We start from the raw sequence: 72,089 nt of genomic DNA, 5'->3' as shown, positions 1-72,089 counted from the left end.
TTTGAGCTCGCTGACTGACAAAATCTTCATTGGCCGGCGAGCACTTGATTTTTCCGACAACTAAAACAGAGACAGTTTTGTCCATAACAAAATTTGGATAAAGATTAAAAGAAAATAAGACTAAAAGAAATATGAGATCGGCACCATCTCCAGCACACTCTCAAATTGCTTCGTTTTTTGTCCTTCCTTCAATGCCACGAAGGTCCAATTAATCAAATTCACAAAATAAGTTGTTGATATTGGTAGGGTTCTCTTGCTTCTTTCTCCTCTCTTTTTTTTTTTTTTTTTGGTATTCATCTTACATGGGATTACTTCTTGAATTTCTATAGAAGCATGCCCAAATTTAAAAAAGTTCATACATAATCCTCTAAAACCATTCAAATTCAGCTCGGGCAAAAGTGAATAGAGAGACCCAGCTCTGTTTTCGGCATCATCCCATCCATTGCTTCCTCTCCACCTTGATTGATATCAACATAAATGAAGAAGGATATAGGGCATAGAGAAAAACGCAAGCTCAAGTTCCTCGACCTCTCGCTTTTGGTCCCCACAACTACCCACGGGTATCTATCGCCCCAGCCATCTCCACACGAGCGCGGGTAGTCGCCGGCATCATTTCCGGCGGACCCAAACCGTGAGTTCCCTAGTTTGCGGCCATCCCCATGACTGGAGATCAGGAACTGAAATTTGCGCTTCATCTTCACTTCGATTGAAGCAAAACATTGATTGAGAAATAATGAACGGTCGAGAAACAAAGAACAGGTGAGAGAGAGAGAGAGTCGAAGATCCGATCAAAGCTGAAGCGAGGCAGCGATTTCGTAGCGCTAATTCGTTTGTTGGCATGGTTTTTTGGGTAAGTCCCAATTGTCTCTGTTTCGTCGATTTATGAGCGCGAGCCGAACCAATTGGGTAAGTCCCTAGTTGTTTGTTGGCATGGTTTTTTGGGTAAGTCCCAATTGGGTAAGTCCCTAGTTGTTTGTGGAATTCGCGGTCTGGGGTTTATGGAGTTACATGTATGGCTCTAGGGCTTGAGGTGATGACAGAACGAGGGAGAAGCTGGGGTGTGGAGAGAGCAAAGTCCACGTGAGGACTTAAAAAAGGATGCGGCTCTGAGCAATACTGGAATGACTTGGACGAAGAAGAAGATGATATTGAAGATATTACCGCCTATCTCTCGTGACTCTTCGTGTTTTGGTCGAAAGGCTGTTCAGTTTTCAACGGAAGCCGTTTCGACACATATATTAAAGTGTTATTACTATTTATTTAGACATGTCTTTTCATATATCTAAGGTATGTCAAGAGTCTTGTTTTAAGCCTACATATAAACGAGTCTTGTGATCATTTTAAATAGTAAAGAGTGAAAAGACTTTTCTGCAAGTAAAGTAGTGTGTTCATCTCCTTCCTTAAAAGCTTCTCTTGTGAGAGTGTTATTAGAGTTATGTGACTCTGAAATTCAATAATTGGTATCAGAGTAAGGTTATTTGGGACCGAGAGCACGGTTGTCAAGGACCGTGAGTCAAGTCTTCCGGAGCGTAGTTCGTGAAGACGGTGGTCAAGGACCATTGTTCGTGCGCATGTGGTTGAGGACCGGAATATGTCGAAGTTCTGCCGATGTACAGTCAGGGACTGTCTTCGATTGGTCAAGGATCAGGGTTTCTTGGAGTAGTGCTGAGCATTATTTTAAGTTAGATGGCGGATGGTTCAAATTCGACGAATGGCATTAAGAAGCTCAACAACTCCAATTATAATAATTGGAGTGTTAGGATGCAGTTTTATTTGTTGGGTCAGGATTTGTGGGATATTGTTGGTGGTAGCAACACCACGGCACCTAGAGATGATGATGAACATAGGAGATGGAAGATCAAAGTTGGTAAGGCTCTTTACGCTCTTGTTGTAACTGTCGAAGATGATTTATTGTCGCACATTAAGAGCACGCAGACTCCCAAGGAGGTGTGGGACAACTTGGCAGCGTTATTCGCAAGGCCGAATGATGCCAAGCTACAAAGGTTGGAGAACGAGTTGTTGTCGATGTCACAACAAAATATGACGGTGAGTCAGTATTTCTCCAAAGTTAAGTCTATTTGTGACGAAATTTCAAAGTTGGATCCCGCTAATGCCATCTCAGAAACAAGAATGAGAAGAATTATTATTCACGGGTTAAAGTCGGAGTATAATGGTATTATTACAGCTACTCGTGGATGGGCTACTCAATCAACGTTGACCGATCTAAAGGCTAACCAAGAGACTTTAGATAGTCAAATGTCTAAGGTTTCGATTAAAGAAGAAGAAAGTGCCCTCTTCAGTGATAAAAGAGGGCTCAAGGGCCAAAGGCGAACCGGTGTTGACAGTAAAGATGGCAAGTCCAAGAAAAACCATATCGAATGGCAAAAGCAACTAGCTCATGAAGGATGGCAAAAGCGTCCTAGAGAGTTGAGCCTTCGACCAGGGGGAGTCGGGCGACGCAATGGCAAAAGACATAGTGGACGATGTTACGTCTGCGGCAAGGAGGGCCACTTTGCCAAAGATTGTCAAGCTAAGAAAGCTGAAGGAAATGTCACAACATCATCAAAGAGGAATGATTTCGATGAAGATAATGAATGGGATTTCCAAACGTCTATTGCAAGAGTGGTGTCAAATGAGTTCGCTGCCTCTTTCGCAGTCGAGTTAAACAATGCGATGACATTAATCTCTGTAAGTGAAAAGTCGATTAATTACGATTACGATTGGATTGTTGATTCAGGGTGTTCGATTCATATGACTGGAGATCAAGGCAAATTGTCGAACATGCGTAATTATACCAAAGGACGTGTTGTTATTACTATAGATAGCTCGAGGTTGCCGATTACTCATATCGGCGAGACGATGATAACTCCTCAGTTCAATTCACAGCAAGTTGAATTGAAAGGTGTGTACCATGTGCCAGGAATGAAGAAGAATTTATTATCAGTGTCTCAGCTCATAGACTCGGGTAATTATGTGGTGTTCGTTCCATGAGATGTTAAGGTGTACCGAAGTTTGAAGCCCACTGGTCAACCAATCATGGAAGGATGTCGGCTGGAGTCCATTTACGTGATGTCTGCTCAAATGGCATATGTAAACAAAACCCGAAGGAATGATACACCTGATTTATGGCATACACAACTTGGGCATGTAAGTTATCACAAGTTGAAGGTAATGATGCAAAAGAACATACTAAGGGGTCTTCCCCAATTGGAAGTGCAAGAAAATGTGGTTTGTGCAAAGTGCCAGTACGGGAAGGCACATCAACTTCCGTATGAGGAATCGTCATTCAAAGCTCGGATGCCTCTCGAGCTTGTTCACTCGAATGTGTTTGGTCCAATGAAACAGCAATTTGTTAGCGGATTCAAGTATATGGTCACTTTCATCGATGACTTTTCTAGGTACGTCTGGGTTGATTTCATGAAGGAAAAATCCGAGGCGTTATCAAATTTAAGGTGTTTAAGGAGAAGGTTGAAAGTAAAGTAGATAGAAAAATTCGTTGCATACACACCGATAACAAGAGAGAGTACACTTCCTACGAGTTTACGAAGTATTTGCAAGAGTACAAGATACATCGACATTATATTTGTTCGTATACGCCACAGCAGAACGGTGTTGCCGAAAGAAAGAATCTGCATCTAGCTGAGACATGTAGGAGCATGTTGCACACGAAGAATGTTCCACTGAGGTTTTTGGCTGAATGTATGAAGACGACGGCTCACATGACTAATAGGCTGCCACAAGCAAGACTTGGTTTTATGTCACCATATGAGAAGCTATGGAATCGCAAGCCTGTGGTAAGTCACTTTAGAGTTTTCGGATGTGTATGTTATGCATTTGTGCCTGATCATCTTCGCAGCAAATTCGACAAAAAGGCAATCCGCTGCATATTCGTGGGATATGATGATCAACGAAAGGGGTGGAAGTGCTGCGACCCTACAATAGGGAGGTGCTATACTTCAAGGAATGTGGTGTTCGACGAAATGTCGTCTTAGTGGTCACCTCAAGCAGTCGAATTGCCAAATTCCCAGCATTTCGATGAAGAGGTCAAAGAAAGGTTGAAAGAATTCGATGAGAATCAGCCTGTTGAAAAAGATGTCGAAGCACAATCACCAGGATCGACAAGTTCATCTAGTGAGCATCCAAGGTCGACAGAAGAACTTCGACTAGATCAGGTCGAAGAACTTGAAGAGGAGGAGCCTCACCTTTGGAGATCGATGAGGCAAAGAAAGCCGAACCCCAAGTATGCTAATGCAACATTAATTGAAGATGTTAGCATGGTCGATCCTTTGACATATGAAGAAGCCTCGAAGAGTACAGAATGGAGGAAGGCCATGGAAGAAGAAATCCTCGCACTAAAGAAGAATGGGACATGGGACTTGGTATCGAAACCTTAAAAGGTACATCATATTTCTTGCAAATGGGTTTATAAACTTAAAACTCGACCAGACGGGTCAATTGAGAGGTATAAAGCACGTCTAGTGGCTCAAGGATTTTCGCAAAAATATGGGGTTGATTATGAAAAGACCTTTAGGCCGATGGCAAAGGTTACCACTGCTTGAGTTCTATTAGCACTTACAGCAAGTAAGTCGTGGAATGTGTGGCAGATGGATGTGAAGAATGCTTTCCTACATGGAAAACTTGAGCGAGAGATATACATGGAGCAACCGGATGGCTTCAAAAGAAAAATTCATCCAGAATATGTCTACAAGCTAAAGAAAGCATTGTATGGCTTGAAGCAAGCCCTGAGAGCGTGGTATGGAAAAATTGCAGGATTCTTGTTGAAGAACGATTATATAGCTCCAGCAAACTCGAGCCTATTTGTGAAGGCAGAAGATGGAAAGGTTGCAGCTGTGCTTGTTTATGTTGATGATCTCATCATTACTGGAGATGATGAAGATGAGATATGTCGAATTAAAGCCAATCTCTCCGTGCAGTTCCAGATGAAGGAGCTTGGAGAACTAAAACACTTTATGGGGCTCAAGATTGATAGGACAAAGGAAGGATTATTCCTATGTCAACAAAAGTATGCACGGGATCTCTTGAAAAAATTTGGAATGCTTGATTGCAAACCTATATCTACTCCGTTGGATGGAAACGCAAAGCTATGTGCTAAAAAAAGTCGAGAGCTAGAAGATTCGACTATGTATAGACAACTAGTAGGTAGTTTAATTTACCTTACCATAACTCGGCCTGATATTTTTTTTGCAGTGGGAGTAGTGAGTTGATTCATGGAGAAGCCAATGAAGCCTCACTTGGATGCAGCCAAGCATATCCTGAGGTATGTAAAGAAGACTTTTGATTTTGGGCTTTTGTATAAAAAAAAAAAAGGATCATCGAGTGAGTTTGTCAGTCATTATGATGATGACTACGCTGGAGATCAACACACACGACGATCAAATACTGGATACTCGTTTAATCTTGGATCAGCAGTAGTGTCCTAGTGTAGTAAAAGATAGCCGATTGTGTCTTTTTCTACAACAGAAACTGAATATATAGCAGCAGCAATGGCAACTCAGGAGAGCACGTGGCTAGTGCAGTTATTGGATGATCTTCATCAGTCAATAGATTATTCGACAATATTGTATTGTGATAATCTATGCACTATAAGCTTGGCAGAGAATCCAATTTTCCATGATAGGACTAAGCATGTGGAAGTCCACTATCACTTTCTACGAGAGAAAGTGTTGGAGGGCGAGATCAAGATGAAGTACATCAAGACAGGTGATCAAGTTGCTGATATCTTCACCAAAGGTCTTGGAGCTGCAAAGTTTGCAGAGTTTCGAGCTCAACTTGGTATGGTCGTGAGGACTATCCTTAGAGAGAGTAGTCGGTGAGGGGGAGTATTGAATATATCACCGCCTATCTCTCGTGACTCTTCATGTTTTAGTCCAAAGGCTATTCAGTTTCCAACAGAAGCTGTTTCGGCACACATATTAAAGTGTCTTTACTACTATTTATTTAAACATGTCTTTTCATATATTTAAGGTATGTCAAGAGTCTTATTTTAAGACTGCATATAAACGAGTCTTGTTATTGTTTCAAATAATGAAGAGTGAAAAGACTTTTCTGCAAGAAAAGCAGTGTATTCATCTCCTTCCATAAGAGCTTCTCTTGTGAGAGTGTTATTAGAGCTGTGCAACTCTGATATTCAATAGATGAGCAAGAGGAAAGAAAAAGAAGGAAAAAAAGAAGAAAAGAAATGTTTATGACGCAAACATTATTGTGAATATCTCGAGTTTGAGCCCGTAATGAAACCGGACTAACAAGAATACGTGAACTCAACCACGTGCGAGTAAAAGCAACACATGTGAATTGATCAGCCGAAATTGTCAAAAGAAGATTGCATGTGGATCTATGAGCCGCAAGCGTGAAGAATGAGGCCAGAAGCAAGCGTGTAGCCGTGAGATGAAAAGTCCAAAATTGCTGCTTGTATTTAATGTAAATAGAAGCTGTCTTGTATTATTCGGCTGAAGTGCAAGGGAGAGTAGTGCTTGAGTTGGACTTCTTCGAGAAAGCTTAGGGAGTTGGCGTGCATGAAGAAAAGTGAAATGATGGCATTCATTGCATGGGTCAAAGAAAGAAGAAAGAAAGCTTCATACGCCCATTTCCTCTCTCCTTTAATGCATGCACATGCATGGACGCCCATGGATTATGGTGGGCTTGCTTTGTCCTTTCTTTCTCTGAAGAAGACTTCCTCACGTTGCAATAAATAATGGAGACTCTCTTTTATATTATAAAAGAGAGAGATATCCAACGGAGAAGTGCGCACCAAGTTTCGGTGGCCGAGAGAGAGCTTTGAAGAAGAGCACAGAGAGTTCTCTTATGTGAGGAATTTTCTCGTTACAATTATACCCGAGTATTCTATCCAGTTAAATTCTTGTGAGTAGGATTTGTTTAATTCCTTGAGTGAGGTTTCACTAGGAATTGTGAGGTGCTAAACACTATGTGAGTTATTTTGGTGTAATTTGGGGCTGGAAAACACTAAGTGTGTTTGAGTACTCGAATGATTGTAATCTCCAGTGTATCACTTGTTTCTATAGTGGAATTTCGTGCTGCTTTCCCCGTGAACGTAGGTTCGAATATTCGGACCGAACCACGTAAATCCGTTATCCAATTTCTTTTCCTTCATTCTAACTATTTTATCCGATTCACTTGTCCATATTCGTGCACGCGCAACAAGTGGTATTAGAGCTTGGTTTGGCTGACGTGAAGTGAATCAGTAACGATGGAAGAAGGAAAGGTGAGAATTGACCAATTTGATGGGAAGGATTTTGCTTTCTAGAATGTTGACACCTAAATTTTGGCAATCTATTTAGTCATTTATCGCATTAAAAAAATTAGGAATTAATTTTAACCCCTAAACAAAATTATTTAAATTAAATTGCTTAACATATAGATATTAGGGGGATATTTCATACATTTGTCGAGCCTTGGAGGGGATACAACTGTGTAGAGTGAGAAGTTTGAAGCCGATGAAGATGATGAAGACTACAATGAAGAAGGCTAAGTCAGCATGGTGCTTTGGTGCTATTTGTTGATGCAAAACCATTAAATGTGTTTGGATAGAGGCGTAGACAACTCACATGCTAAACTTTGGAAACATCGTCAAGACAGGGTCAAAGCTGACTAATTCCAAGCTACTTTAGGAGGTTCATAATCATCGGATGGTGTTATCATCAGTCAGCTCACTATTATCATTGGCTTTTCATCCCTTTTTTGGTTTGGAATGTATTCACGCCATCAAGTCTATTTCATGTTTCACTGCATGAGTGCCGAATCTTATATTTGTGTAGCCATCTTTCCTTGTACTCCTGTAATAGGAAAAATAGGAAAGCCCAATTTTACGAGGGGGTTGAATTGCGATGGCCTTACACTGTTACACATTGTGTCTACCACGAGGGATTTGAAAGCCACGAGGGAACTTCTAATAGTAGGCCATGATCTTTGCATGATCGAGAACAAAGGTGGCTGGACACCGTTCCACTATGCGGCCATCAAGTGTAGGGTCAAGTGGAGAACGATCAATCCGATGTGCTCAAGAAGTTGTCAAAGATGGAGATGCGGATGACCTTGTACGATGACGATGGGAGCGCAATCTCATAGTTAGCCGTGGCTTCGAAACATCTCCAGTCCACTGGACGGCAAAATGGGGTCAAGCTCATTGAAAGGTTATGATGACCGCACCCTTTTAATGCCAGAATTTTAATTCTGTTAAGCGAAAGTTTTGACCCATGCAAAAATTCTTTTAATTTTGTGTGGGCACGTGACTTTCAGTAACTAAGGGAAGGAAAGATGTGGTGGAGACGTCTTTGAGGAAACGAAAGCTGGTAGAGAATAGGAAAGAAAAGGGATACGGGCGAGAATGTTGAAAGAATCAATATATTGGTAGATTTGAAGGAGGAATAAAGAATCTCGGTCAACTAGGTGCAGAAAAGTGTGATATTTATGCTAAATTATTTCTTGTTTTAAAACAAGAAAGAGTGCACCGTCAAAGAAATCGCACGCATCCATAAGCTTGAGCAAAAGGGAAACGAATTCTCTGCATCAACTCAAGGACAAAGAAAGAAATATTGTTGGATATACCCATGGCTCTATTCACGGCAAGAAAGGGAAGAATTCGATAAACTGACAAGCTGATATTCAATTTGAAGAAATGAAATCAAAAGAGAATATTCAGCACGTATTCAACCAACTTGGAGCTGCCATATTATAAATAGAGCAATAAATTGAGAGAGAGGGGGGGGGATTCCGAATTTCAGAGAGACATACGAGAGAGAGAGAGAGTGGAGCAGACACGAGGAATCTCGACCAGCTCTTGGCTAAGACGCTCCTTCCACGCATCCGCCCCTTCCACAGCCAGACTTGGGGTCGTGCTTCTGTTTCCATCACCACCACATTGTGCTACTGCCCTGGTGAGGTGTCGACGATAGCCAAGCTGCTCCCTGCATACGTGCCACCTAAGAAGTCAACCGAGTCCGAGTTGTTGCGCCCAACCACGTTGTTGCTACGAATTGGCGCCATTGCTCCTTAGCCCGCTGGCGCTGATCCTCCACTGATGAACGTTGCTTGATGCTACCCCTCTGCGAAGGGATCGCTGCCTCATCGAGTTGGCAATCTTATTGTGTTTCTATTTTGCAACAACTCTCCCTTTTGTCGTTCTAGTCTTCTTGTGTCTGCCCCCCTGCTGTGCTGGTCATCCTCGTTGTCTTTACCAAGCCGGATCAGCCACCATTCGAAATTTGCTATCACTTACTAAGTGAGACACCATCTTTGAGCAGCATGTCATCCTGAACTGCTACCCGTGAGTCATCCCGCCATCCGTTGTTGGACTGAACTCAACAACGTGGTCCACGTGACACCAAATATTAGGTAAGAATCTCTTTTAATTCGATCTTCATATATCCTTATTGCCTAATTTATGGGATTATCTTGTATGAATATTTGAATGATACCACCATCGACCATGGTAGCTCCACTGGGTAGGCCTTTGAGGGGAGAGGTTCGAAGCCCTTGCTTCGAAAGGGGGCTGGTTGGAGCTACTTGGTGACTTACCCGGTGGCATGGGGTGGTGGTTTCCCCATGTTGCTCCTAGGGTTTACTTGCCGGCTACCGGTTGTACGGAGTTTCCTGGGTCACCAAAATATAGATATATATATATATATATATATATATATATATATATATAATGAATGATACCATTATATCCACAAAATATTGATTAGCCTTTTAAATTGGGAAATCTTCCTAATTTCGCAACGTACATATGATTGACGGTCCGATTTCATGCTCAGAATACCACCTGCAATCGTACGGAAAAACCACAAATCCGATCTCATGCTCGAGATACGATTCGTGATTTTATTTAAAAAGTTGGTCAATCCGATCTCATGCGCAAGATACGATTCATCAATTTATTTTCCAAAATTAAATGAACATAGATGATATCTTATTTGATTTGTTGCCGATGCCTTTATTTGTTTGTTCCCGTAAAAGAAAAAAATCTAAGTTAGATTAGGTTTGTTTTAGAATATTCATCATTTTAGGGTTATCCTGCATGTTTAGAATAGGAAATTTATTTATTTCGAATTTTTGAAAAAATGAAAAATCCAAAAAACTGCATTCGTTTAGGATATTAGTTTTTTCTTTTATTTAAGTTGCATGTGGCAATTTTTTAATTTCGAAATTAATAAAAAAAAATTTTAAAAATAAAAAAAAAAATCATCATGCATATGTCATGTAGAATTAAGGCGTTTAAATTAATCTTTTTAGATAGATTGCATCTTAGGTTAGAGATTGCTAGGTTAAAATAATATCCCAGTTTAAATTAGGGTTTAGTCTGACCTAATCATTAATATAAGTTGGATAAAATCTTAATTTAGCCAGATAATTTTCATATTTTTCTAATTTCGAATTTCACATTAAAAATGCAAAAAATGACATAGGATAAATTAGTTTCAATTCCTAGGATAGATTGCATTCTTTTTTAAATAAAATAAAATAAAAAATGTCATTGCATGTCATATAGAATTAGATTTGGTAATTGTTGCTAGGCCTATTTAATTAGAAATTGCATGTCATTAGAATTAGGTCATTTAATTATATTGCATTGCATAAAGCATGATTTCATTAATTAAGTAAAAACAAAAAGAAATTGCATGTTAATTAGAAATTATATTTAGGGTTGTTGATATGAATTATAATCTAATATTGCAGATGTTTTCGTTGCTATGAGGTAAGTCTTGCAATTTATTCATTGCTTTTCTTAGATGTTAAATTGATGGTTTGCGCATCCGCATGATTGCCTCATATGTTAGGGAAATAGATTTAAAATCAATTCAAGCTGCCTACCAAACATTTTTCGAAATAAAAGAGAAAGGTACCGGAAGGGCGTTAGAGAAATCTAGTGTAACCAAGTCTCCAAACTCATAAATCTCTGGTTCGTAGGAGTAAAGTAAATCTCCCATTACTTTGCTTGGGTTTCTAATCGACCCACCAAAAATAGATTAGTGGCGACTCCTAATTGAAAAATTAATTGCATGTTAAAAACTTGAACCTAAGTCGCGAATTTGTATGGGCTTGGGAGAGTTTGAGCTAAATCTAGGCTTAGCAATCCATTAGCCAAATCCTATGGTGCACCCGAAAATTTGGTCGCGACATGGAAGATGCAGATTGAAGATTGTCTGTACTAGAAAAATTTGCACTTACCCTTATTTGGGAAGAAACCAAACTCGATGAAGGATGCCGAGTGGAAATTGCTAGATAGACAAGCGATGGGTGTTATTTGGCTGACGTTGGCTTGTAACGTCACATTTAACATCGTGAAGGAGAAAACCACTGCGGGACTGATGAAAGCCCTGTCAAATATGTACGAGAAACCCTCTGCGATTAATAAGGTCTATTTGATGCGACGTCTGTTTCACTTAAAGATGGGCGAAGGTACGTCAGTAGCTAAACATATCAACGAATTCAATGAGATCGTTAACCTATTGAATTCGGTTGAGATTAACTTTGAAGATGAGGTACGTGCGTTGATTTTATTATCCTCATTGCCTAATAGTTGAAATACTACCATTACTGCTGTTAGTAATTCCTCTGGGTCAAGAAGTTTGCGTTTGATGAGGTTCGCAATATGATTCTGAGTGAAGACATTCGTAGGAAAGAATCTGGTGAACACTTGTCTACTACTTTAGTAGGTGAAAGTAGAGGAAGAACTAGCACGCGTGTTAGCAGGAACGTAGTCAGTCTAGGACTGGTAGAATTGTCTGTTGGAATTGTGGCAATAGTGGGCATTGTAAAAGAGACTATTTTAAGTTGAAAAATGAAAAAGGGCAAGGGAATTAGAGTTGAGTCTACAGATAATGTTGCAGCTGTAACTGAGAATGATTTTGATGGTGTCGATTGTGTCTTGTCTATCATTGAGGATTCATCATTTGACGGGTGGATAATGGATTCTGGTTGTTCATTTCACATTACACCAAATAGGAACTAGTTTATTACTTATCAGTGCACGGGTAGTCGTAAAGTCCAATTAGGAAACAACGCTGAGTGCGATGTTGTGGGTGTTAATGATGTCAAAATCAGAATGTATGATGGTATTGTGAGGACATTGACTAGAGTAAGACACGTTCCAAAATTGAAAAAAAAAAAAAACTTAATTTCCTTGGGTGCCCTAGATTCAACTAGTTGCAGGTATTCTTCAGAATGTGGAGTTCTGAAGGTTGTTCAAGGTGCCATGGTGATAATGAAAGGAATCAAACACTGAAGCCTGTATAAACTTCAAGGTGAGACAGTGACAAGTTTCGCCCCAAAGACGTTGGATGGATATGTTCGAGAGTCTATTGACTGCTCGAGGAAGACCTAGGTGTTTGTACCGATGCATAAGTTTGATGCTGGTGTCAGGATCACGCAGTCAAGAGTTTTGATCGAGATGGAGACTAGTAAGTCATTCAAGCATGTGCGGACTAACAATAGCATGGAGTTCTACTCGGAGTTGTTAAATAAATTTTGCATGAAAGAGGGCATAGTGAAACATTGCACTAGTGCCAGTAAATCACAACAATTTGCAGAATTGATGAACAAAACATTATTAGAAACGGCCCTTAAAATGATCTCTAATGCTGGTATTGCTAGGAGAATCCTAGCTAATATGCTTAGTGCAGTAAGCTACCTAGTGAATAGATACCCATCAACTGCTATTGAATGGCGGACTCCTAAAGAAGTGTGGTCAAGTAACGTTGCTGATTATTCTATTTTTAAAATGTTTCGTTACCCGTGTTATTTTCGAGTGAGTGATGGTAAGCTCGATGGGAGGATAAGGTGCATATTTCATGGCTATGCATAAGGTGAGTGGGGCGATTAGTTGTTGTGCCCGGATATAAATTCACTTGTTGATAGCAAAGAAGTTACCCTTACGAGTCTCTGGTGCTTCTGGCTATGAGTGTTTGTGACAGTGTTAATACAGATTTGGATGGTGTTCAGCTCAAGGTGGAGTTGCAACCAAAAACTCTTGAGGTAGCGGGTACTCGCGGAATAATCGACACGGATGATACTTGTAGCGAGGTGGAGCCGATAGAGGTGACGGTTACTGTAGCTACTAAATTTGACAAGGTGCGTGTTCGACCTTCTGTCAGATATGGAAGCAATGATGATTTTGCTTTATCTGTGATACAGAAGGTTATGTCAGAAAATCCTTGTGGAGTAGCTAATCATGTAGGTGGAGTTGGTGTCTTGATGAGGTCCACAGTTATGGGAAAGTTCAAGTGCGGCTTGAACTTGGAAGTACTCTGTGGCGGTTGAGCCCGTTGGGGATATGGGAGAGTAGTAGCGAGGTGTCCACTGAAGCGATTATGACTTGACTTAAACGTCGAGCCAAGATGGAGATTGTTGTGAATATGTCTCGAGTTTGAGCCCGTAATGAAACCAGACTAATGAGAATACGTGAACTCGACCATGTGTGAGTAAAAGCAGCGCATGTGAATTGATCAACCGACATTGTAAGATTGCATGCGTATCTATGAGCCGTAAGCGTGAAGAATGAGGCCAAAAGGGAGCGTGTAGCCGCGAGAGGGAAAGTCCAGAATTGCTGGTTGTATTTAATGCAAATAGAAGCCGTGTCTTTTGTTATTCGGCTAAAGTGCAAGGGAGAATAGTGCTTGAGTTGGACTTCTTCGAGAAAGCTTGGGGAGTTGGCGTGCATGAAGAAAAGTGAAATGATGGCATTCATTGCATGGGTCAAAGAAAGAAGAAAGAAAACTTCATACGCCCATTTTCTCCTATCCTTTGATGCATGCATATGCATGGACGCCCATGGATTATGGTGGGCTTGCTTTGTCCTTTCTTTCTCTGAAGAAGACTTCCTCACGTTGCAATAAATAATGGAGACTCTTTTATATTATAAAAGAGAGAGAGATGTCCAACAGAGAAGTGCGCACCAAGTTTCGGTGGCCGAGAGAGAGCTTTGAAGAAGAGTGCAGAGAGTTCTCTTATGTGAGGAATTTTCTTGTTATAATTATACCCGAGTGTTTTAGCCAGTTAAATTCTTGTGAGTAGGATTTGTTTAATTCCTTGAGTGAGGTTTCACTAGGAATTGTGAGGGGCTAAACACTGTGTGAGTTATTTTAGTGTAATTTGGGGCTGGGAAATACTTAGTGTATTTGAGTACTCGAGTTATTGTAATCTCCGATGTATTGTTTGTTTCTATAGTGGAATTTCATGCTGCTCTCCTCGTGGACGTAGGTTCCGATATTCGGACCAAATCACGTAAATCCGGTGTCTGATTTCTTTTCCTTCATTCCGACTATTTTATCCAATTCACTTGTCCATATTCCACGCGCGCAACAACCTCTATTTTGGGTGCGGAAAATCAAGTGGTTGATAGTCAATGAAGATTTGACTGGCTGGCAAACTCAGCCCTTGTTTAAAACAAAGTGGCCGCTTTTGATTCTTCATTGAGACAAAATTAACTTGAGGTCATTTCCCTGAAAAAAGAAAAGAAAAAACTAGAACTAGCCTAGAATCAACTAACTGAGGAGTACAATATTGGCTTAGAAACCTAAAACTCATAGGTGATTTGTTGGGATCTTGATTTTAGCCACAAATTAAACCCACTAGGGAACTTGATTACCCTAAAATAACTGTTAGGACAATTAGGTAAACTTAAAGTGAAGTTGAAGGCCACTTCAAGTTCCTCGATTAAGTGCACCTAATGCTTTTATTGCTATGAACCATTAGACAGCGCGTGAGGGGATGAGATCCTTTACCCTATCGGTGTGCTTGTTTGGTGTCCATTCCATCCAAACCACATACATACATTGTACGTATTAATTAGAACGGTAGATTGTACTACTAATTTACGATGGCTGATTTTTACTGATTCGGAAATCAAGTAGGGTAGAGGAACCTTGTCCATGTAAGGCCTACTTAGATCCAAGGTCTGTAGATCCATTGGGTGCAGCACTCTATCGACACACGTGAAAATTTCTCAGGGCACTATGCTAATCGTTTATGTATAGGTGGGCTCGAGTTTAGATTACCTCCCCACCCACGAGTATAGTTAACAGGAGATCTTGTTCATTTTTAAGGGAAGCAGGCATTCCCTTTTTCGAACTTGCGCGACGATCTTTCTACTGGTAGCAATAGTTGCTACTGAGATGGCAACGTCGTCGTTAAGCGCGCCTTGTTCCCTCTGGATCACGGACTCAAGCCGACCCCACCGGAAAACCAACCACCTGATCGCGAAGTCAGCGAAGATTCATAGTGCAATAAACCTGGACGCCCATGTTGGCTCGCTGGAGACGAGCGCGCTCTCGTCCAAGGTGGCCAGGCCCCACAATGGCGTCGCCTCCATCGTCCAGCCCTCCTGCTCCATCGTGGCCCTTGGCCCCTCGGAGGCCACCCTCGGCAGCCATCTGGCTCGTCGGCTTGTTGAGATTGGCGTGGGTGACGTGTTCTCTGTCCCAGGGGACTTCAACCTATCACTCCTTGATCACCTCCTCGCTGAGCCGGGCCTCAACCTCATTGGCTGTTGCAATGAGCTGAACGCCGGGTACGCTGCCGACGGCTATGCCCGGTCCCGAGGTGTGGGCGCCTGTGTGGTGACGTTCACCGTGGGCGGGCTCAGCGTCATAAATGCGATAGCAGGCGCATACAGCGAGAACCTGCCGCTCATCTGCATCGTCGGCGGGCCTAACTCCAACGACTACGGCAGCAACCGGCTCCTCCATCACAGCATCGGCTTGCCCGATTTCACCCAAGAACTGCGGTGTTTTCAGACTGTCACTTGCCATCAGGTTCATTCGTTGGAATCAAGCACTCGCCCACTCGCATTGCCCATGCTCTTTTTTTCTTACAAATCACTGCACTTAATTTCAGATTTTAGTGGGTCCATTATCGTTTTGAAGGGTCAGTGCAGATTGCATTGTGCACAGGATTGAATACGTTCTTCTCAACATGAATAAAATGTTAAGTTCTTTTTCTTTGAATCTATAGGCGGTGGTGAATAACCTTGAAGATGCACAAGAGCAAATCGACACTGCAATCTTTACGGCACTGAAAGAGAGCAAGCCTGTGTACATCAGCATCAGCTGTAACTTAACTTCGATCCCTCACCCTACTTTCAGCCGCAAGCCCATCACCTTTTCGCTCTCTCCCAGGTTGAGCGATCAAATGGTTTTGGAGGCTGCGGTGGAGGCAGCTGCCGAGTTCCTGAACAAGGCAGTGAAGCCCGTCATGGTTGCCGGGCCCAATCTCCGCATCGCAAAGGCATGCGATACCTTTGTCGAATTGGCCGATGTGTCAGGTTATGCCCACGCAGTGATGGCCTCTGCCAAAGGTCTTGTCTCCACCGAGCACCACGCCCACTTCATCGGGACGTACTGGGGTACAGTGAGCACCGCATTCTGCGCAGAGATCGTGGAGTCTGCCGATGCGTACTTGTTCGCAGGGCCCATCTTCAATGACCTTAGCTCCGTTGGTTACTCCCTCCTTATCAAGAAGGAGAAGGCGATCATAGTGCAGCCCGATCGGGTCGTGATCGGGAACGGCCCCAAGTTTGGGTTTGTCCAGATGAATGATTTCCTAAAGGCACTTGCCAAGCGACTTAACCGCAATACAACGGCTTATGAGAACTACCACAGAATATACGTTCCTGACGGACGTCCTGTCAAGCGTGACCCTAAGGAGCCACTGAGGGTCAATGTTCTGTTCCAACATATTCAGAACATGCTGTCGAGCAAGACTACCGTGATCGCTGAGGCAGGAGATATTTGGTTCAATTGCCAGAAACTTAAATTGCCCACAGGCTGTGGGTAAGCAAAGCAAGCATTCTTTCGCTATGAAACTTTAAGCCTTTAATGTGTTATATACTAGGGCAATGGCTTTTATTGCGTCCGCACTTTGCAGTTACGAGCAACAAATGCAGTATGGATCAATTGGTTGGTCCGTCGGAGCGACTCTTGGATATGCGGCGGGTGCGCCTAACAAGCGGGTGATTGCTTGCATTGGCGATGGGAGCTTCCAGGTATAATAATACCACTTTCTTAATCGTTGTGGTGATTGTTCATGTGCAGCCAAGGCTTGAGATATCATCTCGTCGGAAGTTATTGATTGAAAGCTTTATCCAATTCAAGTTTTGTAAGACATTCTTCATATGTCATCATCTACTAATGAATCAATACTCCTTTTGTTTTTCCATCGGTCCTCGGCAATCGTGTTGTTAATAGGCTAATCGGGTCAGGGACTATTTGTACAACCGTCAATATCATTATTCAATACGCTGATGTTTGTTATTTTTATGTGGAATAGATGACTGCTCAGGATGTCTCGACGATGCTGCGATGCAGACAGAACAGCATCATCTTCCTAATAAACAACGGCGGATACACCACTGAGGCTGAGATTCACGACGGACCTTACAACCTAATCAAGAACTGGAATTACACCGGCTTGGTGGACGCTATCCACAACGGGGAGGGCAAGTGCTGGACAACGAAGGTGATGAGCTTGTTATTACACCACTCGACTCCATTTCCGTTACCACATCGGCCCGTCAGGAGATCATTGATAAAACGAAGAACCTCATTGCTCTCGTCTTGCAGGTTTGTTGCGAGGAGGAACTTGCCGAGGCGATTAAGACTGCGAATGGGCCCAAGAAAGATTGCTTGTGCTTCATCGAGGTGATTGTACACAGGGACGACACGAGCAAAGAGTTGCTCCCATTTGGCGGTAGACTTGCAGCCGCCAATAGCCGCGCACCCATTCCTCGCTGAACCGCTTGATCTCCTATGCTTGCACTGGAAATTGCCCTATAATTTAGTATCACGGGCTTGCACATTTTCCAGTTAGTAATGTCATGTTTGTGATGCAAGTTGGTTCTTCTAAGTATCTTTTAACCTCTCTTGGCCTTAATTTCTGAAAAATCGCTAAGGCAGTTCCAGCCTATGAGATTATGGGATGCAATGATAGATAAATCATTACCACTTGGCCTATGTTTGATTGTCCGGATTTATAATCGGAATAGAACTGGATATGATAAGATATGAAATCAATGGGATTTTATTATATCATATTCACCGTTTGGTAATTACAATAATAAAGCCGGATATATTCATATCATATTATATATATTAGTTGGTATAAACACCTACATGAATCACAAATTTTACAAATGGATATAGTAAAAACCTATTGCGACACTCTTGTCTACTCTATTTTCATTTTTTTCCTCTCTTTTTTAATTAATTTCTTTTTTATTTATTTCTTCCCCTTCCATCATTCTCTTTAAATAGAAAAGTGTGCTAATATACCTAAAATACTAAAACACCTAAAATATGTAATAAATATCTTTTTTATATTGAATTTATATTATGAGATAGAATTTATATTGTGAGATAGAATTAGATTTGAATATATAAATAAAAATGAGATTAAATTAAAAAACTAAATTTTTATTTTTTGTTATTTTGAATTTCTTATATTAGAATTCAAATATTATTTATATTGAAATATAATTTTAATTTGTTAATTTAAGGAATTTTTTTATTTGAGAAAAAACTTTCATATTATGAATATTAGAAATCATATTCACATTTATTCCACATCTCTCATGGAATAATTTTATCTAGTTTATATCCCATTTGTATTCAACTTTATTCTATCTTGAGTAGATACCAAACGTAGAATTGGATAAATTTTGTCTTATCCTAAATTTTATCCTAATTGTCAAATGCAACCTTGGTGTACAAAGAAAATGATCATTCCTATATGACCAACAAAAAAAAAAATGAAACATTCGAATGAAGTTAATCATCAATTTCTCTTCCAAGTAGGGGTATTGATGATTCGGTTTTGCTTGGTTTCTAAGACATCCAAACTGAACCATTTGGATGTGCATCAACTTTGAACCAAATTGTACCCTTGAACTGAATATAACCTGAACCAAAGAATTACTTCATTTTTTCTTTCAGTTTTCTTTTTCTATAATAGTAAAAAGAGATTTAGTGAAAAAGAAGAGAAATTGTGTGAAAAGACTTTTTTTTTCATAATCCGAACTGAAATCCAAACCAAATCGAAAATGCACGAAAATTCGGTTCGGTTTGATTAGTTTGGTTCGATTCTGACACCCCTACCTTTCAAGAATCCAAGAAATCATGGAACTCTTCATTTCCGCATCTACCCCTTCATGAAACTTGTGATCTATTCCACAAAAAATAACAAATATAATGTTCACATGTTTGGGAGATTTTCAGCCCGTTTGATTTTGTTAATGAAAAATCACTATGCCTTTTCTTTTTTTTGAGAAAAAGGCCATTTCATTCAACTAACATCACAAATGAGACAAAACATATGAGAGTCTAAAGTTCCCATAAAAGAAAGAAGTGGTTTGGATAACCAATTAGATAGAAGTGCTTTTTGACATTGGATTTTTGCAATCCAATTCGCAACCTGATTAATCTCTCTCGGACGGTGGCTTGCTTTAATCGACTTGGACCAGGCTAGGCTTTGCTTGCAATCTTCAATCGTGACCTGTAGCTCCCATGGGCTAGGGAGAGAGCCCTCAATAAACTCACGACCCTCACGACCCGATAAGCTATCGGTTTGCAAAGTCACGTGCATCCCATTCTTACTCCATAGATCACATCTTTCTTCCAAATATAGAAGTGCAGTTCTCACCGTTAGGGACTCGACCGCAACTGCAGAGGAGGCCCACACCCGATCAGCGAACCCAGCAACCACACAGCCAGAGGAGTCAAGAGAAATCCCAGCGACTGCTCCCTCCTGCTCTCATGTAAGTACGGCGCTGTCAACGTCAAATTTCAGATTCCCTCGAAACGGAGGAGTTCGCTGTACTGGCAGGTTTCCTTGTCCCTTCGCTAGTTTAGAAGAAATAGAATTCCGGTGTTTAAAGTTCTTGTCCAGAGCGCAAGCACTTTCAATAATTGCGTTCCGATCTGGTTTTGGATTTTGGAAAATGAAGGAATTATGTGCTTTTCATAAATTCCACGAGATCCTATTGATTTCTTCCAAGCAAAGTGAGTTCGTGTGTTGTTGAGCTTGATCCAGAAAGCACTTGTCAAGACAAGTGATTTCATAATCGGAAACCAGAAAGTGTCTTGTTATAGAGTAGGAAGATGTGCTCTGTAATTTCCAAGAGCTAGTGGCAGAACTGGCATAGTAGGATAGGCAACATCTTTCTCCTTCATAGATTCTCCGTGGCAGATAAGGCATTCTGACATAAATTCCACATGAAAGTTTTAATTTGTGGAAGTGTAGAGAGGTACCGTTATCCATGTATACTTCCGTAGGGTTGAGAGTGAGCGATAAGGCGAGAGGTTGAAGGCGACCAAGAGCGAGAGTGAGAGAGGGACATGAGACCATGATTGTGTATAAGGAGGCAATTGAGCGAGATGAGAAGAGAGAATTAGGGTTTTGATTTTAAAAATATAAAAGTCAATATATATGTATCTATATATGTATTTGTTCGAATGGCTGGGCCATTCTACACCCAAAATTGAGAATTAGATTAGTTTCATGGAAATCGCCCAAAATTAGTTGATTCAATCTAGTTCAGGCAATACCGATTCCTTTGCATACCCCTAAATATATCCCACTTTCAAGCATTAATTCGTCTTCTATGTCTACTTAACAACGGGCCGAAATTCCATTACTGGCGCACCCCCTAATGCCGATTCAAAGGATAAGGGCAAGAATGCGTCCATTGATGGTTCCTCGATGGCTAGCAACGTGACGCAATCAGATGGCACCCGGCAAGCCATGATCAATGAGGGAGTGCAAGCCGCGCTTTCGATTACACCGAAGACTGACGAAGGCAAACAAATCACCAAGCTTGAGGAGAAGCTATGAGGATTGAGCCCCCTAAGAGGGCCTTTCTCACTCCACCAAAGTTAAGGTCCCTAAGAAATTTAAGGCGCCACAGTTCGACAAACACAGTGGCATCCCCTGTCCCAATGGCATGGAAAAATAATTCTTAGATTTCGTTTTATGTGATATAATCAAGATCTAAAGCTTTCAATTGCACGAAAGATCATTTCTATTTATTTTCTTTAGTTATTCAAAAGAGCTAATATCATGAAAAATGTTAAATTAGTGAACCCATGACGAATTTTACCCCTCATTAATTTCCATTAAAATTTATCATTAAATTACTCAGTTTAAAGACACGTGACAAGTGATATATATACTAATTTAAAGTTTTATCTTTATTATTACCAGTGTGTCTACTCACAGTTTTTCATAATATTAATCAAATTTAATGTAAATTGACAAAGAATATGTATATCACGAATATACCAATTTGAAGTTTTTGATAATTTAATAATTAATTTTAAAAAATAATATATCAATTTAAATTTTTAATAATTAAAAAATTAAAATATATTGATTTGAAATTTTCGGTAGCATTAGCTTTATCCCTATTTTCCAAAATCGCCGCCTCGTCTTGTGTTATCTCCTTTCATCAACGTTGTCTTTGACTTTTGGTGGAGGGAGCTTCTGGGTTTTGGGGTTAGCTTGTCGTTGTCGTGTACGTGAACAAAAGCGTGCGATCTCTCGATAGGCCGGCCTACCCTTTTTCCCTCGCTTCAGTTAGCTTTTGGTTCCGCAGCGATTCGATCGCGACTGTTCCTCATTCGACTCCCGGACGCCACCGTCGCTCGCTTCGTACACGGTCGACGGGTCCAAAAGGGGAGAAAAATTCGAAGTCGCGGGTGGGTGGGGGCAATATCGAAGCGAGAATGAAGTCGGGTCGGCCTCAGAGAGGAGCGGGGAGGTGGGTTCGGAGAAGAAGGAGAGGAACGAGATAGATTGGGAGATGAGGCCTTGTGGCATGCTCGTGCAGAGGAGGGAAGAGGAGGAGGAGGGGGACGCTGCCGGTTGTGACGGGGCCGGCGGAAATGGACCGCCGGTCAAGATCAACGTCTCTTATGGGTCGTCTCAGCACGAGATCTTTGTGCCATCTCGCTCCACCTTCGGTATTCCATCTCTTCTTGCGTCGCGGTTTTCTTTTTCTTTTGCTCTATCTGGGTTGGGTTTTTGAGGCTTGAGTTTCTTGATTATTGGGTTCTGTTCTCAAAATCTTGGCAATGCTGTGGTGATTTACTGATGTTATGAGAGTCTTAGGTTTTGGGTTGTTTCAGGTGTCCTTCCACTCATGTATTTTGTATTGGGTTCTGCTGTATTGATGTTGGTCCGAATGGGTGTCTAAGTAGTCAATGCAGGAGGGCAGCTTTCATATGCTTTTTTCTTGATAGGTTATGTTGTGTTTGCTGCCTGTAATCGGTTCTAATCTGCTTTCATTCTTTTGTGCGCGCACGCACGTTAGATGGTACCTGGGCAAATTTGTATGTTTAATGCTTCCCTGTCTTTCTTGTGGCTGCGCAGATTGTGTATTTCCGGCATAATATGTATGAAATTGATAAGATGAGCTCGCTGCTTAGACAGAGCCGAATGTACAAGTCAGATTTTCCACCACTGGCTTATGTGTTTTTTTTTTTTTTTTTCTATCAAAGAAGTTACAGTGCATTTGTTGAAAGGGACAATACAGTTGTGATTGCAAAAGCGGAGGAAAAAAAAAAGGAGAAATTGTAATCCCAACCCCTTTATGTTACAATGATGAGCCTGGGTTATGATTGAACTTATTGCTATTAGGATCCTAGGTTAAAATTGATAGGCATCTTTACATGAGAAATCCCAATGCCTGTATATCAAGTTATCCATGGTAACAAAAGTGAAGTCTCTTTTCATACAGTCGATGATATGTATGATCTTCTTAAAACAACTCTTCCTTCAACTAGTATAATAATAGCTGAATATAGGACTTTGGTGTCATTCAAATTGAGCCACTGTTAAAGCACTCTCACGATCATTCTCTATAGAGTAGATACGGTTATAGCTTTATTTTAGGAAAACCATATCTGCATGACCAATTTTACAACACTCAAAAGTTTTTAAGGCCATAAATTGGAACGCATTGATTCTGAGGCCTTGGTCCATTGGTGCCTTAGGGTCAATCATCTTTGCATACAACAGTTAATATATTATAGGAAAAATTCAACATTTTGTCCCGTTACTTCTCTCCTTTTCTAATCAAGTCCCTGAACTTCTAATTTATCTAATAAAGTCCATCGACTTTCACAAATTTTCTAATCAAGTTCTCTGACACCAAATCCAATTAAATTTAGTTGATGTGATTGTTGGACAATGCTGAAGTATGATGTGCATGAAATATGCAGATTCCCATGTGGTCATGTGGAAAAAATAGCCAATGTAGACAATGTCATAGTATGATTTGAATAAAGTTTAGTCACTGTGGACATCCACATGGACATCCACATTGGAAAAAATTTATCCATATTACATTATGACATTGTTTGACGGCCACATCAATTGAATTTGGTTGGGTTTGGTGTTGGAGGGACTTGATTAAGAAAAATTATGAAAGTGGGACTTGATTTGACAAATTAAAGGTCCAAACACTTGATAAGAAAGAATGTGAAAGTACAAGAACAAAAGCTAGAACTTTGCCTATATTATATGTTGCTCTTTTTGTTTTTGTCGGTTACTTAATGTTACTTCACTAGTATAATAATAGCTGAACATGGAAAATTGGTGGCATTCCATGTGTTTCACTGTTATAGCTTTGTTTCATAATCCTTCCCTACCGAGTAGGTGCTGTTGGAGGTTTATTTTAGGAAAACTATATCTGCATGACCAATTTGCAATCCTGCTTTTATGCTTTAACTTATGATCTGGTTGGCTCTTCAATGCAGGGGAAATGAAACATATTGTTGCTAAAAGAATTGGCTTGGACCCTGCAGAGCAGAGACTTTTGTTTAGGGGTAAAGAGCAGGAGGATGAAGAGCATTTGCACCTTGCAGGCATAAAGGATAACTCCAAGGTTGTGGTTTTGGAGAATCCAGCTAGTAAAGAGAAGAAGCTTGAGCAGTCCCAGGAGAGTGAAGAGGTCTCCAGAGCATCTGAAGCTGTTGCTGGCATCAGAGCAGAAGTTGATAAACTCTCTAAAAGGGTAACTTCTCCCACCTTTCTAATTGCTTGCTTTGTTCTTCTCTTGGTTGATCAGTCTAGTTGCTTGGCTAATTAAGTGGAGATTCAGTTGATGTTTTCGGTAATTTCAGGTAGCTGAGCTCGAAGTGCTTGTGCATGATGGCACAAAAGTAGAAGAGAAGAAAATTGTGGAGCCTACAGAGTTGCTCATGAGGCAGTTGCTGAAATTGGATGGTATTGAGGCTCAAGGAGAGGCTAGGGTGCAGAGGAAGGCTGAGGTTTGTATTCAATGAATTGTCAGTTTAGAGGTTCATGTCTTTCAAATTTGCTTCTGTACTAGCATCGAGCATTGGGTTGCATGGAAACCATGTTGATGATAGTCTTCTGTAAGCAATACTAGTGTGATCACTAATTCTGACTCGCAGTGTTTTGTACATCAAATGGGAAAACTAAATTGTGCAATAGATTACCTTGGACTGTTTTTTTGCGTGCCTTAATTGTTTTTGCTGCACCAATTGATTAATATTTCTATGAGCAAATTGCAGCTTTGAAGTAGTAGAATTTACTTGGAAACATAGGTATGGGGATGTTAGGCCCTGCTTCATGTTCAGTTCTTTTTATAGGGATTGCCAGAGAGCTTTATTTGCTTGGTGTCAATCGGGAAATCAACTGCTTGTTTTGTCCATATATGGAATTGACATGTGGAACAGGTAGTGTTGCTAAGAATGGCATTTAAAACAGGAGATTGTTTAGGGGTTCAAGTTAAAATTCTGCCTTTTTTGTTTTCAATATTTTGAATGATCAAATCATTGTTTGTGGTGCATTTATTAGTTTACTCTAACAAGAGATAAGGGTCCAGGTAAATAGATGATATTGTGAAAAAAGGTGATATAGGGTTCTTGAGAAGGCATAGATGCTGAACCATACCACTAATGTATCACTTTTGGTCTATTTGATGGCCATACATAGATGTCAATGTGATAAGACTTCCTTTAAGGATCATTAGTATCTTTGCAATTGAAACTAGACTTTTATTAATTGAGAACCTAGTTAAATTAAAATCATCATTCATCAGTTTGACCTATGTGAATGGCAACATCAAGTGGATGTTTGGAGAAAATAAAATGTACTTTTGCTTGGCAAGCAAGCTGTACAGAAAAGAGATCTAAAAAGTACTGAGTAAAGGGATCGAAATTTGTTTAAATGTGGCCCCATGGGTGTTTGGTGTTGCTTTTGCTTTTAACATAAAATTTTTTTCCTGACTTCAAGTTTCAAATCACTCTTTTATTTAATGTTGAGCACCACAGATCTTTAGAAATATGTATATAACATCATTTTAAGTGACCTTAACTCTTATATTTCCTTATACTTCTGATTAATTTTTGTTTTTGGCTGGAAATTTCTCCTTCAAGCCAAACCAAAACTTCTTGTTCCTCATTTTGTAAAAGGTGCTAGATGTCATTTCATCATATTTCAGTTCTTGGTCAATTGGGGAGGTAATTGTTTAGCTTTTTAAGCTGTCAGCTTTTTCTTGGGTTTTATTTAAGAGTGGGGAGAGTAAACGTATGTTTATTTAATGCAAGTGGCTGCTAGAGTGCATTTACTTGGATTTTATGGTTGCATTTAATGAATTGATTTTTGTTCCTTTATATGAGGGCCAAGAATTGTTAAACCATTGTAATGTCTAATCAAAGTTGCTATTTATACATGTAGTGTAGTGATTAGGGATGGGCTTGCGTTGCAACTTTTAACTGAAATATCTATTATATGGATATCCCATTTGAATCTTTCTCCTATTAAAAGGGCATGTCGCCTGGTGTCATCGTATCTGAATGAAGCACCTTCATGAATTGTTTTTGCTGATCTTCAGAAAAACCTTTTCCTTTTCCTTTATTTCCATTGCCAGGATATTATTGTCTTATTTCCTTTTTCTTCATAGTAGAAATCATAATGAAGTGGACCTGAAACTAGTTTGCCTCTTAATTTTATCATTTTGCATTCTCAAGGTAATGTAAAAGACGGGGAAAAATAATTGGATAGGACAATTGAATAAATAGTTAATTGAGGTTTCCTGATAATAAGTTTGTCTTCTCCCTGATGAGGAATCTTAATTATCTGCCTCTCTTTTCCCCTAGTATATAAAAAGTAATGAGGAAACTTGAATTAAGATGGAGTTTACATCGTGTAGTATTCTTAACCTAAAAAGCTTTTCATTATTATATTAGTAATTTGAATGTTGTCTATGTTGCTGTGCTGACATACCCTACTTGCTCCCTTGGGGTTCTGATAGGGTTGAGGGGAGCACACATGCATGCTGGATGGTTTAAGCTGATCCAGAAATAAATGTCCTCCTTTCTTGAGCTGTGCAGGATTTCATCATGCTTCTAGTAATTTAATTGTTCTTTCAGGGTGATGTTTTGTGTAGTATTCTTCTAAGTCTTCTGATCTTCACAATCTGTTATATGTGTTTGGTTGGGGAACAGGCTGAAATGTTTAGTTATTCTATTGTGATTGAGTAGAGGGGTTTTTTACTAGGGATAGAGATAAGATAGCCAAAATGCTGTATTATTCTCGATTGTCTCCACCACTGTTGCTGCCACATGTCGCCATCAATGGTGGTTGTCAATTTTGGGTCACCTGTGGCAGTGTGGTGGAATGCCAAAAGGTGGGTTGGCATTTGCCAGCAAAGGGGTGGCAGCGATGGTGGCTTGCCAGTGGGCAGCGGAAGGCAGTTGCTGGTCTCCGACAGAGGTGCAGTGGTAGTTGCAGGTGGGAGTCCCACCACCAGATTGGTAGTGGAGAGATTTGGAGAGGGAGGGGTTTTCATGAATATCATAGTCCATCTAGTGTAATAGGTGCACAATTGATCTCAGGTGGTCCCATGAGGCGATCGCTGTTACCATTTTGTATGTGGCACAATATACAGCTTTTGTTGCAAATAAACTACTTTATTTGAGATTGACATATTCTTTATTAAGGTTACTGCGAAGTGGAGTTCGTGTCCTGTAGTCATGCGTTGTGGTTCCAAGGCTGTGCTAGCAACTGTCAGATTTGCATACATATTCAGTCCATATTGTACTTTACATCATATTTTGAAGTTAATGAAGCCAAAAAATATTTGTACATCAATGACAATCGCGTCTTTTCTGATTTCAATTTCCTTGGACAGGTGCGTCGGGTGCAGGGTCTAGTGGATCAATTGGACAGTTTGAAGGCAAGAAATGTCAATCCATTTAGCAGCAGAAGTAATGCGGTTTCCGTAACTACAAATTGGGAGACATTCGAGTCTGGAGTAGGAAGCTTGAATGCTCCTCCTCCTGTGTCATCTTCAACAGCAGTTTCTAGTGATTGGGAGCAGTTCGATTAAGATATCCTAATTGGTTAATGCAGCAAGGGGGGGGGCAGAAGTTATGTTGCATGTAGAACCATCTAGATTTGTTTTAGACTTTAGTTACTTTTCTTTTTTGGGGTGTCTTAAGTTGCTCCTCTTGTGGTGGTGTCTTCATACTTAAAAACGGAAACTCTCTCTGCTGGATCGATAATTGGGATCTGCATTATATGTTTCTAAATTTATGATATTTGTACTTATTTAGTTAATAGATTATTCATTTTTCACGTATGTTACATTCCTTGCACACTAACTTAAGCATATTGCTTGCTGCGAGCATGATCTTGTTCTATCTATGTTTTTTGCTGCATCACTGTTTGGTGGAGGCATAGGCTGATTATCTTGGAGCTGCATCAGCCTCTGATTATATTCCCTTTCTATGACATTATCCAGGAGCTTCAAGACCCTATCGAGTCAGTCAATGCTTGGACCTACCTAGTAATTCAACCTTTACGGGCTTACAGGTGGAAGAGCACACCCCAGCTAAGTTCGTCCAACATGCCCATCGTGTCACAGGTGATTTTCAAGAACTGCAAAATAAACATAGCAGTATTAACAACAATGGCCATGGGCTGGAAGGTTGAGTGGTTGCTCCGGTTGATTCTTACAAGTGCGCCAGGGGAAAGCTAATGGTGTATTGACAGGTCAAAGAGAGCGGCGAAGTCCTATTTTGCTCCCAAAGGGGACAAACAAAGGAGATGACGCCGTGAATAGGCCATCACCGGCCATACCAAGTTTCATTGTCCTCCCTGAGTCACAGACAGCTTCGGGTCATCATGTCTAATGTTTCAATGACCCACGGGAATTTTCAGCTGTTAAAGGTGCATATTTTCCCATTGAGGCCTTCCTTCACCGGTTGTTGCGTGTGTAACCGCATCAGCAGCATGAAGAGAATATTGGTTCTAGAAGAAAGAATAGGCCAGATACTATGAATTCCAGTGTGCTGGATTCTCATCTCAGACCCATTTTGGACGGTTCGTTCATGGGGGCTTGATCTTTGCCATCTTCCGAAGAGGATAGACTGCTTTCCATTGCCAGTACTTCTTGAGCTTGACTGAGTCATGCCATGCACTTAGGCTTGGGCGACAACTTACTGAACTGCGATCAAGCACTGTTTCGGCTGCAAGCCATAGCTCAGCCTGGTTTCCCATGCTTCCAACATGCATGTAGGACTTTAGAGCACGACTGAGATGCTCTAATGAAGAATCTAGAGAGAAAATTCAAATCTAAAGGTCAGTGTGCATGTCAGTGTGAGATAGGCTAGACTCTGTTGCTGGAAGTTCCATATTTGGCCGACAGTGTTCGGATCATATCATATGAACTCAGAAGCAAAGGTGCACTATAATCGAGTGAATTGCTTACCTTTGTCGATTTGGAGGCTCGATCTAGAGTTTGACACCGTCGTTGCATTCGAATAGTTCCACGGGCATTGGGGACATGGATTTTGGGGGCGTTGGGAGAGAATTTCCAAAGTCTTTTAGGCCTCCAAAGGACCTTGTGCAAAAATTGAGGCATTTGGTGACATAATTTCAAATACCCTTGAGCAAAAGTAAAGCATTTTCAAAGCTTTCCAACCCAATGAACTCCCACCTGACATCAACTTTTAGCATTTCCAAAATGCGACTTCATAGGTGAATGAATTTTTTTTTCTTCCGACGTCACTCTCGCTAATATTTATGTATTCCTGTCTTGTGTCTCCATTGTTCATAGTCTCTCTCTCTCTCTCTCTCTGACGGTAGCTCCATATCTAGGTTGCCTCGAGTCAACAGTCGTCGGGGCTCAACGATCAATCTGGGGTCGGCTGTCAATGGTTGCGAGGCTGTCTCAATTGAGATCTGAAGGGTCGCATGCTTGTCTTAGGTTGAGGGTTGCGAGAGGCTCGCTAACGCTTGCCTGGTCACCTGGCTGCCTCTGGTCAGTTAGTTGATGCTCGCGCAAGGCTCGTTGATTCTCGCCTCCAGCCTTTAGCTTGCATGAGGCTCGCTAGATCCACGGTAGCCCTGTCTTCTTGTTTTATTTTACTTTAATATCGCTTTACAAAAAAGACATCGAAAGTCAATTATCCAATCGCTATTGTTTTAGGTTGAAGAACTTTGGGAAAAAGCAGCTCTCCCAAGCGTCCTCGTGGAAAAGTCAAATGACTTTCGGGACTTTTCATACTTGTCGCTTCTTTATTGATTGTGGAACGTTATTACGAACTCAGAGCGAATCCTAACAATGAGGAAAATGCATCCTCCTGGGAAAAACATGAAAGTGTTCAAAAGATTTATGAGACCATGGTGTAAATGATTTAGGGGACATCTCATGACTAGTTACTTTTTTTTGGTTTAAACTTAGAAGAGATGCAGAATGAAACTATCAATGCAATGATCCTATTATTTCGTTGATGGTATCTTCTCTAAACTTACATATTTCTCAAAGTTAGAATAAACAAATTAAGAATTGCTCGATCATCTTTTCCTTGAATGAATGTAACATTACTAGCTAGACTTTCTACTTTTGAAAACAAGCTGTTCCAAATTAAAATAGAGTCAATTTTTACATTACCAAAAAGAGTGGGCTACATGTTCTCGTGTGGATGCAACTCAGCGCAGAATGGTTAGTCTTGTAGGCATAAATCTGAACACCAATTTGTCTAACAATGGAACCATAGTCAAGTTTGATGAAATACATATATTCTTATAATCTAAGAGCATGAGCATGAAAATCTGGTTATATGTAAGATTCATGAATTTATTAAATTCAGGCTTTTGACCTATGCAGGTAGTTCTAATCTAGAAGAGTATATATAATGAGATTCGAAAGGATGACCTTCAATTCGTACATTGAAAATTTCCAAAGGCCGTCATCAATTTCGCCGATTGTGGTTGATAAAATATTCATTGAGGAAGACTATTGTTGGGGGAAAAGGGAATATATTCTTGTCACCTCACTCCACGCACTGGTGCATGCGTACAGAGAGAAGATAGATTTTTTATTTTTTTTAACGAGAGAGAGAAGATAGATTAGGCATGTATGGTTTGGCTTGACAAATAATATAATTTTTTATGTCTGGTTGGCAGGGACTCTGATGTCCTCTTTTGTTGTATGGGAAACGAAGACCACGTGACAACTTTGTCCTGACCTGCCAATAATCTTTGGAATTTTTTTAATATAATCTGGATGTTTGTGATATATTTATGCCCTTGATATTGGCAGGTCCCATATATAATTAGTGATTGAGATGCCCTAAGCTTACATGTGCCCAGCGTACCAAAAATTATCTCTTAATCCTGCTACATAGGATTTCTTGTTTCAATCATCACATCGTCATATAGCCATTCGGAGTAAAAGTTAACAAAACGAAACATCATTTTCATACAAACTATAGACGCATACGAGATATATGTAGATTATTATCACAATAAAATTTTATATAATCAACTTTTTAAATTGATTCCATCCATGATAGATGAAGTCAATGCAAGGTTATTTCTCGTGATGATCGTTTGTGCTGCGGATGTTGGTTTGGGAAGACAAAAATCACTTAAATACGGGGAAAACACATACAAGTTTCCTAAAGAAACCTTTAACCAGTGGATCTATGTCTAAATCATTCCTATTGTATCATTTGCATTATGCCAGTCGCTACAGGATGCATCAAGAGCTACACCCACGACATACATATGTACAAACACAATGAATTCTTACATAGTTGTGTGTCAAACTGTCTTGATTCTCAGAGGGTGAGTCGTACTTTATTACGTTTCTCTTGACAAATTTATCTAGGTAATAGGGTTGGGGACAGAATATTGTTTTTCGAATCTAACTAGGACTTGGCTAAAAAAAAAAAAAAAAATCAGTAGAGGAAGAAAAAACCAGGAAAACAATATATCACGTGAAGTGGATAAAGCCTGGGTACCAACAACTCTCCCCATCTGTTTTTACTGCAATTAATAATCCAGTCTCTAGCAAGTGTCCAACATCTGAATCATGGACTAGTGGCTAAATTACTCTGATGGTTAACTGGCATCTAAAAGTATACTTTCGACAGATCCACCAAACCTCTTTTTTGAGCTTGTCCTCGTGCTTCTCGTGTAACCATGGTTCTCTGGAAGCTGACCGATCTGATATTTTCTGTCTGAAGAGTATCCAGATTTGTCTTATTTATTTATTTATTTGCAAGTTGTTTTGATGCCTCTGTACATATAAGTGTAAATCATCCAAAAATACACGTTCCAAGACTATAATCTTATTCATTTGGCCTTCTACTCTGGCTAACTGTTCATTCTTAGTATTCAACCAAGGGCATGAATGTTTAATAGGGATAAGATTGAATTTCACAGCTGAAATTTGATGCCTTTGAAGTATATAACTTAGGTGTCTGGTTTGAAATGTCAATATTGGCTAAATTGCTTTCTAAATAATCTATGTGCATTGAACCAAGTGATTGTACGTGTTTAGAGAGCTAGTCAGGCTTTTCCAGTGATCCTGCTAGGTTATTCTCGCAAGACAACCCCACGAGGTAGAAACGAAAGAAAAAGAAAAGGACGAAACAGCTGGTTTATGTAGAGGAGCAACATGGAAATCAAGAGAAAACTATATCACCTCAAATATATAGTCGCTAAAAGTACAAATTTATAGAGACAAACATGAATTACTTCATCATTACTCCGGATAAGTACCTCGAGATCTCACTTAGAATGGTTTCATTCATAGAGTCAGATCAAGAGTACTTGCCCTTCCAATACCATGTTCTTTAATTTCTTTACTTTCATCATTCAATTTCCTATGTTTTGATGCTTTTGCAGAAAATAAAGACAAAGACAAACTACTATCGACATCATTTGCCTCCTCTGAACTCCCATGTCCCTCGTCATAGTCTTGATTCACCTGAAGAGAGAGATTTAGGTCGATGTCGCGACCATCAACCTTCCTCTTTAATTCTGAAGCGATACTCTTGTCGAAATTTCCATTTTCTCCACCTTCGGCTCTTAGTTGTGCGGTGCGCTGATGCTCAATTTGGCTCATTCTGCTTTCGATATTTTTCCAGGTTCCTTGATTGCGGGAAGATATGTATGGATGCTTGACTTCTTGTTGGTAGGTCCAGTTGGGTTGGCGGTTGAAGGAGGAAGCACCCAGCAAGAAATTAGACCAAATGCCATTTTTGTTACCAAATAATTTTTCAGCGACTCTCCCATATAATCCGGGTCTGGTTTCTTCCCTTGATCTCCAGCCTGAGAAGGGATTGTTATGCATTTGGTATTCGCCAGCTCTCCAACAGGGATCTCCATATCTTTTAGAAGTACAAAACAGACACGTGATAGAGAGATTAGATTAGCAGAGAGGTCCTCGTACATATATATCATCGTCGCAAATTATATCGTTAATGTGTAGCTTGATTGAGAAATAGATAATGAAGGAGCTTCATAATGTATGGAGTCAGTCGTGAAGAATATTTCCGTTAGTGGTGAAAATCGAAGGATATAATATGCTTAAAGTATCTATAAATAGGTATCTAAATCTTTACAATAAGATTGTCACCCTGCATTGCTTATTGAATAGGAAAAATAGCAGTGTTATATTTCATTTAGCAAGTAGAAGAGCATTGAACCTTGACGCCTCTTTTTACTTGTCAATGAACAAACATAACGACACTCTAACCCTTTCTTAACTCACTAAATCTAGAAAAAAGTGAGGTTTAATTCCACTTGATTTGGGTAAGCATCTGAACTTCACTATTACTGAGTATTTTCCCCCAGAATTTCCAAAAGAATTTGTAAATGCCATTGTAAGAAAGTTACAATTTCATAGTCTAGCGCATGCCCTTGCGTTGGTTGTTGTGCAAGGCACCCGCAATTCTAGGGGAGTTTTTCCTCACTTGAAGAGGTTCTTAAATTGTAGGTTTAGGCACCGTAATACTCGAATTAAAAATTGTTGTGGCTAAATTGATTAACAATTCCATTAACAATTTATGACAGTAATTTTCTCCCATCCCGCTAATCCAGGAATATAATCAAATAAGACCTTTTCTTAATCAATATAAAATAAAAACTTCGAATACATGGATTATACCTCGGTTTGATTTTAATAAATCTTAGATATTTAGAAGGAATGATGGTGGTAATTCCACATTAAAAATTCTGTAATATCTTGACACATAAATGGAGAAGGGTTTGATTACCTGAAATTTGAAGTTTGGCCGCTATATCCTTGAAGCATTGGCAGTTGACTGAGTTTATAGACGTTATTGTTCTCTCCACATTCCACAAGATGCCTATGATCCGCCAGCACTGAAAAGGGAAAGCAGAATTCAGGATATCTTAAAGAGGAGAAACCCTAATCTCGTCTCTCACAATGCAAAAGAAAGGACTATAGGTGAAATTGAATATTACCTTGACCGTTATCATCGATCTTTTTGTTTCTATACATCTGATCAGACATTCAAATGAGAAAGGTTAAAGAAAAATGAATTATCAAAGCAGGAATTGAAACTGAAACTGAATTAGCTATGTAGGTTGCTGGAAAATGCACGCAAAACCTAATTGAATAAAGTTATGCGCGTGTGAAGATCAAAACGTATAAGTTGATGCTAAATTGAAGACCCGGGGAAAGAAAATAACCTGAAGATGACTCTTGACATGAGCAATGCTAAGGCCTTTAATGTTCATCAACTGAAGAACCAGCTTCGGCGTTGCTCCTAGGAACGCAAGTAAAAATGAAAATTCAATTAGATCAATCCATTTACTGCTCTATGTTTCAATACAGATACAGACAACAAGTTAGAAACATAAAAATCTTCATTTGGTAAAGGATTCTCGAAAGGAAAAAAAAAAAAAAACAAAGACAAAATCAACTACAATTCTGCCTATGCATGGTCTCCGTAATGATTTAGCCATAAAAAGAAAAAAGACGGTTGGAAAAAGAGAAGAAGCTCACTGTCTTGGCCACCAAGCCTTTCGATAGCATGAATAAAGCGGAGGTGAAGATCGGGTGTCCAGCGAAGCCTTGGCATCTTGGATCTGACGTACGGACGCACGGATGGCTTCTTCTGATGATGATGACGACCATCATGACTCATCTCTTCCACGGTGCTGTTGCTGGAGCTCCCACCGTTCGCGGCCTTACTTTCGTCTTCATTCTCGTCGCTCTCCTCCTCCTCCTCCTTGTTCTGGTAGGATGACTGACACTCCTCCGAACACTCCGTACGGCTCTCTCCCTCTATCTCCTTCATCTTTTGGTCTCTGTGTGACCCTGTTCAAAGCCCGGAGTCAATCAGATCTCAAAACTGTTTCTTGCAGCATTGATCATCACTGTTCTTGGGAGCAGAAACACAAAAACGAAGAGAAACCTTCAATTCAATATGGAGAAATTGGGGAGATGCAAATATCTAGCTTCAAGAATGACCTTGAAGATCAGCTTATTAGCTCTGTGAAGAAGGGGAAGAAGAAGAAGAAGAAGAAGAAGAAGAAGAAGAAGAAGAAGAAGAAGACAGATGGAAACCCTAGAGTTTGTAGATCTTGACAGGGGGAGATAGAAATGACCTGTGTCGTCTCTCCCTTCATCTCTAGGGGCGAGTAAACAACTGCTGACCTAAATAATTAATCGGAGACACGACTTGACCCAGTATATACGCATGCATGCATACCGTTCATGCGCATGGGTACATGTCATGCCATGCATGTGATGCGAGGAAATGCATAACTAGTAGGAAGAGTCCAAAGCTTTCAAAGCTCCAACTTCAATATATAATAAGCATTTCTTAATAAGCCAACGCTATTAATAATTGGTTGAGAATTGTAAACCCTCTATTCCATCATACTATTTAGAAAAAGACCAAAATCAACCTTAGATTTATATAGTCTAAAGCCTTGAAATAGAATAGGTAGGTAAAAAATAAAAGAAAAGACATAATTTTAGGATATACCATTCTCCACTTTCAGCAACTGAGTGAGAAAGTTTAATATTTTATCTGTTGTGTCAGTTTGTTTTTGTTTTTGGTTGGACGGTGGCTTGCATTTGAAAGAATTTTATCTCTCCTTTGGTAAGAAGATGCTTTGGAACTCTTCTGCCTCCCCTTCAGTTCCTTTCCTATCAATTTTAAAAGGTCGTCCTCAGTAACGCCCTGAGAAGAGTTTCGCAGATCCCAGTTTTAACCATCCTCACATTTACACTTTCGGCACTTTATCCTCTCTATTTTTTAAAGGCTCGGCTTGCATTTTTTTCCGTCTCAAATATGGCTGGAGACACCCTACCATTTTGAATGGACGTTATTATTCCATACAAATCTCACTGGAGCACGTGGTTGGAACTTTAAAATCTCAATTATAGTTCTACCTGCAAAATAAAGGATAAGGTTAAATGTTGAGTCCATTCTTAGTGTAAGCTTATTTCTTGCCTTTTTTTTTCCTCTTCTTTTTGTTTGGTTTCTTCCCCTTTTTTTTTCTGTTTGGGACGAAAGTAGGGGCCCTTTTTTCCAAGAACAAATAGTTTGTTTGGCAGATAGTTAACTTGTTATTATGTTATTGAGTTGAATTTTCTTGTGATTTGTATTAGAAAGCCGTTATTCTAAAAATAATCGGTAAGGGAGAAGAGAATCATCAACTAGTTGTAATGCATACATTTGATTTAATTAGACTTTACTATATTCTATTATATAATAGTTAGTGTATTTTAACTACTTAACTTTCATTTTATTTTGTGAATCCAATAGGTCTTAATTTATTTTTAATGACATCACTGCACAATTTTTAATAGACATTTCAAAACAAAAATTAACAATATGACAAAATTGAATACATTAAAAATTATAAACATTGATTATTATCTTGCAGATTCGAAAGAAGAGGCTCCCTAAAACATCATACTATAGTAACTGTATTACAAAAACAAATATCGTGAAAGAAGAGTAAAATTCTAAATTTAACCGAAAATTATTAACCACTAAGAATTCAAAATATTAAATTATATGGTCTTAACAAGCTTTTTTTTTTTTTTTTTTTTTGGACTTTACCCACTTATACATGCAGTAGGAAGGACCAAAGTACCCAGATTAATAACAGAATATGAATTGTGTGTAGAATTGGAGTTGATGTCTAATTTTTTATACGATGAATAGCTAAATAAATTCCTAAAATTTAGATATTTATATGTCGCAATTGATTCTGTCCATCGTGTGATTAATGACGCTAGTACAGGTAAGACGGCCAAGGCCTTTGATACCCCCTGCACCCCGTTGGTTAACCATATGCAGAATAAAGTTGCTCGACACGCATGCATGACGCAATGCGGTCGCCAATGGGGACCTTAGCTCGAAATGGGAAAACAAAAATAGCCTTCCCATCAAGTGTCACGGGGGTTGTTGAGCCACAATTCAAGGTTTACATAGAACATTCGATATCATGAAATTTTTTGTTTTATTATTGAAAATCTTAATATTTTGAATTAATATCGCGAAAAATCCGAAATTAATACACCTTCGACAAATTTATCTAAAACTAATTGTGGATCATAAAAAACCATAAACTAGTATATATATGATAAATTAACCACAAACTAATTTTTGGGTCATAAAAAACTTTAAACTGGATGCAATCGTGATATATTTACTATCCTTTATTTTTCGTCAAATTTTATCGTGAAATTATTAAGTTGGATGACACTAGACAATAACTCAATTAACATAACAAGTTCATGTGAAAACTCATATCAATTTGGGATAAATTTGTTAAATCTGTACGAATCTGAAATTTTTGGTGATCCAAAAATTAATTTTAGATAAATTTGTCATAAGCATACTAGATTTTGGTTTTTTGTGAAATTAAACTTAATATTTTTAACATTATTTGTCCGTCATATAATTTTGATGATATTCTTGGCCAACTTTCTTGCCCTATATATATTCTACTCACTAATCCTTGCATCACTATCATAGCATAATATCATATCAATGCTATGTTAATTAAGGTCTAACTTCAACATGATGTTTGTTACTCATTTCAGAACTTTGAAAACCAATATGCTTGTTAAAAGAGTCACGCCACACAACACGTTTGATCCGCCTAAAATAAGAACTTATATATAAGCATGGACATTTCGTTCAACCCTACATGAAATTATCCAAATAAATCTAAACATATCATGTTGACAAGAATAACATATTTACCTATATAACTTAATATTGGGAAAACTTGATCGCTGATGAAGATAGAGCACACATTATAGATCTTTTATACATTGGGGTGTAAAGATAATCGCTATTTTCAAGGTATTATTTGCCCATATTATTGTTGTTGTTAGGTTTAAGATAAATATACCTCCAAGATATACATCAAAGCTACAAAGAAGCGAGTTCAGCAATTACTCAATTTCTCTTTTCGAATTTCATTGCGAATGCATTATCAAAGTTGTGTGTATGAAAAGAGAAGAGAAGAGAGTTACGAAGAAGAAGTTGTTTTAAATAGATGCAAATCTTGAACAGTTGTGATGAACAATTTATGATTTAGTGCTATTTATAGACAAACGATCAACATATCTTTTATAAATTGATACCTTATTCCCATTATCACCACTTTTCATGATAAACTATCATCATTTTTCATGTCAACAATCACTTCTTCTTTTTTTCAAAACCAAGAGCTTCTCTTTTAGTCACCAAGAGTCATATCTTTTCATGATAACAAACTATTTCAACAATCCTCTACTTATTTTGTTATTTGTAATAGTTTACATAAATTTATACATATAAGAAGGTATTTGTTAAGGTTTGAATTTGCAATTTGTGTAAATAATTCTATTAACGAAATCAATGGTGGATAAAACTTTGAACCATGATTACATTTGTTAATCAAATTATCACATGTATGAATTTACACATATTTAGTTAAAAATGCCTCAAAACTTGTATGGCCTTGTGCTCCTTCCTACTATAAACATTTACAAAAGTTCATCCAACCTATGTTTGAAGTAGCACCACTTTTTATGTTCATATAGATAATGTTCCTGGCTTATTACCCTAGCTTTGCCTCACTAAAACATTGAACTTTATTAAGAGCATTTTCTTACACTCATCCTCCTAATTTTAATGAATACTAATCTTGTGTCCTGTACTCGATCACCATCAAGATATAGAGTAACTCGTTATTACCTATCGAACTTTAATAATTTCGTTAAATAATATAAAGTTGGGTTTCCACTATGCTTGACTATCATCAATTGGTCTAAAATTCATTCATTTGGTAGTACTGCTAATTAAACCTCTTGAGAGTCCCCTAGTGAATGGATCAACTAAGTTATTGTTTTTTTGATGATAAATTACTTTCCATCAGTAATTAGTTATTGAACATACTCATGTCGCAAACTAATATGTCTAGATTTTTCGTTGTATATTTTTCTGCATGCCTTAAATATAGTTGCCCCACCATTATAATGTAAAGATATGACTCATATTGGTTGTGGCCACAACTCTATATCCGATTACAAATTGAGTAAACATTTAGCCTATTTACCAGTCATTGATAGTGATATAAATTCATATTCCATCATTGAATGAGCTATAGACATTTGCTTCTTTGATTTCCAAGAAACGCATCATTTGCAAACTTGAATCATATATTTTGGGTAAACAGATTGTGTCAACATTGTGAGCCTTACTCCTTAGTCTCTTTAAAGAAAATCATGTATTCTGGGACCAAAGTCACAATAAATTGATTTTAGGGACCCATCTAAATGGGACGATGGAAAGTTTCTTTTTTGATTATCTAGGTATATGATTATAATGAGCCGTATATCTAGAGGGGAATTACCACAACAATCCACCACTTACTTAATCGTTAGTTTTCCAAGGTTGGAATCAAACTGACAACCATCAATTCCTAAGCCAAAAGCGTAGGAATGCCCTTACCTTCCGGCCAATCTCAAGATGGTTCGAAAGTTTATTTCCAACATGCATATTAATTGCCGGTTAATGTGTGATCTGTTTCCGTCTAGCTCTTTCGAATTTTATAAGTGTAAATGGTCAATTTTATGAACCGAACTTAAGCAACAATCTCGTCAGTCATAAGACATCACAGAATCATTATCTGATGCACTTATTTTCCGGTAAGTCATGACGTGAACAGAAAACTGTTAAATATGTCGACATCATTAGAGCTGAGAGAGAAAGAAGAATGCTTGATGTACCTAATAATTTGTGCTATTCGTTATGTTGCATAGGTGCACCTTCGATGCTGCGTGCGCAATAATTTGATTCGATAACTTTCTAGAACTATGGCAAGGAAAAAGGAACCCTTTTTACCAGCTGTAGGAGACCTGTCCCGTTCTTTGCACGTGTGGAGGCATTGGTATTTAGTGATGAACCGAAAAAGCGGCTTTACAGGATAAAACCGTCACTTAACTCGTGTTGCATCCCTTTTATTCAATCCAAGTCATTCACAGGTGTCCCGGCTAACTTCTCCTCACTTGAATGTCTCTTTTCTTTTTCTCTTTTTCGCTTCTGAATTTGAGATTTCGGCAATTTGAGAACAGTAAATAGGTCGACTCGATTCACGCTGTCGAGATCGTGACATTGTGCCTCACCATTTGCAGATGCATCTGAACTCATTTCTCTTGTGATCCCAAGCTCCTTAGCATTCTTCATCTACCACTTGGCTCAAGTTTGCAGGAAATTGCCCTTTCCTCCTCTTCTTTTATTTTTTATCATATAAATTTCGTAGAAAGATCTATCTCCCATTGTATAAAACCAAGATGGAAAAGGCAATTAATTATCACATTATATAGCCCGGCAGAAATTTCTTAGAACAATTCATAGTCTTTATCTTGTCTAGACTTCTTTTCTCCCTCGTGATCATAATCTATTAACTTGAAATATCAAGATTAATTGCACATTTGAATGTTTGCTGTGATTATATCCAATCCAAAGGTTTAACTTACTTGATAGAGAGAGACTGGAAGTATGCCTCATCACAATCATGCATTTGAGCGAGTCGAGATATTCCTTGATATCCCCTCTCATGTGCAAGAATGAAGAATGATGGGGCAAGTGTGCTTTATGTAGAATAGAAAATAGGGGATCGAGGGGGAAAAAATGAAACCAAATTGGAAATAGATCATACAAGGGTGTAAATGATGTGAAACTTGATTATGACATTGTACTAGAAAGTCCAATATAAAATCTTAAAGGATCAGATGGAGAAGTGTATATGTTTATATAATCGTGAACCACGTCCCCGATATTAGTCTAAAAAATTTATATTTCTTGCTACATAAAAATGTTATCCTATGTCTTAGTTCCTCAGTAGTTTGAAGTTGATTGTTTTGGTCAAATGTACTACCTCCTTTACATTGAAACCCTTGTTGGCCTTCTGCACTTACATTCACAATAAATAGGAATTCTTCTAGCGACAACACAAGGGGTTTTCTCATTAGAAAAATAATATTCTCTGAAAAGATTCACTCCAGCTCTTATAGGCCTGTGAAGTCAACTCCCAACAGTGGCTGCATTCCACTTTTCTATCGCAAATGAATTGTTTAGTGTAGTTTAATTATTTGCATGAGAGTACGTGAAGCTATAATTGCGGATCTACCTTTATTTGAGAATGAGTATGTCTGTCCTTTGTGAACATCTCCTTGTCATAAACTATTGACAAACGCTTGTCATCTATGTTGCCGGATAGCTCTATGCATGTCATTATTGCATGCCATCCATGGAATAACATCATGATTTTGATGCATGCCATCTACTTAGATGCGTGATACACGCATAGAATTTCTAAGTTTGAACTTAAAAAGAATATCTTGACTCGAGGGCAAATGGGTAGTTGAGGTGGTTAAATTTTTCTTTTATCAACCAAGGTATGAAACATACCAATAGTTCTAACAAGGTTTTCGTGTCCCATCTTCAGTGTTATTGTTTTCTATCCGATCCATAATGCTTTGACGATGATGTTTTGTTTTCTATTTTCACCACATTCGCATTTTAAATTGATTTACGTGAAAAAAAATATTCGGGGAAAAAAAGACTTATGTCTCCTGGGGAAATTTTTCGGGCTCTTGAAGTTTCACTCCCTGGGGAAAATTCTATTTCAATTGCATACGAAGGCAACTAATTTATTTACATAAATATAAAAATATTGTTGTGCGTGAGAGTTAATTTATATTTGACAATGAATAGACGTTTTTATCAAACAGGCTTGCACTAGTACAACATACCAGCCTTATTCTCTTAAATTATGGAGACAAACTTAAAGATAAGTCCATCCATGTTTATGTCATTTGAAACTGGAGAAAACACAACAATACTCATTTAAGGAAAATGCTAAGTTTATTTAAAGTTGGCTTACAAATTAGTTTAAACACTTACTTATATTCTGCCATATCACTTTATAAATCAATCTTGCAGATCAATATCAACATATATTACATTGCTCTTAGTTAACTCATTTATCTCCATTGATGCAGAAATAGGAGTATCAAGCTTAGTTATCCTATACAGGTAATGAGAAGTTTGATCTAGATTCGTGCATCGGGCATATGTGACTGTCTATTTCAGCATGGGTTTTACTAGGGGATAATAATGGCACGATTCCAATGCATATAAGCTAAACTCACATGCTTCGCTAAATGAGGTATGACTTACGTACGACTCATGTGATTCAAGGGTACATGTGCATCGGACTTACATGCACAAGTATCATGTAATAATGGCTCCTTACTAAGTTTAAACTTTGCCAATCCCTACTTTTATTTCCCTTCTAGTAGTTCACCCGCTATTGGAAATACACTCGCATTGTCGGTCGAATTAAAATGGCAATTTGAAGACCGACTCTAAAGTGACCATTAGAAGAACAATTTCCGATAGAAACAGTTCGTCTCCAACTAGGGCAAGAGCTCATAAATCTAGCCCGTGTTCCCTGTGAGACGAACTGATGTGATTAGATTTATTTGAAGACAAAAGTTTTTTGGCCAAATTTGTGAAGTCAAATTCAGATACACGGATGTTAGGATTTCAAAGAAACGACTGATGAACCTATAAAACTTGTCGTGTCGGGGACATCAGTTAGCTAGCTCCGGTCTGTTTCCGAGGCAAGTATTATTCTCGAGATAAAGTAATTGTCATAAAGGCAGAATTCTATCGCATCGTGTCCAAAAACACTGGATTTTTTTTATTTACCGGTTAGCTTAAAAAGTATTTGTAATGGCAAAAATCTGGTAGAGAAAGAATTAGCCTGTGACTTTTACTGATAACATGTTGGCACTTACCGACAACCTTTTGTTAGTTTGCAAATTAGAACCTTATACTAACTTTTGTAAATAAAAGTTGATAAACAATAAATATACATACATATATATATATATATATATATATATATATATATATATTTCACTCAAAGATAAGATTGGTATTAAAGAAAACCATATAAATATTTATAACTCTTTAATAGGAGTTGGTAATGTATAATTAGTTGAAAACTTGATTGAAGATCGTTAACATTCCCTATAATTGAGGCTGATCATTTCTACAAGGACTACTAAAATTTAAAAAGGTGGGCAAGAGAAGCAGATTAAAGTAGTAACTCAGTAAAAATGTTGACAAATTAATAACAAAAATAGATAAACTTGGTAATAAACAACAAAAATGAGAGTTGATTACCCGAAACCATAAATCCGATAATTCAACTGGAGAATAATGATAACTCTCTCAAATAAAGAACAATATTTAATATAATTTCTGGATAAATTTGAAAATGATGAGAATTTTTTAATCAAAGGTAAGAGAAATTGCTATTATAAAAAAAATCAAATAAAGCTTGGCAGTCAATCAATTAAGAGTTAGTAATGCAAAATCCGTTGTAACTCAATTGGATAAGAGTTTGTAATCAGTCCAATCAAGGTTGGTAATTTTTTAATGGAGGCGATAAATTCAATGGGTTGGTAAGTAGGCAAATGAAAGTTGGTAATTCAATAGAAAAATTGAGAAACTATTTTAGAAAAATCAAATAAACATTTGGTAAGTAACTCAAATGAGACTCAACATACCATGACTTAGTTGGAAACATAATGGAAGAAAAACGGGTAAGTCACACAAATCAAGGTTAGTAAATTCAATTTAAGAATTGATATATTTAAGGGGTTTGTAAGCGAGACAAATAAAAATTTGTAAAAGATAACAAGAGCTAATAAATTGAAAACAAATGAACTATGGTTATTTATTCAAATGAGAGCACACTTCTATGTTGGCAGAGCTCCACTTAAGCCTTTCAACCGGTTGTCAACATATTGCCCCTAGTTGAAAGGCTAGTAAAAGCTTAGACTAGGGGTGGGAGGAGAGAGGGTGAGAGATTTATTCATATATGGTTTGGCCTAGGTGAAAAAAGGAACGTGTCATGATTTAATAATGAAGACAGATGATGGGACTACAAATGGGTGTAAAAGATCCGGATCCGGTTAGATGGAAAAAGGAAATTTACAAGTTGACTTGCCTTTCTATTTCTTTTAAATACAAATAGACTAAAAGAGTTTATGATGTTGATATAAGTATTGTACACCAAAGTAGCACATAATAGCATTGATGCCATGTTATTTCGTTGGAAGGCTTGTTATGAAAATAAAACCCGATTTGCTCTAATTCTCGATCCGATTTGATGATGCAATATGATTTTGTTCAAATCTCATTTGATGCTATTTTACTACAAACTACTTAATTACATGAATGGCTTGCATCCACTTCAATATATTCGAACCATTAAGATTAAGAACAACATTTGAAATTGAATCAAATAAAATACTACTAAATTTCTGAAGGCACAAAGAATGTCCCACCACTTTATTGGAAAAATCTTTATATACCATCATGGTTTACCCTAAAAACCGGATGGGGGGGGGGGGGATCGGAGATAGAGAAAAATAGAACTCAAAAAAGAAATTTATTTAAAATTTAATTTGTTTTTCTTTAGGGTGGCATGGTCCAACTTCCGGTCTTTAATCCCTTGGGTAATTTGCATCGTTTATCGCCCCTAGAGAGGGACGAAGAAGAAAATTCCGCACCAAAAAAAAAAAAAAAATGATTGAGCAGCAGCCTTGATAACGTATGCAAGGCCGAAAGAGCACACATTATTGAAATTGACAACCCCATAATGATAATATAAATATATGTATTTTCATGTCAAAGGTATAAACATGTCTCTTCTTCAAACATAGGGTGGGACCCATTTGGAAGTAGCCACTTACCTATTTGTCTCTTGCCTATTTTCTATCCCAAATTATTGAATTCAGTCTTGACGTTGCTTTCCAATGTACTATTTCACACAAGAAGTCGTGCATTGGACTTGCTTCGGAGGCTCGCAGCTCTTTCGAACACGAGCCGTTAATTACCAATCAAGGGAGGATCATTAGTTGATTAGGGTAAATGCTTGTGTTGTGTTCCATCACATTCACTTCTTTTAGTTACGTGATTCGCATATCTCGGAATTTCGACAATCTAATATAAACCCTACTTTTATGAGTTAATATTCATTAAAGAAATACAAAATTTAAAAGTGGCATTTTGTTGACATCATCTCTTAAAATAAATTTTGAAGAGAAATCTCGTACAATCACTGTAGAGGAAAGCTTGCTTAATTCTCTTCATGACATAAATCAATCAATCAACCTCTTTCTCTATCTCTCTCAATTGACTAGGGTTGATTAAAAACTTATTCTCCTATCCTAACATTAGGAGCCATCTTTGGCCAACACTAAGTAATTGAGCAAAAGCTATTCCCAATGCTCAAATTTGGAGAAAGCTGGTCCAGATTCACGCACGTCTCAAGATCGCAAGACTTTATTAGCCTCACGCAGCACATCAAGACATTTTCCTGACTAGTTCTCGATTACACCATGAATATATAAAACTATAAGAGAAGTAAAATAGAATAAGAAGTCTACAGCTCAGCCTGGACCAGGGTCATATAATAATATATGTCCATGGACCCTCCACAGCAAGAGATTGCTTATACAAACCTTCTACTTGTCTCTCCTCAGGCATTGTCATCTCTTGGTAACGCAAAAGATACCATATCTTTGGAAAATGGGTCAATTTTGGTTTTGATTTTTTAAATACGTAATAGTCATCAATATTCTATAGGAATTGCTTTGACTTGTTCCATATCTTCTCAGTCGACTTATGTTTTTTCTGGACAGGTATTTTAGGTGCCACGGCGTTCTCCTTTTCTTGTGCTCTCCCTAATCAATGTGTAAAATCATGGAAAATGACGTTAAAACGAGGAAAAAAGAAGGAAAATGTAAACATTGAAAGGGTCTAAGGTCGTAGCCATGCGGACACCGTTTGACCATTGCGGAGGTCCTCAATTCCACCACCATTGACCTTTGATATGTTGTTGTTTGTCAGTATTGAGGAGTTTTTAAAATTATTTTCACTTGTTGATATTGTAATGCGCTTTGTCCGTGTCATCTAGGAGACTCTCCTCATATTGCATATTTGGGAGGTGGAAACAAATGTATCATATAGATACATATTATGGCAAAACTTTTTTTTTATGCCAAATTTAATGTAAGTTCAACGGTTAAGCATTATTTTTAACTTAAAATATGTGATTAATTGTACTTTGAATTCTCTGAAGAGACTGCTTATTTACACTTAAGTAAAAGGAAAATGTACTCTCTTTTTTATACTTTCCTGTCAAAATACAAATTATTATTCAAGTTTAGGAAAACTATGATAAATTATGTGTGACCCTACTTGTTGATATTCGTGTGTTATCAAAGTTTCGCAAATTTTAGATATAAAAAATGTAAATTGCGCGTGAGGCGCAAGATTTTGATTAAGCAAAAAAATAAGAAGTGGAAGTCAATCTAAACGAAGTGTGACCTGCCAAATTAACTCGTGTAAGTTTCAGGATTGAGTTTCGACTCCCACGCCCGCAAGAGGCAGGACAAAAGTCTAAGCGTGAGTGTAGAGTAGGAATAGAGTAGGACTTTTAACAAAAATAATTTTTTAACACATAATTTTCTAAAAATTATCGCTTAAATCCTTACAAAAATAAAAGTTGTCCATAAAAATATTTAGACATGCATTGTAGTCAATAATGAAGATAGTTTTAAGTAGAATTCTGAATAAGGACTATTGGCAACAAGTGGAGACATTTCTATAAAACAAATGCACTTGCAAGTCACCCTTATCACCAAATAAAAAATGTTTAGTAGGGCTCTATTTTAAATTCAAATTTCCTTTTTTTTCTTCTGATTTATATTTTACATGAGATCAAGCCACAAATCAAGATCAATCACGTATAAAATCTTTGGAATGTCAAACTTCCGTGGATTCACATCCATCAATGACGAAGATGTCATCTCTCTATAGAAACATGCTACCAGTTTTGGCTTGAAAAATTCAAAATAAAGACCCAATGTTTAACGAATGGCAAGGTAAGTTTAATATGACGGGAATGGAAAAGAAAGAGGGACCGAAGCAAGGCCCAGTCCATTCTCAAAGTGAGATGGAGCCCAGACGAGGGCAAGACAAATTAGTTGAGAAAAACCCAAAGTATGCAGACAGTAACATCAAACATCACATCATGCCCGCTAGAACTGGTCTATAAGGGCGTGCATGACAAAATTTGTGTTCCTCGATTTCTCTGTTTCTCTGTTTCCTAAGGTTTGGAACAAACCGTTTGTAACGCATTTGATTTCTTTATTTCAAATGATTTCTATTCCGAAATGGAGAAATTGAAGAAATCAAACCGAAATTTTAACTTCGCTTTACGAAATAGAAATCGAAACTGAAATCAAACCATATAAAAGAACCTTGCGCTTTCTTGCTAACTTAATTCACTCATAACCACAACTTCACAAATTATTGCTAATTTTCTTTTTCTTATTTTGCTCGTGTTTTTTTTTTGCATTTTTTTCAATTTTTTTTTTATAACTTCCTCTTTAGGATAAAAGGCAATTGAATGGGTCCCAATTTTCAAAAACAACCTAAGTTCTTAAATGCTTACTTAAAAACAATGGGGCTCTTTCCTCCTAGAAAAGGCACGCGTATGGCCGAAGTTGAAGAAAAAGTTCTTACGTAATAAATGAATAAAAAACGTGCCTATAAATTTAACCTTATTTTTTTACAGATTCAAAACTCTTGCAAAATCAAAATAATTAGATTGTTACACAATCTTGAATTTTAATTTGAAGGAAAGAGATTCAAGAGAATCTCTCTCTTTGCTATGCAAGAGCCATTAAAGGTTCATTGAGCAACAATAAAGAAATTAGGGATGAGCAACTGGACTGATTCAATTCGAGAATCAAAATAAACCGACCTTCCCCCGATTGGTTCCTAACCATAAACATTACTTTAAGGTAGAATTCTCATATATTCCTTTACACCATTAATTTTATTTTGTTGATAATCTTGTATAATACTAGTTTTTGATAAAATGACAAGGCTGTATAGACGCCATTGATGGCACCCATATTCATGCTTCTGCAGTACTTGTCTGAACCTACACGTAATGAGCTTGCAAACAATACATTGATCGAGGAGGGAAACCAAATAAATACGCTTAGGAAAACAATTGCTAATAAATGGTAAGGGATAATAATATGTCGGAAATTCCATGAAATTGTATCTTCAACTTTTGTAATGTATTAGTATTATTTCGACTATTATTTTGTATTTGAGGATTTCCCATGTTGTTTTAGTATTATTTCGACTATTATTTTGTATTTGAGGATTTCCTATGTTGTTATCTAATCAATTTCTATTCCTAGAAATAGAAATTTTGTTCTGTTATCAAACGGATTTTTGTTTGAAATAGAAATTTTGAGTCGTTATCAAACGGATTTCTTTGTTCAGGGAACTTGTCCAAGGAATAGAAATTAAGAAATTGATTTCTGGCCGAAATCACTGTTTCAGAAATTTTGTCATGCGCAGCCTAAGATTAATGCGCAACAAATTGAAAGCGAAAAACACGTCATCATCGGGCGCTCAACATTGCTCACCGGGACATCTGCATCGTTGCAGGCAGTGCCACCCGAGCCCGTCGACAGCACGGCATCATTTGTTGTGGCCGCGGCTCATGCACATCCACAGGATACCGAAATGCACTGTTGCTAATTTGAGATTGGTTAAAAAAGCCAATCTACTAGAACAGCAATCCGAAAATTGGCAACGTGGGATCACATACATATCTATGGTGCACAAACCCTGAAAATCGTGTGTGCAACTATTTTGTGTTCTTAGTTACATCAACTGAATAGACAGCCGAGGTCCCTTACTTTTTCAGCTGTTCTAGATAAGTACATATTTGACCGACCTTTTTCGCTGGGAAAAGCATCTCTTCCGTATAGAAGACAGTCACTCGCCTCGAACTCGGCGTGGCCTCCGGCGCCTTTTGTGCACAAAACTCCCCGAGCTTTTGCACCAACTCCACTTCCTCGACCACAGAGCATCTTTGCAGTTTTCCATCAGCAGCTTCAACTATAGAACCATCCGACCAACATTTCTTCACCCAATCAGCCAACAGGATCCGATCTGACGACGTGGTCTGGTCGATGGGCCTCCTCCCGCATGCTTCTTCCAGCATCAGAAATCCGAATGAGTACATGTCGGATTGCGCCTGTTGCCTTGCCCGTGTGAGACAATTCGGATGCCATGTACCCCAACGTGCCCATAACGTTGGTCGTGAAGGGGTTCTTCCCGTGGTCATAGAGTCGGGCGAGCCCGAAGTCGCCCAGTTTCACGTTCGTGTTGGAATTGAGCGGGACGTCGCTCGCCTTCACGTCCCTACGTACGACCACTTGTTCCCACTCTTCGTGCAGGTAAAGCAGCTCGAAAGCTACGCCTTTCATGATCTTGAATGCCGGTCCCAATTTAAGATGTCCCCATTGTTCGCTTCGAAGAATGAATTTATAGACCAGGAGGAGATAATCTTTTCCCTTGCACCATCCATGCAGATGCACCTGTTTAAACAGTTAGACATAAGTTAAAAAAGCAAAAGAAAAGAGAAAGGAAGATTATTAAGTGAGGGGAAAAAATGTTGCATAATCGAAGTCAATCACATATCCTTGAAAAACATTAATCACATGTCTATACAAATAAATATTTGCATTTTCCCATGCGTTCACTGTTCTCATGATGTTCGATTAATATTTAAAAACTTGAATATTTGCTCATTAAGTATGTTTGATAAATATTACGATGGCATCCGTATGGACCAATCAATCCAAATTGCTGGTGTGGAGGAGCTCTAAAGCGTAGTTAAACGTGAATTAAAATGAGTTTTGAAGCCACTTTTCAAGAAACAATCAAGTTAACGATTGCTTCTTCACGGGTGCTTCTAGGGCATTGTAGAAGAAAATGGGGACCGGTCTTCTATAAAGCCGTAATTTTTATTGAAATTTGTGGTACTATACTTGAGAAACAATCGAACATTTGAAAAAAAGCTCATATTCTGCATGTTTATCCAGATTCCTTGGATCTTTGCGGCACACGCGAGTGTGTGCAGGCAAATCAGGTCACAGGGGAGGTCGTGACCTCTAATATAAGGCTGCCCTAGCGTCGGGTTGCATGAGGTTGGCATCGCCATTTTGCACGATGATCTTGACCTCTCTTGCCGCCGCCGCTAAGCGAGCGAGCTGTCAACCTTCAAACCTAGATGGCCAAGGGAAGGGGGAGAGAGACCGAGAATGATCGACCAAGCGATGGCGATGGTGATGAGAGAGAAGGATGGTCGCATGGCGGGCGAGTGCAGTCATGCCTCAATGTCAGGCGTGACGAGGTGTGGTGGCTGTTGAAACAGAAATTGTTGTTGTGTTTCCGTTAAACGTAGGTGGGTATTTATATACCCAAAAGTGTTGTAAAATATTGCGTTGCGAATATATAATAGAGAAGAGATTGAGAAGAGAAAGTAATTGAACACTAGAGATAGTAGAGAAATCCAGATATTTCACTATATTGTGATTGTTATTGTATTGTACATCAAAACTAAACTCATATTTATAGGAGAACAAGAATGTACTTATCATTAATATCAATGTATCGAATGATACATATACTGGATAAGGGAGATGAACGTTCATTGTATAGGGAGATGTACTTAGAATATATGATACAAATGTACCATAATAAGTACATTATATAAGATGAATATAATGAATATTCATTCATGTATTTCATAATACTCCCCCTTGAATATTCATTGTATTCATTATGAATGAGCATCGAATGATACTGCCTCATTAAAAACCTTAAGCCGGAAAAACCCAGTGGGATAAAAACCGGACAAAATAGAAAAAGAGTGCAGAGCACAAAAGTTATGATATCTCCCTTTTATGGATGCATTAATTGCCTCATTAAAAAACTTTAAGCCGGAAAAACCCTATGGGAAAAAACCGAACATAAAGAAAAAAAGAGTGCAATGCATATATAGCCACTCTTGGGGCTAATCATTATTGCATTTTGTGAACTAGCCGCATATCAATGCTGCAATGCATAGTTCATAATATCTCCCCCTCAATAGAGCCATATAGCCACTTCTGGGGCTAATCAATCTTACATCTTATGAACTTGCCGCATACCAATGCCATATATTAATTTTTCAAAACTTGATGTTGGCAATGATTTGGTAAAAAGATCTGCAAGATTATTTATGGATCGAATCTGTTTAACATCAATTTGTCGACTTTCTTGGAGTTCATGAGTATAGAAAAATTTCAACAAGATATGCCTGGTTCTATCACCTTTGATATATCCTCCCCTGACTTGTGCAACACAAGCAACATTATCTTCATAAATTATAGTGGGAGAATTTGTAACCGGTATTAAGCAACAAAAATTATGAATATGTGTTATAATGGATCTTAACCAAACACACTCTCTTCTAGCTTCATATAAAGCAATAATCTCATAGTGGTTAGAAGATATAGCTACTAGCGATTGCTTCGTAGAACGCCAAGAAATAGCGATGCCGTTATAACAAAATAAATACCCGGTTTGAGAGCGAGCCTTATGTGGATCGGATCTATATCCAGCATCAGCATATCCAACTAAACCAGAGTTAGTGGAATCCTTGGAATAATATAATCCCAAATCTATGGTTCCTCGGAGATAACGGAAAATATGTTTAACTCCATTCCAATGTCTCTGAATTGGCTCAGAACTAAAACGTGCCAATAAATTTACCGCAAAAGCGATATCTAGTCTCGTACACTGTGCCAAGTACATCAAAACCCCAATTGCATTGAGATATGGTACTTCATGACCAAGTATCTCTTCATCAAATTCTCTAGGACGAAATGGGTCCTTTTGGGGATCTAGAGACCTTACAACCATAAGGGTGCTCAATGGGTGAGTTTTGTCCATGTTGAAACGTTTAAGCAATCTTTCAACATATGCTGATTGATGGACGATTATTCCATTTGTTTATGCTCAAGCTCTAGACCAAGACAAAGTTTGGTTTTACCCAAATCTTTAACTTCAAACTCATTTTTCAAATATTCAGCAGTTTCAACTAACTCTTCTGGAGTTCCAATTAAATTTATATCGTCGACATAAACTGCTACAATAGCAAATCCGGTTTCTGATTTCTTAATAAATACGCATGGGCAGATAGGATCATTCTTGTACATTTCCTTAATCAGGTACTCACTTAGGCATTGATACCACATGCGACCGGATTGCTTTAACCCATACAAGGATCTTTGCAATTTTATTGAGAATAAATTGCGGGGAGTGGATGCTTCAGGCATTTTGAATCCCTCGGAAATTTTCATATAAATAACATAGTCTAATGAGCCATATAAATATGCCGTCACAACGTCCATAAGATGCATTTCCAATCTTTCAAAGATTGCTAGGCTAATGAGAAAACGAAATATAATCATATCCATCATAGGTGAATATGTCTCATTATAATTAATCTCAGGTCTCTAGGAGAATCCTCGGGCAACGACTCAGGCTTTATACCTGATAACCTCGCTTTTCTCATTTCATTTTCGGATAAATACCCATTTATATTCAACGGGTTTTACATTATCGGGGATACGAGTTATAGGTCCAAAAACCTCTCGTTTAGTTAGGGAAGCTAATTCATCTTTAATTGCTTCCTCCCACTTAGGTCAATCTTGCCTTTGACGACATTCAATAATAGATTGTGGCTCACAATTATCATCCATAATTTTATGAGCAATTGAGAATGCAAAAGTATCACCAATGATGATTTCATTTCGATCCCAAATTTCATTACAATATGTAATGGAATTATCAGTATTCCCAGGGCTAGTGCTCCTTTCATGGGTTTGAGCCTCTTCAGGGACAATAAGCTCTTTGGGAGCAAGCACAACGCCATGCCCTTCTGGAGCGGATTCCTGATTCTTTCCCCTTCATTTTCGAGGAGCAGTATCTTTTGATCCTATTAGTCTACCACGCTTCAAGTGCGGGGGATTTTGATCCATTTTAGCCTGTTCTTCGGGAACAGCTATCCTAGCCGGAGCATTTGCAGCTGAAATATGAGACTTCGTTACCTTAGTAGTATCATTAAATGCATCAGGAAGTCTATTAGCCATAGCCTGTAAATGGATTATGCGCCGCACCTCGTTTTTACATTCAGGAGTCCTTGGGTCTAATTGAGATAAATTTTTCTCATTCCAGTAGAAAACCTTAACTGGTTTTTGTTTTGCAGTCATGGAAGTTGTAGGTATCCCAATTGATGAAAACTTAGTCTCATCGAAATGACAATCTGCAAACCTAGCAATAAAAAGATCACCAGTAATTGGTTCCAAGAACCTAATGATAGACGGTGAATTAAACCTAACATAAATGCCCAAACGGCGTTGAAGACCCATTTTCGTCCTTTTTGGCGGTGCTACAGGCACCTGTACTGCACAACCAAAGGTGTGTAGATGTGAAATATCTGGTTCATAACCAAGAACCATTTGAAGAGGAGATTGTAAAAGACTAGCAGTGGGGCGTAATCTTATTAGAGCTGCCGCATACAAAACTGCATAACCCCATGCTGTATCATTGAGATTCATTCTCAATAATAGAGTGCGGGCAATGATTTAGATACATTTAATCAAGGATTCTGCCAATCTATTTTGAGTATGAACATATGCAACCGGGTGCTCAACCTCGATTCCGAGTGAAGCACAATATGTATCAAAACTCTTTGATGTAAATTCACCAGTATTATCCATCATTATGCTCTTAATTAGATAATCAGGGAATTGTGCCCGAGCTTTATAATCTGTGCAAGTAAACGTGCAAATGCGACATTGCGCGTAGATAATAAGCAAACATGGACCATCTACAAGATGCGTCAACTAGTACCATAAAATATTGAAATAGTCTATTTGGTGGTTGTATTGGTCCACAAATATCACCCTGAATTATTTGCAAGAATAAAAGAGATTCAAAATCAACATTTGTTATAGAAAGTTTGATAATGAGCTTTCCTTGTGAGCAAGCCTCACAATTATAATCTTTGGACAACAATACCTTTATATCTTTTAAATGGTGCCATTTTGTATTTTGAATTATTCTACGCATCATTGAAGCGCCAAGATGACCAAGGCGATCATGCCACAATCTAAACTGATATTGGCTTACCAATCTCCAAGATATGGTGGCATAGGTTTCAACAGCCTTAATCATGACACAATACAAACCCATAGAAAAAGCTTCTAGCTTCTCATGGATGATCTTCAAGCCCATCTTATAAGAGGAAATGCGAATATATTTCTTATCTCGTTCATAAACAGTCTTAATATGGTACCTATTACGGTGTATATCTTTGAAACTGAGCAAATTCCTTTTGGATTTAATGCTTAGAAATGCATTCTCAATATGCAAGATAGTGCCATTTGGCAAAATAATTGTGGCATTCCCAAAACCATCAATAATCGGAACAGCACCTGATATTGTATGGATTTGCGTCTTACGTAATGTCATACTCGAGAAAAAGTGTCTACTACGAAATATGGTATGTGTTGTTGCACTATCAAGCAAACAAACATCTTCCTTTTTCTCGGTATTTTCCATTTGCATTTATATTGACAACTTCATGTGTCAAGTATCATAAAAGTTGCATATTAGTTATATAGTCGAATATTATATAAGGTTAATAAGTATTTCATAACCATATTAAAGAGCAATAAAAAGATACATTTAAAGCGAAACAACATAAAATTCGAAGTTCAAATTATCATCCACCAATCTTATTCATCAAAGTAATCAGAGGTCCTCAAAGAAATCAGAGACATCCAATGATGCATTTGCTACTTCAAGAGCAAGAGGAGTCCCACCAACAGAGATATTGTTGGCCTCAACAGTGGTTATGGTAGTAGGATTGATTTCAATGGCATGAGATTCACTACGCTTGCCCGTATTCTTTAAAGATGCCTGGTATAGATCAACAAAATGTTTTGGCGTACGACAGGTACGTGACCAGTGCCCAGTCATGCCACAACGATGACAAATACTTTCATTTATCACCTTCTTTGGCTTCTTTTCTTTGCCATGATTCAGGCCAAAGTTTGATTTCCTAGAGCAGTTAAATTTCTTGTCATCCCTTCTAGGATTATGTTCTTGCTTGCGCTTATAGCCTTTAAAATGGCCAGTATTTTTCTCAAAGTTAGCATATGCTTCAAGCAATGCTTTTGAGCCAACAGGTCTAAGATCATGATTTTTTAGCAGCAATTCATTAGTTTGCTCGGCAGTAAGAAGCATAGAAATTAATTCAGAGTATGTGGCAAACTGACAATGCCGGTATTACTGTTGCAATACAATATTTGAAGCATGGAAGGTGGAGAAAGTTTTCTCTAACAATTCCGCATCAGTGAGTTTGATACCACATAACTCAAGCTGAGAAACGATATCAAATAAAGCGGAATTATAGTCATACACAGATTTAAAATCTTGCAGTCTGAGATTTTGCCAATCATATTGTGCTTGAGGGAGGATAACAGTTTTGGTATAATCATACCTATCCTTCAACCTCCTCCACAAGATATGAGGATCTCGAACGGATAAATATTGAGTCTGCAGGCTCTCATGCAAATGACGACGAATAAAAATCAGCGCATTTGCTTTATCCTTTTCATTTGAGGTTCTATCATCTATAATTGTATTGACGAGACCTTGCCCTTGGAGGTGCATTTCCATGTCAAGGCACCAGGATAGATAATGCTTTCCACTCACTTCCATGATGTGGAATTTGGGCTTTTCAATATTTGCCATAATCCTTGCAAAAATAAATCCTCAAATTAATTAAAAAGATTTCCAAATATCCACCGCTACTTCAGGAGCAGAAGGATACTTTTAAATTTGAAATTTTGGCTTCCGACCAAGAAAAATAAGAATGAAGAATTGATAGAAGAAGATGAAGTATAAGTTGATTAATAAAAATAATTCATACCTTGCAAAACTTACTTACTCAGTCGGTAGATCCTCGTGCTGATAACGTGTTGTAAAATATTGCGTTGCGAATATATAATAGAGAAGAGATTGAGAAAAGAAAGTAACTGAACACTAGAGATAGTAGAGAAAGACAGATATTTCACTGTATTGTGATTGTTATTGTATTGTACATCAAAACTAAACTCATATTTATAAGAGAACAAGAATGTACTTATCATTAATATCAATGTATCGAATGATACATGTATTGGATAAGGGAGACGAATGTTCATTGTATAGGGAGATGTACTTAGAATATATGATACAAATGTACCATAATAAGTACATTAGATAAGATGAATATAATGAATATCCATTTATGTATCTCATTCATTCATGTATTTCATAACAAAAAGTATATTATAGAAGATTTACTTGCAAGAAAATAAATAAATAAAATTGGAAACTTTCAAACTTCTAAAGATAAGATTCTAAATCTTCCAATGTTGGTTGATACACTCCTTTAAGTGGAAGAGTTGAGATGGTGAATCTTCAACTTGTCTCGTAAAAATGCAAAACGTGCTTTAGGAAGAGCTTTGGTGAGAGCATCAACGAGTTGGTCAACTATGGAGATAAATTGCACACCGAGCTGTCATTCGGCGACATAATCACAAACAAAGTGAAAGTTAATTTCAATATGTTTGGTACAAGTATGGAAAACTAAATTTGTAGACAAATAAGTGGCACCAATATTATCTCACCAAAGGATGGGAGGACCTTGAAGAGGGAATCCAAGCTCTTGAAAGAGTGACTCGAGTCAAATGAGTTTAGCTGCAGCATCGGCAAGAGCTTTATACTCAGACTCCATGGAAGAGTGCACTATGATTCATTGTTTTTTGGAACTCCAAGAGATCAAGTTAGGACCAAGAAAAATAGCATACCCGCCAATTGACTTCTTGTCATAAGAGCTACCAACCCAATCTACATCGGAAAAGGCTTGCAAGCAAGTATCATTGGATTGAGAAAGAAGCAAACCAAATGACCTTGTATGCTTGAGATAGCGCAAGATATGTTTCACCATTTGCCAATGGTCTTAAGTCAATGCATGCATGAATTGACAAGCTTTATTAATAGAAAAAGAGAAATCCGGTCGTGTCAATATCACATATTGTAGGGCACCAACTATAGACCCATACAAACTAGGATTATATATTATAACACCCCCTTTCTTAGATGGTTTTGTAGTCATGGCGATAGGATTTTGGATAAGCTTGAACTTAGACATCCCAAGCTAGTGAAGAAGATCATCAATATAATGTTCTTGAGAGAGAAGTAACTTGTTAGAGTGAGAGACAACCTCTATCCCCAGGAAGAAGTGGAGTGGACTAAGATCCTTAGTTGAGAAATCTACAGATTTGTAAAATTGCACTAATAGTAGAAGAAACATTATTTGTAACCAAAATGTCATCAACATAAATCAAAAAATAAATGATATTAGTGCCTCTTCGATAGATAAATAATGAGGGATCTATTTGTAACGCCGAGATTCCCGAGTAAAGCAAAAACTATGAAAGTCGTTGAAACTAGGCTCTTGGAGCTTGCTTGAGACCATATTGAGAACAATGCAACTTGCAAACATAATCACAACAAATTGGGTCCGCAAATCCAAGGGACTGCTCCATGTACACCTCTTCAAAAAGAACCCCATATAGGAAAGCATTTTCCACATCCAATTATTGCACTTGCCACCCTTAAGAGACTACAAGAGATAATACGAAGCGAGCAGTGGTAATTTTCACAATTGGACTAAAGGTTTCTATTCAATCCAAGCCTTATTGCTAATGAAAACCTTTAGCAACCAAGCGAGATTTATAGCGCTCAAGACTACCATCCACTTTGCGCTTAACTCTGTAAACTCACTTATACCCAACAAAGTTCATGGAGGAATTGGGAGGGACCAAAGATCATGTGCGCCATTTTTTTAACAAGCCATTAAATTCATCAGTCATAACTGCACGCCACTTAGGGATTTTGTTGGCTTGGGTGAATGAGGTTGGTTCGGTGAGGGGGGCGGTGGTTGTATTAATTTGAGGAGGACAAGAGTAAAGTTTCATGATGTGGGCACATGTTGGCCTAGATGGGGGCGACAATAGTGGTGGTGGAGAGGATGATGAGCAGCAATGATAAAAGTCATGGAGGGGCCTGGCTCTTAGGGCGGGGGAGATGGGTGAATCGGTAGTAGACAACACTAGGAGAGTTGGTGGAGGAGTCTGTGATCTCATTGTGTTGGTAGGAGGAGGAATGCCAATAGGATCCAAAGCCCACGATACTAGGATAGGCGTAGGAAGTGATGAATGTGGTGATGGACCAAGAAGGGAAAACACATTTCATCAAAATGAACATGTTGAGTAATACCAATTTTTTAGAAAAAGGAGGGGAGGGCACAGAATTCCCCACCCCAAAATAACCTTTATTTTCTGTGAAAAGTGACATTTGACAAGAATTTGGAAAGTAAGAAAAATAGAGTAAACATCTGACTTTACTACACCCATCTCATCAGCAATGGATTTAGCATGTTGGAGGAAATCATAAGTAATTTGTAATGTTTCTATTGCAAACGTTGAAGACTGAGATGAAGAGAGAGCATATGCGTAGCGAAAGCTAAGCCAAAAGAGGCATTGAGAGCATCTCATATGACTTTATTAGTTTGTCTACCAACAATCAAAGGTAAAACCGATTCTAAGAGGAACACGATTAGAAGACTCATGGTGGAAGCATCTTGCTGTTACCAGAGAGCTGCTTGGGTTGCATCAGAGGGACAAGTTGTGGTTCCATCGACATGGCCATAGAGGTTTTGTCCCTTGAGAAACAAGATAACCTATGCTTTCCATAGCAAGTAATTGGATGCTATGAGACATAGCGAAAGGAAGTGGTGAGGAGATCCAAATGGAGGAAGTGTAGAAGAGGGGTTTGTAATGGGAGTTATGAAGGTGGCGGTGGCAAGATCTAGAGCCATACCAACCACCCTTGGAAGGGAAAAAATAGAAGAAGAAAGCTAGGTTTGAAAAGGGGTGTTAGCCCTTAGATGGCTATAATACCATGTTGAAATAGAAATTGTTGTTGTGTTTCCATTAAACGTAGGTGGGTATTTATATATCCAAAAATACATTCTAAAAGATTTACTTGTAAGAAAAGAAATACATAAAATTGAAAACTTTCAAACTTTTAAAAATAAGATTATAAATCTTCTAATTTCTAAAGATAAGATTCCAAATCTTCCAAAATTCTAATAGCCCTATATTTGGTTTGCGGTGGTTGTGTGGAAATGGAGGCAAAGATGAATTTTATTTTATTTTTTGTTGGGTTTTTAAGCTATTTCTCTTAAAATTCAGGGGCATTTTAGTCATTTTACTGCAAAGGTTCTAATCCTTTGGATACGTTGCGTGAATTAAGCTGCAGTCCATTAATTTATTTCACCTGAAAAATCCACCTAGAGGCATTCATAGGTGGACATGACAATGAGATAATTCTTATTTAATGTATCGCCAGTAAATTGAGTTATATGTGAATATGTTAGTAAAATAAGGCTGTAAATGGAATTAATTAATGGACTAATCCAGTTGGCATCATGCCTTCAAAAGACAGCAAATACTTCATGAAATAATTGATATTTTATATTTATCTTTCGAGATGAAAATGACAGGCCTAGAGTCCCAAAGATCAAAGCTAAAAACAATTGGGCAAGGAGGATATGATTATCGGAAGACATAAAAGATCCCATTTTGTGGCCTCCAAAACAGGAAGAAAAAACACCGGAGCCGCCAAACGTGGTAAGTCTTCTAGTGAGCAGCAGCCATTGGCATCAGCCGATCGCGCAGCATGAAAATGTTCTTCGCCACCGTTCACGACAACAGGAGAAGCCTAATGCATGAGTTAGAAAAGGAGACGTATTTGCTTCAAACTTGCAAAGTTTCATGCATATGCATGGTCACGCGAAAATATCTCCATCAGATGAGCCTCATTCTCTCTAATCACCAAGAAGTTCCAAATCAAGATTCTCCAGGCTAATTTAATAATAGTCTTTCATGCATTTAAATATTTGAGTTTTGGTGCATTTGACTTAGGAAAAAGTTACACTTTATTCTTATTTTGTTATATTTATATCGGGATAGCTGGGACCTTTTTAGCACCTGATTAATCTCCACTGATACGATAGTCCTCCCGTCCCATGCATATGAGATAATTATCAAAAATGCACACTTTTCTGCTTCCAGGGTAGTCTCAAGAGAATTTAAAAGTGTGGTGATTTGAACTAGAGCTAAACGAGGAGGATAAACAAGCTTACCACTTGAGCATCCCTTTAAGAAAATCTGTTCTTCATTTTCTTAAACATTCCGTTAATATTATAGTATTAGGATATCTACCTTACTCTCTTATTTGCTTTTGGCTAATCTATTTTGAAACTATTAGGTGTCTTGCCGTGGGCTTCATATGTTATGCTGGAGAAGCGGTAGACGGTGGTCAAAAGTGGCGGGTGCAAGTGATGGCGGGGAGGGATATTTTCCGGTGGGATGATTGGCAGATATGAGGTGCAAATCCGATCATTCTATATTTTTCATCTTTATAAGCAGGTATTATCAGTCTCGAATCCATGATGTCATCTAATCAAAGACCCTAATTCCTTTATAATAAACCCGGCTCTCCTTATGTTGAATCTAAAACGTACAAAACATTATGGTTATGATCGTAATAGGGCTCGAAATGATTTTCACTTATTTTGTGTACTAAGAGTACTTCTATGCGAAAATTATTGTGGAAGAAAAGTTATATTTCAAGGTATCTGGATGGGGATCAAAATAGCATATACTTATTTGAGTTGGGTTTGGAACTGCCATTAAGAAACCCGCTTATGAAATTTAATTAGGCTAATCCAGTTAATGCTTTGGACACAAATCATCCATTTTTTAGTCCGTGACACTGACGTCCCCAACTTCGCAGGAGACGAAACTCCTACATATGCTGTCAGAACCTCTCTGACCGTAAGATATATTAGCCATGCAAAACTAATATTTACTTTGTGGCCACATCTGCTTGTCCTTTCAGCGTAGTAGAGTACGGATTTCACAAAGACGAGAATCTCTATGTATGCACGTAGAGGTTTTGCTACAAAGAGGGTCCCTCTTCAACACACTCTCTCTCTCTCTCTACTCTTTGAATAATACAATAAAGGATTAATATAACAAAAAAAACCCTAAATTAGTATATCTATGGCAAATTTACCTCAAATTAAACTTTAAACTGGTATATTTGTGACAAATTTATCATATCTTAATTTTCATTAAATCTTATCGTCAAACTGCTAAGTTGAATAATACATTACATTTAATTGATATATCAATTTAGGATTTTATCCTTAGTTTGTCACAAAAGTACTAGTTCGTGATTTCGTATTAAAATTTAACGAATGATAAATTTGTCAGAAATACAACAGTGTGGAATTTTTTATAATCAAAAAAATTGTTTGGAATAAATTTATTACATATTTACTAGTTTGAGATTTTCATGACATTGACCCTACAATAAAAGATTATCTATGACTCGAAAGAGACACATGGAAGGTTGTAATTACCAGTTAAAAGGTAATTACATTGAAAAGACATGGAAAACTATGGCCCTTAACAATTAATTAATAAATAATACATAATAATTTCGACCCAAAAAAAAAAAAAGTGGTAATCAATTAAACATATTGTGGTATTGTGGAGAACGATCACGCAACGTAACAACTTCCAAGAATCTTCCAAGAAAGGAAGAAGACCTCGGCCGGGAAACTTGCTGGAACGAAACTCTTCCTCATCTTTATCTCTATTATTTTATTGCATGAACCGCGGATAAATACCCTCGACTTCTCGTCGATTAAACTCCCCCCCAAATCCTTCAAAAAGAAAACAATCCACAGAATCTTCAACAAGATGATGCCGTCAGAATTCCACAGGGTTCCTTCATGGCCAATCTTTGAGGTCATGAACGATCCAGTTGGCCATGTTATGGGGCCTTGTCCCAATCCAGAATTCTGCGTTGGAGAACATGAATTTTGTTCTCCCTTCACAGAAACAGAGGGCTCCTCTCTGTATCTATCCCCCTCTTATTTGCCCTCTGGGTATTCGCCGAATCTCGTGGAGATTCATAACTCCAAGAATAGCGAATTGGACCCCATTGAAACTTTCCTGATGGAGATTGATGGGTTCGAGCAGATCTCAAGCTGCAATGATAAGGGGAGGACTCCTAGCCCTACTCCATCCCTATACTCGGGGATCAGCAATGATGTCTCATCAGTCCAAGCGTCTTTAGTCCTGCCATTCGAGGGAATGGAGGTCGATAATAAACTCAGCCTCCCTCATCTTCTTAAGGCATATGGCGAGGCCATGGAAAACGAGCAGAGCGACCTCCTCGATGTGATCTCAGGATGCATCGATGAGAGCGCAAACCCACTTGGCAACGTGATGGATCGCCTCGCCTTCTACATGTTCGACAGGAAACAAGGCCTTAATTACATAAAACAAGAGGCTTTCAAGAACTTTAAGCCAGCATCATATGCAATATACCAAATATTGCCCCACGGAAGATTCGCCCATTTTGCAGCTAATTCAGTTATTCTTGAATCCTTGCCCAAACACATCAAGGCCGTGCATGTTATAGACTTCGACATGGGAGAAGCATTCCAATGGTGGGCGTTGATTGAGTCCATGGCAATGGTGAGGAGACGTGTAGCTCTCAGGATAACTTCAATGAAATGGGATGACGAGAAAGGTTTGATCGAATTCGAAGAGGCGAAGAGGAGGCTTCAAGAGCAAGCAAAGGCTGTTGGTGTGGAGTTGGTGGTGGAAGAGTCGAGGATCGATGCGTTAGCGAGTGAGATGAAGAGACTAAGCCAAAGAGGAGGTAATAATAATGATATGAGATCACAATGGATGGTCTTCAATGTAACGAAGGGTCTTCCACACACGGGAAGGAGGAGAAGCGAGAGGCTAGTTGGTGAGTACTTGAGATTGGCCAAAGAAGTCATTGCACATCCCGCTATCGGAGGCATAATAACTTCGGGCCGAGGAGAAACTAGCTGCGAATCCCGAAACTGCTCGGGTTTCGGCGAGTTCTTTGAACAGAACATCAGGTATTACCATGCAATTTTGCAATCAATTGAGTCAGATTTCCCAAGTCAGCAGCTTGTAGAGGCAAGGCTAGCTGTGGAGTCTCTTTTTGTCTCGCCCTTTGTTTCTTGCCTTGACTGGTTCCAAACTTGGGAAGAAATGAGGGAACGTTTGGATGTTCCACTGGGGTCTTGTTACGTGGATGGTTGGAGAATAAGCCAAGCAAGTTTGATGGAAGCCATGAGGCTGATCAGTGGGAAGGAGTCATATTCAGTGGCAATTGGAGAGAATGAGAACGAGATGGTGTTGGAATGGAAAGATTCCCACATGCCTCTGGTCAAATTTTCAGCTTGGGGGATTCCCTCTATGTTTAAAGCAATTGTATAGGATTATAGGTTCCAATTACATTATTTTTCTTTAAGAACGCATCCAAGAGTAAGATTATATAGTTGTGTATATAATTCGTTTTATTTGTGAAAGGAAATCTAAATTCAGTCTAATAACTGTTTATATGATTCCCTCCCATGATAGAAAAAATTAGAGGGACAATTCGATCATCCTTGAAACTTATGCCCCGACTTTGATTTTGCATACGGCAAAGTGGCATCTCACCTCAGTTTTACACGCTTTTAGCACTAGACCGGTTAAATCTTGACCTAGTTAAATTATTACCCTGTTTAGAAGGAAAACTCAAACTTGGCGTAATTAAAATGTGCATAATATCTCTGTCGGTTGTTGACACCTAATTTTAAAAATATAAATAGAAAATAATCTTTGATTATAGGAAAATTTAAAAAAAAAAATTTGAAAAATTGAATTCAAAAACTCAACCGTGTGATTTTGGAGCCACTTTGTTGTTGAGAGGTTGAGCGAAAATCTCCACCGGCGAGAGGTTGAGCGAAAATCTCCACGGGCGAAAAACGAACTCGAGTTTCGTTTTATAAGTAGGGGGCTTCTCTTCATTGTTCGTCCCGAGAAAAAAATAGAAAATTGAAAGAGAGAAAAAGTGTGGGGGGGCAATTTCTCTTCGTCGAGGGAAAAAGAAAACAAAAAAGGCAAAGTCAAGAGAAGCTTTTGCTTCTGCAGAGAGAGTGCAGGGAATGTAGAGAGAGGAGGGAAGAAGAAGAAAAGTCAAAAGAAAAAGTGTACAGAAAGAGAGCAGAGAGAAGTGACGTGAGGGAGAGAGAAAAACAAAAAAAATAAAGAAAAAGTTGTGCACTTTGATCTTCTTCGTGGGTTTCTTCTCCGCGAGTCCCCACGCGCTCCGCTGCAGCCCACGCTGCCGCGCCCGCGCCGCCCGCTGTCGCCTCCATCTGCGAGCACCCGTGCCAGCCCTATTGCCGATGCTCGTATCCGGACCTCCGTCGTGCCAATAGCCCGGCTCCATCGCTGCCTCTCGTGTTCACCGAACGACGATTCCGACACCATCTCTGTCGCATTCGCTTTGACCTACCGGACGTCGAGCCGATGCTCCCTACAACCCGCCGATCCGGCCACCGTTCGCCTCCGCCCGGAACCGAAGCCCCGACGCCCCGTTCCGCCTCCGTCGCCGCCGATCTGCAACACCGGGACCTCCGACTCACCGTGCAACGCCCCGCGACCGACCCGCGACGACCCGACGCTGCTTCCTCTGCCAAGCTCCGCCAAGACTCGACCCGACCGTTGCTGCTGCAACCCGCGAGCTCGCCCTATTGCGCCTCCAGCCGCCGTTCATCAAGCCACCGTACGCCCGAGTGACGTCAGGGCTGGTCGCCGAACTCCCCTCCGACAAAGTCACCGCCGTGCTACTCGCTCGCCATTGCACCCCCGCACAAGATCCTCCTGCCCGCTGCTGATCGACGGCCGTCGTCCTCTCACCGGCGTCCCCGGCAAGAACCGACGAACGCACCGCACGACCACTGTCCTTGCTACGCCATCACCATCTGCTGCCTCCTGTTTTGCTGCAGGACCTCGCCGACCTCCGACGAACAGCCCGATTCCGGCTACGAGGACTCATCACCCTTGGCGAACCACCATCGCAGCTCGGCCATTACCTTCCTCGCCATTTCTTCAAGTCCACCGTGGGTCGGTCTAGGTAAATTTTTAGATATCTGGTTTCATAGTTTTTTATTTATTTATTATTTTCATTCTAACTTGATTTGTTTTGATTTATTATCCAATTAGAAAATTTGTCATATTAAATCATGATAATCAAAATATTGAGCCGCGAGACGTCGGCTTAGATTTTTGATTATTTCGATTTTTTTTTATGACAAATTCATGAATTACTTTGCACCATTAATTCATATTAAAATGCCATTGATTTATATAGATGGATTTTTATTTTGGCATGTTATTATTATTTGCTCATCACATATCATGCATCATATTAGGTACTTAGGTCCATGCACATTTCATATTAAAGCAACATACTTAGATATTTTTAGATTAAGTCAATTTTCATTTAATAGAACAAAAAGATGAACAAAAAAAAAAATGTTATGCATGCCATATGAGTTATAGTTTTTTTTTTAATAAAAAGAAAATGCTAAAAGATGATCATTGCACCATTAAGTTGTTTTCTTTTTAATAAAAAACATTATGTCATTAAAAATAAAAATAAAAGATCATTTCCTTGGTTAGTTAATAGGTTAATTCATAATTAATCTCATATCATCATTATTTAGCATATGTTGCATATATGCATTAAAAATGAATCATCATTAAAATAAAATAAAATAAAAAGAGCATGCATGTAGAAATACCATGTCATTTATCCCATATCATGTAGCACATGCATATTTAGGGTTATAAAATTAGATTGCATACATATAGTGATAAGTTTCAGTCATACCATATGAATTGCATCTCGCATGTCATTAAAATAAATTCATGCATATTAAGTTTAAATTAAGATTGCATATAATTAACATTTTAAAAGAAAAAAAGAAAAATTAGGTGTCATGTCATTTAGAAATCATGTTTAGGGCATGCATTTTTATTAGCATTTTTTTAATGTTATTTTATTGATTGTGCACCCGCATGACCATCATTTGCATGTTAGTAGCTTAAATTTAAATTAATCAACATTGCCTGCAAATAAAATAAAAATAAAAGGTACCGAAAGGGCGTTAGACTAATCTAGCGTAACCATGTCCCGGACCTATTGAATCTCTGGTTCGTAAAAATAAAGTATTCTCCCATACTTTATTTGGGTTTCTAATCAACCCTAATTGATTAGTGGCGGCTCAAATTGAATAGAATTGCATGTTTAAATAGATTAATTTCAAGTCGCGATTGGTAGGACTTGGGAGGGTCCGAGCCAAGTCTTAGGACTTAGTAATCCATTAACCTAAAATTTAGGATTGCCCCTGAAAATTTAGGTCGCGACAGCTTGGCGACTCCGCTGGGGACAGAGTTAAAACTCATAGTGTACATAGGCCTGTTTTATTAAAAAAAATATTTTGTTTGGCAGCATGGAAACAAAGTACGCTCCTAACATGAAGTGTTAAATGTTTTTGCAGATGGGAAGTATAAGGGAGTAGTCTTTGCTAACCCTTGTTTTGCAGGTTGGAGTTAAGAATGAATGGTTGAACTATAGAAGTGTTGTTTGCAATTAAACTGTTGTGCATGTTTTATTGTTTTTAGCACTACACTATTGCACACACAACCTGCGCCGGACCTGGGCTGCGATAGGATTTTTAGGATGGTGTTGGGAAGGATACTTCCTCTAAAGCGAGACTGCTATATAGAGGTTGACATTCTCTTCCCCGAAAGTTCTTCATGGTGTCAAATGTGTTTGTCCATATCCGCGAGACTGCGTGATATTAGACATTCCATTCGACTGAGCCGGGGTTAGGAGGACCTGACACGTTAAATGCGAGACCGCAACGGTCGATCATCCTTTTAGCTCCATTTTGTTAAGCCATCTAGATAGAAATCGAGCCCCACATTTCATGCGTGTGTCTATGTGATTGTCATCTCTTCCCAGTAAAAGTAAGTTGTTTAAATTCTCGCTATTGCAATTTACTTACTTGCAATTTCGTTGGTCCATGACATTAGGTTTCGTCGTCGGTCTTATTTTATATGCAATTGGGAGATCCGATGTTCAATTCGTTGCAACTCCCAAGATTGAGCTCAGAGGGTGGTGGAACAATTTAAATAAAGAAGTTCAAGAATATGTGGAGTCGATACTGGGACGGCTCATCCCCCTTTTGGATATCGGAGTCCATAGTGGTGTTTTGCAAGCTATATCACACTTTTGGTGTCCCGAGACGGCTACATTTATTTTCGGTAAGAATGAGCTAACTCCAACATTGGAAGAGTATAGCGTCATCATAGGAATGCCCCTTGAGACTGAACTTGTTAGGCCACCTCTTGGTATGGAACCCACATCAATTTTATCTCAATTTTTAAGAATTAAAACTGATGAGGTTAAGAAAGTTTTGAAAGCTAATTGTAACGCATGCCCTTTCTCCTTTTTGGCTAATCATTTTTTAAATCAGTCTTCAATGCACCAAAAGGGTAGGATATTCATCTTAGCATTCTTTGGACTTATAATATTTCATCATCGAAGAAATGCTATTAATCCTTCGATTGCATGGGTGGTCAGACAAGCATGCGCTGGCATGAACTTTATAAACATGATTTTGGCTGAGACGTTTTTGTCCCTCAACCGTTTTAAACAAAATGGAGAAAAAATCATGAATGCCTCTCCTGAGCTTTTACAGATTTGGTTTCTTTCTCACATGAAGGAGTTTGGTCATTTCATGCGTCGAGGTGAAATTGATGATTCTAGTTACCCAATAAAGAGATTTTCAATCTTAGAAAAAAATATACCGGAAAATCATTTTCCGATTGGGTGACTTTTCTTAAAAATCCAGATCTCAAGGGCTTCCTATGGTATGCTAAATGGTTCCATGTTAGCATGGCTCGTTTCTCTCACAAGACAGATAATCCAATTCCACTGATGGGAATTACCGGTGCAACATCTTACTATCCTTATAGAGTGGCCCGCATCGAGTGCTTCAAGATATCCCACCTCCTCTCCGAGTGAATCTGTTTCAAGCCCGTTTCGTGCACAAGGATCACAAATACCTCGATGAGATCGAGCATCTTGAAAATGCATGGAAGGAATGCCATCCGGAAAGATAGTGGTGCCTAGAAGATTGAAAGGAAATGAGAAGATTTTTCATGCCTCGGATTATTATATCCATCATCACGAGATCCCTCAAGCTCTACTTCCCGTGATACCCGAAGTGACCATGAAGCCCACTCGTAAAGCACAAATTGAAAATCTTGAAGAAACGGTGGAAAGGAAAGAAGCTCGTATTTCTGAGTTGGTTCAACAGAACAAGAAGCTTCAAAGACTGTGATCTCCCAATTGTATATAGAAAAGAGTCGCTAGATTTAAGAGTTTAATTCAAGCTTTATGATGTTATTTCAATTTCTTAGATTGATGTTTTAGGAATTTAATTTCCTAGGGAGTTATGTTAGCATTTTAAGTTGATGTCTTTGGAATTTGATTTCACTTAATAAAATAAGCGATTGACTATTGTCATGGACCAATCTCATTTGTTATGATACTTACTGTATTATTTTACATTGATAGGTGACAACACGGCTAATCCAAGATCACCAATCCGTACTCGTTCTAGGACAACAATGGCTGGCAACACTGAACAAACACGTGTTGCTGAACAAGCTCGTGTTGCTCTTGAATCAGAGATGAAGCAAGTCCTGAATGTTCTTGAGCAGCTCTCTAAGCAAATCGACTCTCTCAAGCAAACATTGCCCCACAAGCTCCGCAAGTTGAAGTGGTGTTACCACAACATACTCCCGTGGCCGATTTGAGAGATAAAGAAGTGATGGACACCCCGGGGCAACCAAGTGGCAAATTCGATTATTATGTAAAGTATTCAGCTCCTCCCGCTCCTACTTCGACCCACGGGATATCATCCCGAGATGGATGGGGTGGCATAGATGATCCCGCACCTCCAAAGATTGAAAGCTCGATGATGCACTCAAGGGAATGACTAAACTATTCAAAGAGAATTTAGTGTTTGTCATCGACAAAGCTCGAGTAGGAAAATGTTAATTATTTGCACACTCCTGCTCAAGCAGAGTCTTTATTGCTTTCCATATTTGCATATTTGCATTTTCAATTCTAGCATTTCCCTTATTTCAATAATGTAATTTGCTTTTCATCCAATAAAATGCATGGAGATTTTTCATGTTTTAAGGGCATGTTGAAGTGTACCAAACTAGCCCTGTGATGAAATCCCACCAAAAAGAAAACGGCAAGGAGCTAATTCTGAAGGCTGGGCTTCTTCATGTTCCCTTAAAAAAAAAAAAAATTTAAAATAAAATAATTTTCCAGCATGCATTTAATTTACCCTGTTTGTTTCTTTTAATTATCTGCTTTATGTTTCAGGTGCAGCTCTGCAAGCACATTTAAGGAATCTCTATGAGTTCCCTTGCAAAGAGGGGCAAGACACGGACACTTAACATCTTTGACTTTATCTTTTGATGTGCAAGAATAGAGCATGACATTTTTATCATTTCAGAATGTTTTCACATGATGTGCAATTCACCAATTCCACTTGAAATTTATCAAAATGGATAATTCAGTGAAGGATGTTGAGTTACTTGAACATGCTAAATGATGCTAAATGAGGCGTGAAAGGCAAGCCTAATCCCATACACAGTCCCCCGTCTATACATTGTGAGGTGAGTATGGAAACATTTTGTGTTTCAAGATGAAGAGTTTTCTTGCATGAAGTACGACAACTAAAATGATGAGGGGCAGTTCATTTCTCTACAATGAACCCTTGTTTAATCCTTCTTTGAGCCTAAACACTTGAAGAACTTCTTTCATACTACCCCTGTCAAGAACCACCCCACATCGGGGCAAATGGAGGTAAGTTGACATTAAAGGAGGGTGAAATGGTTTGAAATTTTCTTGTTCTCACTTGCATCAATCTTCAAGTTATGCTTTTACATTAAATTCATGTGGTAATTTAAGTGCCTTAGGATGACGAAGAGCTTTTCTTTCACTATCCTACACACTTATATCCTTTGCATAGCCCATTTGAGCCTGCAATTTCATTTCTTTAAACCCAGTTGGTGATCATCCCCCACACTGGGGCAAGGCAAGAGACAGATGAAGACCCTTGAAGGTTCGAGTGTCATTTAAAGTATACTTGACACACACATTATGCGCAAGAACTGAAATCAAAATAGAACTAAGGGGCATGAAAAAGCAGTGTGCCTGGTAAAAGCAAGGCCAATGCCCATGAAAAGAAAAGAGAAATGACTTATGAATTTGGGGCATAATAAAAAGAGCAGTGTGCTTGATCGATGCCCATCATCAAAGAAAATGATTTTGAGAAAAGATCTCCAGTTGAATAATCATTGGCATCGGTAATAAACTCTTGAGCCAATAAAGAAATTTGTCAAGAAGACAGTCCATGGCAAAGAAAACTGGTGGTAATGTCAAGATGATCACCAACTCTTACCCATTACACACATCTTTGAGCCTAACGATCCTTTCGTTTCTCAAACCCAAGAACCAAGCCTATGTTACGTCCCTTACAAAGTCTCTTCAGATTATGGCACTTGAATTAACATAGGAATTCATATGTTTTAAACATTGCTCGAAGAAGTGCGAGCAAGATTATTTCTTTCTCATTTTGCAGGGTTCTTGACTTGTAAACCCGGAGATGATTACAGAATTGTTCTTTCAATAGCCTTGACTCAAAGAGTCTCTTTTGCTAAGCCATTGACCAAACCCACATTACAATCCTTGTCAAAGACCTCTCAAATTGGTAAGGTCGTACTGATTGCAAGAAAATTCGAACTCTTGTCGACAAGATGATGATAAGATTGAGTGATATATTCCCGCATCAATGGTCGGGACAAATAACCCCTCCTAAATGAGAGCGAGTAAAAAAGCCTTTCACACCAAAAGCGTCTCATTTAGCATGTTCAAGAGATTCACACTATAACTGAAAATTATCCTTGTGATAATTTTTCCAGTAGAAGCTTGATAAAGCCATCATTGAATTTTTCCTCAAAGACCAAAAAAATTGTCTTTGAAACCCTGAGTTTGTTCAGTCATCTTGGTGCTTGATGAGAATTCCAAGTACCAATTTGTAAAATATTTTCAAATGTCTAGTGTGAACTCCAGATATTTGAACCCCTAAACGCTTGATGTGATACCAAGTGTTTGTTTTTCCAAACGTCTGATGTGACTTCCAGATGTTTAGTAAAATATTTTCAAATGTCTAGTATGAACCCCAGATATTTGAACCCTTAAACGCTTGATGTGATACCAAGTGTTTGTCTTTCCAAACGTCTGATGTGACTTCTAGATGTTTAGTAAAAACCCCAAATATTTGAACCCTTAAACGCTTGATGTGATACCAAGTGTTTGTCTTTCCAAACGTCTGATGTGACTTCCAGATGTTTAGTAAAAACCCCAGATATTTGAACCCTTAAATGCTTGATGTGATACCAAGTGTTTGTCCTTCTAAAACATCTGATGTGATTTCCAGATGTTTAGTAAATGTTTTCAAATGTCCAGCATGAATTCCAGAATTTGAATATTTAAATGCTTGATGTGACTTCCAAGTATTTGTATTTTCAAACATCTGAATGTGATTTCCAAGTGTTTGGGATTTGATGAGAGTTCCAGATCCCCGAAGACTTTGAGCCTTTCAATTATCTGAAGAGATTTCCAGATGTTTGTCAGGTCTTATAGGAATCATTTCACACCTAATAATACTTTTCTGAATCTCCAGATAAGTATGACAGGTACGTGTTCTTCTTTGCATTTGCATTAAGCATAGATACATTGAGATCTACGTTCTTGACCAAATCATTGCATTTACATTGCATTATTGCATGACCTTGCATTTCAAATAGAATTAAATTTATTTGAAAAAGAGGCCATTAACATTTGCATATGCATTTTATATTCATTTTGCATTCATTTTGCATTTGCATTTCATTGAGCATCACATTGAGATCTACGTTCTTGACCAAATCATTGCATTATTGCATGACCTTGCATTTCAAAAAGAATTAAATTTATTTGAAAAAGAGGTTATTAACATTTGCATATACATTCCATATTCATTTTGCATTTGCATTTCATTGAGCATAGACACATTGAAATATATGTTTTTGACCAAAT

General features: G+C 38.4%; 4 protein-coding genes across 7 annotated transcripts; 3 read left to right on the top strand and 1 right to left on the bottom strand.

The window, feature by feature from the left end:
• The first annotated feature begins 15,084 nt into the window (after positions 1–15,084).
• Positions 15,085–17,984, top strand: LOC104427843 (pyruvate decarboxylase 1). The gene is made up of 5 exons (XM_010040865.3): positions 15,085–15,788; positions 15,988–16,805; positions 16,900–17,017; positions 17,302–17,490; positions 17,595–17,984. Exons 1-5 carry the CDS (start codon positions 15,150–15,152, stop codon positions 17,763–17,765), a joined length of 1,935 nt encoding a protein of 644 aa, XP_010039167.2. The 5' UTR covers positions 15,085–15,149; the 3' UTR covers positions 17,766–17,984.
• Positions 17,985–21,494: 3,510 nt separating this feature from the next.
• Positions 21,495–28,779, top strand: LOC104426366 (BAG family molecular chaperone regulator 4). 2 transcript variants are annotated; one of them, XM_039304924.1, is made up of 6 exons: positions 21,496–21,986; positions 23,784–24,040; positions 24,150–24,296; positions 27,188–27,232; positions 27,800–27,922; positions 28,051–28,779. In XM_039304924.1, the coding sequence occupies exons 1-6, from the start codon at positions 21,827–21,829 to the stop codon at positions 28,114–28,116; spliced, it is 798 nt and encodes a 265-aa protein (XP_039160858.1). In that variant the 5' UTR covers positions 21,496–21,826; the 3' UTR covers positions 28,117–28,779. The 2 variants fall into 2 exon arrangements, with proteins under 2 accessions (XP_010037686.2, XP_039160858.1); XM_010039384.3 differs by having other exon boundaries at positions 21,495–21,986; positions 27,800–28,192.
• A 3,194-nt stretch (positions 28,780–31,973) lies between these two features.
• Positions 31,974–35,018, bottom strand: LOC104426365. Of its 3 annotated transcripts, none has more exons than XM_018864672.2 (6): positions 34,930–35,018; positions 34,325–34,639; positions 34,009–34,085; positions 33,781–33,817; positions 33,570–33,678; positions 31,974–32,681 (listed from the first exon to the last, which is right to left on the bottom strand). In XM_018864672.2, the coding sequence occupies exons 2-6, from the start codon at positions 34,617–34,619 to the stop codon at positions 32,099–32,101; spliced, it is 1,101 nt and encodes a 366-aa protein (XP_018720217.1). In that variant the 5' UTR covers positions 34,620–34,639; positions 34,930–35,018; the 3' UTR covers positions 31,974–32,098. The 3 variants fall into 3 exon arrangements, with proteins under 3 accessions (XP_018720217.1, XP_039160307.1, XP_039160306.1); XM_039304373.1 differs by having other exon boundaries at positions 34,325–34,698; positions 34,930–34,977; XM_039304372.1 differs by lacking the exon at positions 34,930–35,018 and adding an exon at positions 34,737–34,902.
• Positions 35,019–61,741: 26,723 nt separating this feature from the next.
• LOC104427842 (protein NODULATION SIGNALING PATHWAY 2) lies at positions 61,742–63,301 on the top strand. Its single transcript, XM_010040863.2, has one exon. It carries the CDS (start codon positions 61,742–61,744, stop codon positions 63,299–63,301), a length of 1,560 nt encoding a protein of 519 aa, XP_010039165.2.
• The last annotated feature ends 8,788 nt before the right edge of the window (positions 63,302–72,089 follow it).

The sequence above is a fragment of the Eucalyptus grandis genome, chromosome 11 (genome assembly GCF_016545825.1).
Source record: "Eucalyptus grandis isolate ANBG69807.140 chromosome 11, ASM1654582v1, whole genome shotgun sequence".
NCBI lineage: Eukaryota > Viridiplantae > Streptophyta > Magnoliopsida > Myrtales > Myrtaceae > Eucalyptus > Eucalyptus grandis.
The sequence above is the reverse complement of the archived record's forward strand: the minus strand, read 5'-3'. Positions and strand labels throughout refer to the sequence as shown.

Excerpts from the sequence above, each read along its gene's own strand:
- LOC104427843 (XM_010040865.3), top strand. The coding sequence starts at position 15,150 with ATGGCAACGTCGTCGTTAAGCGCGCCTTGTTCCCTCTGGATCACGGAC. Across the intron at positions 15,789-15,987 it reads AGACTGTCACTTGCCATCAG|GCGGTGGTGAATAACCTTGA; the intron begins GTTCATTCGTTG and ends TTGAATCTATAG. Across the intron at positions 16,806-16,899 it reads AAATTGCCCACAGGCTGTGG|TTACGAGCAACAAATGCAGT; the intron begins GTAAGCAAAGCA and ends CGCACTTTGCAG.
- LOC104426365 (XM_018864672.2), bottom strand. The coding sequence starts at position 34,619 with ATGAAGGAGATAGAGGGAGAGAGCCGTACGGAGTGTTCGGAGGAGTGT. Across the intron at positions 33,818-34,008 it reads ATGTCAAGAGTCATCTTCAG|ATGTATAGAAACAAAAAGAT; the intron begins GTTATTTTCTTT and ends ATGTCTGATCAG. Across the intron at positions 32,682-33,569 it reads GGCCAAACTTCAAATTTCAG|ATATGGAGATCCCTGTTGGA; the intron begins GTAATCAAACCC and ends TACTTCTAAAAG.
- LOC104427842 (XM_010040863.2), top strand. The coding sequence starts at position 61,742 with ATGCCGTCAGAATTCCACAGGGTTCCTTCATGGCCAATCTTTGAGGTC.
- LOC104426366 (XM_010039384.3), top strand. The coding sequence starts at position 21,827 with ATGAGGCCTTGTGGCATGCTCGTGCAGAGGAGGGAAGAGGAGGAGGAG. Across the intron at positions 24,041-24,149 it reads TTGATAAACTCTCTAAAAGG|GTAGCTGAGCTCGAAGTGCT; the intron begins GTAACTTCTCCC and ends CGGTAATTTCAG. Across the intron at positions 27,233-27,799 it reads ATCAATTGGACAGTTTGAAG|GAGCTTCAAGACCCTATCGA; the intron begins GCAAGAAATGTC and ends GACATTATCCAG.